Here is a 72,089-nt window from a genome sequence, read left to right on the forward strand (position 1 = left end):
TATTCGCTTTTGAGTTTTGAATACTCAAATACATTCTCCGGCATGTCCCCATATAGAGCAACACAATACTTCATGGTGCTATAACAAGAACCATAACAAAAACATAGCAAGGTGTCGATATCAACGATTGTGTGTATGTTAATTTGTCAACGATATGTTAAGTTATTTGCAATGCGTATTTAAGCAATTACCCGCCAAGAAAAAAAACGGGTAACAACCTGTGACTATCTAAAGACAAAGCAAAACTGACTCTAGCAAAGTTAAAAGAGTATAAAAATATTGAAAGATATAATAACAGCGGGGCTCAAAAAAAAATCTAAACACTCTTTTTAGGCCTCATTAATCATAAGTTTTCAGATTGTTGGTTCTTATAGGCCGGACACAGCAGTTAAAACTCGCTGATAAATTCAAAACGTTTCATTGGCATTATAATTGGTATATGGGTACATATTTTCCATGAATGCTTTCAAATTATCGTAGCTGGTCTTATGCTGAAAAATTGTTTTCGATATGCTCCCCCGAAGCAAGCTATTTGTCAGCAAATTTTCTACTAGATTGCTGAAACCTTTCGATTAGTTTTTTTTTATTGTGAGGTTGGTGGAATGTGTTCCAGTAAACGAGAACTTTTAAGAATAATTTTTTTTTGGTCATTGTGTATTTTACTTTAGTAATAATAAAGATAAAATTTATGTTGCAACTTTTTGATACGGATCACTTACAAGAAGTTTTATGATTATCTTATCATAATAAAGACAGAAAAACTAATTTAATATACTCCATAAATTATAATTTAGAACGATTCTTCGTATGATTTAACTATAATATTTAAAGCAAAAAAGATAGAATTATCTTCCTCTTGTATTAATTAAAACTATTCAAAGATAAAATATAATTATTATAATTTAAAAAATTTTCTATATTTTCTACGATAAAAATATTTAAAGTTTATACTAATTAGTACAAAAAAAAGAAGAAACAAAGAAAATATATTATGTAGTTTTCATTTTATTATTATGATTCTTCTATACTAAGAATTTAAAAAAAACTCTGGTTAAGTGCGAATAGTACACCTACTTTGAAGAGTCTTGCTTTACGATTTAATGTTCAATTTTAGTAACATAGTACATTAAATTCGTATAATGAAATCCTTAATTACTACCTGCTAAGGTTACATTAAGTGCGGGGGTGGGATATTTTCTACCTAGAAATAAATTTTAAAATATCCAGTATTCTGAAAAATACAAAAAACAGTTGTTGGAATCTATTATAATATTTTACAAACAGTAGAGTTTCCAAAATCAGAATTATATTAATTGAACATTTGCAAATAACTTTGTCAACTTTATGCTACTATTGTTTTTGCAAATCTATAAAGAACTCATATTTTTATAATAGACGAAGAGTTGGTGCCACCTTGACTAAGGTACTCGCCACAAATCTATCTTTTTTTGTATGATTGATTTAATTATAGTTAAGTATCAAAACGTCTTCTGCCTGGGGTGGCGCGGTTGTAAGAATACCCCCTCTATTTTTATAATTGCAAATGAAAAAAAAAAATATATGTGTCAAACACACCTGCTAGGTATGTTTAAGATTGTGACAAACGGCCGTATTTTATAATATAGTTTAACAAATCTGCCGTTTACGTATGTTTTAATTCATGCTATTTTAAGAGTGTTAAAAAATTGGCAGAAGATATTCTTTTTCTTCGAACTCGACATTTTACAAGTATTTAAATTATCAATTTGTCCAGTTTTTATATTCCGTAGCACATTTTTTAATAAAATTAAACGTTTATAAAGTGTGCAACGGAATGTAAAAGTTGGACAAATTGATAATTTAATAGTGATTTATATGTATTTTAGTATTTAAATAAATTTAAAAATAATAATATTTAAATAAACTTAATAATTTTGAGAAAAGGCCAAAATAATGAAAAAATTAAAAATGCGAATTTTGTCAGGGAAATCGGTATATGGATATAAAAAAATTTTCTAAGCAACTTTTTCTTATAGTTTTTTTTTTTCTTTTCAATATCTCTTATGATCTTTGACGCAACGCAAAGTTTTAAGAATTGACATTCTTTGTCAATTTGTAGAAAAAAAACGCGAGAAAATATTAATATAAAGAACGAAAATATGAAGATTTTTTAAATGTTACCGACACACTGTATATTGTGGAACAAACTAACCGTTAAATAATAATTGAAAATGGCATCAAATAATAAAATTTTGCTTGAAAGATTGATCAACTTAAATGTTAGTATTTACTCTCCGATTTAATATGTGCTACCATTTCCTCGGAGCAGTTCGGACTTCCATATAGGCCAATTTTTTTGTTTATTAAAATGCTTTACTCCTCTTTAGTCAGTAAAAATGAATACATTCCTTTTCTTCAAAATTAATAATGTATAGATGATTGATAAGGTTTTGACACTTGACTCAATTAGTGTTAGTGAAGACAAAATAAATATACATTTTGCATACGGACCAAGAAGAATAAAATATTACAATCATTTCTTTACTAACTTCATGCATCAAGTGATGAAGTAACTGAACGTGTAAATTAATGAATTTAATATATCTGTTGGTTGAAATGATGTTGTAGTTGCTATTTTTATTTTTTTTATTGTGTTTTCTACTATGCGTTATAGTGGAAAATTTCTATATTGTGTGTAATTATGAAAATTTTGTGAAAATTTAGATAATAGTTATTTACTTGTAAAATTTTTAAGTATAGTTGTTGATGTTACTTTGGAGAAATTGTTTTTAGTCACTTTTTATACCATGTATATAAAATATATCAAGGTATACTAAGTTTAATATTAATGCTATAAACAAAGTTTTGGTATAGGTGTTCATAAAATTGCCTAATTAGTCCATTTCCGGTTGTCCGTCTGTCTACCTGTCTGTCATCAAGATAAATCAAAAACGAAAAAAGTTATCAAGTTGTAATTTTTATAGCTATTCACTTTTACAGCGTGTTCAGGAAGTAAAAAGTCTTCCTCTCTTAACGTAAAGGTCTTGGGTCCGTAGGACACATCTTGTAAACCGTTACAGATAATACAAAAATTTATATGTAGGAAATGTTCCTTATAAAAAAATAAACAACTTTTGTTTGAAATATTTTTTCGAAAACACCACTATTTACCCGTGAGGGAGCAAATAACATACATTACGTAAAACAACAAACGATTCCGTAATCAACATTGTCTACTCATGGTGTTTCAACTATTAACTCAGTTAATTGTTTGTTTTCATTTGTTAAAATTAAAATTTAACAAAATTAAGACGATAACAAGACATTTTTCAGTTTAAACGAAAAATTCGCAAGGTTATATAATATTTTAAATTTTCTTAGCAAAATTTATATTAATGGTACCAATATAAATTTTCCTAAGGGGACCAAGTTCTTATAAAGGCGTTCAGTATGCAATATGAAGAACGAGGCTAGTTAACTAAGACCTTAAGGAACCAAAAGGCCAAAGGGACAACTAGCTTCATCTTTAAGACACGATTCGTTATATTCTCTAAATTATAGTTTGCCAACATGATATCAAAATAATAAGCTAAATCAATTTTTCCATCAAATTTTGAGAGAATGTTAAGGTATAAAATATTTGTTGGATTAAAAAACACCAAAAAAAAAGTTATTCCAAAACAAATTAATATGCACTAAAAAGTAAACAAATAACTGCAATATAATGTAGTTACAATTATTCTTATTTTTGGAGTCGGTGTCAGCCAAGGCAACAACTGTGGCAGAACAGTTTGCTACGTTAACTATACTGGCACCAGCTCAAATTTCTAATTTCATTTTATTTAATAATTGGGAAACAAATAATACTAGTTTTGACACATTGAAAAATCATTTCTTCATCAAGCAACTTGGATGCTAAAATCTGTATTTTAAGAAAAACAAGTGAAAACAAGCAATTCACTGAGTTAATTGTTGAAATACCATGTAAAGACAGTGTTGATAAAATATAAACAATTAGTAACTGTATATACAAACTATATAATTTTTCTTAGCTAGTTTGCACCATCACAAGTATACAGTGACGTTTACTACAAAATGTTTCAAACAAAAGTTGTTAATTTTTTATAAGGAATATTTTTTACATTTAAACTTTTGTTCTATCTCTAAAGGTGTATAAATAAGGGTCCTACAGACCCAAAACATTGACCTTTGTTGCTCATTTACGAAATAAGCCTCACTTTTTATGGTGTTCCTGAGTACGCTATATAAATTTCAGTTTCTCTTTTCGTGTGTGCGTTATCTTGTTGACAGACAGACGGACTGAGCGACAGACGAAAGGACAACCGAAAATGGATTTTATCCTTAAAAGCTATACCCAAATTTTATTTGTAGTATCAACATTTTTAAGCGTTAAAAACTTGGAACTTTGTATACCTATACTTATTTTGTATACTTATCCATACTAATATTATAAATGCGAAAGTAACTCTGTCTGTCTGTCTGTCTGCTACTCTTTCACGCCTAAACGGCTGAACGGATTTTGATGAAATTTGGTATGGTGATAGATGATAACCTAGAAATGGTCATAGGCTATAAATAATCACGCCATCGTTCTTAGGGGGTAGGCAGTAGGCAGATAACTAAATTGAGTTAGTGATTTTTAGTCGTTTTTGTTGGGACTTTTGCTCTTTCACGTCTAAACGGCTGAACAGATTTTGATGAAATTTAGTAAGGTAATAGATGGTTACCTAAAAAGGGATATAAGATCAAAATGATCACGTCATCGTTCTTAGGGGATAGGAAGTAGGCAGAAAACTGAATTGAGTTAGTGATTTTTTTATGGTTTTTGCTGGGAGGTTTGCTCTATCATGCCTAAACGGCTGAACGGATTTTGAGGAAATTTAGTTAGGTGATAGATAGTAACCTAGAAAAGGATATGGAATATGAGGGGGGGAGTGAAAGTGGGAATGTTGCCCAGCAAAGCGGATAGTTCACAGCTAGTACCTATATATATTTCACATACAGGGTTTCCAGCTAGGTTAGTTACATATGGAAAACTTTTTTATTATAAGGTTTATGAAAAAAATTAATTCTTTATAAAAAGCTCTGCTTTCAAAAATGTTAACATTCTGCTATTCACTTTTGCGTTCGAATATACAGGATGGCCTCAAATTATGAAAATTAGAAAGGAATGATAATAGTTAAAAAGTTTTAAAAAATCACTGCTGAGATATGTAGGAGTGTATTTAAAAAATTTTGTAAAATAATAATTACATGTATGGAACGTGAAGATGTATACGTTGAGGAAAAACGAACTGAAGATAACTGTTTTTACTTACGTCAACAATAATAATTGTAACGTAATGTATGAAAAATACATGTTCTGTATGAATTATTTTGTTATAAATGTTTCAAATTATCAAATAAACAGTGCGGTTTATTTCTTAACGACATTCCTATCGAACTTTCTTGTTTTAAGATACCCTATATATTATGTCAAAAGTGAAGAACTGAATGTTAATATTTTTGAAAACAGACCTTTTTATAAATTATAACTTTTTTTCGTAAACCTTATAATAAAAAAGTTTTCCATATGCAGCCAACTTAGCTAACACCCTGTATACATGATTTAATAAACTAAGTCTACCTTGATATATTTAATATATATTACATGGTATAAAAATGCTACTTGGATCACCTTGCTTCAATACCATTGTTAATTTGCAAATGGTTCTTTTTTTTTATACTGATATGTAGGAAATATGTACAAAAACATTTCCTTCAAATTTTTTATTAAATATCGTATTAAATTAAATGAATAATGTGATAAATACTAAATGAGCCCTTAGTTATGATTTTTTACATAGGGAATATGTAAAATCAAAATTATAACATAATTTCTTCGCTCCAAGCTATATAAATCAATAATAGTTTTGAAAATTATGGTAATATAGTTATATAAAACACAATTTTTTTATCGTAACATTTAATAAAAATTCCGATATAACAAAAAATTACGCTCATTAATTCTTTTCGTTTCATAACACGTTATTTCGATAATACACTGATAGTTTAATATAGGTTTTGTATGTTTCAACAACATGATTATATTATTAAAAAAAAAAAAAAAACAAAAATCAACTAAAATTATTTATCAAAATAATATATAAATTAAGATTTTCATCGTGTTCGAAAGGTCAGGTAAACAGAGACTGTGATATCTTAGAACGAGAAAACAATATAGTTCTCTAAATAGTAGTCTTGAAAAATCAACCACGATATCTGGAAATGCTACAACGGATACTATCATACATTGCTCATCTGTGTAATAGATCAGTAAGCTGCTCCTCGTCACAACACATAGAGAAAATGAACAAGGTTTCCGCTTGTACAATCACTTTTAGATTAGACTAAATTATATTAAAATTTTTTTTTAGCGTCCTATTTTTAACTATTTATTACCAGTTCTAATAAGAACTATGAATAGCGTGATCACTAGATAAAAATCGTGAATTATGTTTACCCAATGGAAAGCATTTAACTACGATGTTGGTTATCGTAACGTACCATGGTGAATCACTTTCGACTGAAAACGATATAGAATCTCAACGCTACTAACAATTGCAGTACCCCACAATTGAATACCATATGTCCATATAGGTTTCAAAATGCTTTTATACACTAATAACTTATTTTCGAGAGATAATTTTTATTTCGAGAGAGTTATCAGAAATATTTATTGAATTATATATTTAACTGTTTTCTTTTAGCCGATATATATATTTATATCGATAGATACATATAGTATCTATGTTTGCATATTACAGTATTGAATATTGCTATTCAAGTATTGTGGGTTTAGCAAACCAGTATTGGCCTGGCGGTCATACCACATTGACTCGTCTGCCAAAACGAATGCCAATGTTACTATCTTTTAATACAGTATCCAGTATGGTGTTCATACCGACACTGGCATATATTGATATTCACAAAAAATTTTTTATTGTGAATCTTCCAGCTAGAACTGAAGAAAATGATCTGGGGTAAATTTGGATCCCGCAATATTAGATAGGAAAGTAGCTTCCTGTGAAGCTTTTTCTAACCCCCCTCCCCTAAAATGTTTGTTTGGAACATTCTTATCAAAAGCTCTCACGACCAAAAAAATTTTTAAGGAGTAGTTTTCGAGCTACGGGCGATAAAAGCTGCGAATATAATATAGTATTATTATATGACTAGGAAAATGGCTTTCTGTGAAACTTTCAAATCGCTCCCAAAACGTTCTTCAGATTGTTTTGATCAAAATATAACTATAATGTATGAGTAGTTTTGAATGCCCGTAGCTAGAAAACTACTCGTTAAAAAATTAAGAGTTTTTTATCAGAATGATCTGATGAATATATTAGTGTGGGTTAGAAAAAGTTTCACAGGAAGCCATTTTCTTATCTCTTATTGCGGGGTCCAAATTTGCATGAAGTAGAGGAATATTATACATTCTACTAAAAGTAAAGACGTATACACTATACATTTCTATATAATCCGATCATCTAAGTCAGGGCTTCTTAAACTATGGGTCGCGACCCCGTTTTCTAAGGTCGCGAGAGGTAAAAATACAATTTAACAGAAAATGTTTTTTAACTTGTAAAATTATTGTTATAAAGATAAAATAACAATTATCGTAGATAAATATATCATAAAATCTTCTAGTTGGGAAAGATTGTTTGTACCTGCTTTTCTATTAAGAGTATTATAATAACTTGAATAACATTTACTATGAATTATGAAATTTTATTGGAATTAATAAAAACTATAAATTTATTTTTGTCAATCTCTAAAAGTCGAAATAATCCCGAGAAATAATTATCAACAAAATTTCTAGGTATTATTGCTGAAGAAACAGCTTTAACACATATTAAATCCCAATATCGTTCAGCGATAAAAAACTTTGAAGAGGTCTTACGTCCAGCAGTTTCAAACATTCCACCAAGATTTTATTTGTTATGCAATAAAAACAGGCACATCCATCTCATTAAATTTTTAACTTAAACTTTAATTTAATACTTACCACGCAACTACTTGAATATATTCGAGAGAATTAAGACGGTCAGAATCCACTTTTATTTTTGAAACTATAATAAACACAATTTTAGAATTATTTGTGCAATTTTAATTTTAGATTTTTGTATGTTTCAAAACGAATTATAAACTTATATATTTTCATATGTATATGTATATTGTTACCTAATAAATAAATCATCAAAAATATTAATTTATTTTCCTTTTATATTTGTATGGGGTCGTCAAGAAACTTGCAATCATAAATGGGGTCGTGAATTACAAAAGTTTAAGAAGCCCTGATCTAAGTCAAAATAAGTGGCCAACCTCGGAATCTAACGAAATTAGCTGGATTTTTTTACAAACCTTAATTTTTATAAAATAAATTTGCGTTCTTAGATACTCAAGATCACAGGTTTCGAGACTTTTGATCTTGAGTATCTAATTAGTTTTTTTGTCAATATCTCGTTTCTTTTGCCTTTAATCGAATTAACATTTGCCATAAAAGTTGTAGAGGATAAAATTTTCTACAAATTTTGTCGGAAATTTTTTTTGTATGTTGAGCCGTTTTGGAAATAGAAGGCGCAGAAGATGGAGCGCTCAGCTATACGCACCTTAGAGCAGGGTCAATATTTATAAATATAAGATTTTAGATAAATATAAGTTATGTAAGTTGTATTAAAGTGAAAAAATCATATAATAGAAAGGGTCAATGGTGAATCCCAGTCTATTATGCCGTTTTTTCCTTAATTATTCATTTAATACTACTTAAATAATTATTTAATTATTTTATACGTTTAATACATCTTCTGCGCCCTTTATTTCAAAAACGGTTCAACGTACAAAAAAATTTCAACCAAAAATTATAGAAACTTTTATCCTGTACAACTTTTATAATAAATGTTCATATGATTGAAGGCAAAAGAAACGAGATATTCATAAAAAATTGATCTTCTCGACCCTTGACTTGAATATCTAAGGATGCGCACGCGTGACCATTTGTGACTTTTGAGACAACATTTGTACAATCAAAATAAAGATTTGCACAAAAATTCAGCTTATTCCGTTACATTCCAAGGTTAAGCCCTAAAATGATTGGAGTAATATGAAATAGCTCGCTTTGGGAACTTCAAAGAAGAAAGTCGATTTGAAAAGTGTAATAAAATTACATCACTCAATTTCAGGAAATATCAACAAATTTCATATATTCAATTTTCTGTGTATTTTGATGATTTTTAGAATCATTGAACTCACGTAATGAATTGAATTTAAAAAACATATAATAAACGTGATGTGATATTTTTATGTTTTGAATAACAATCTAGTTTATGTTTTTATAGAAGGGTTGTTTGTATGATTTTTATTGGAATTCATGAATATTTTTATACAAAAATGATTATAGGGTTTCTATTTATTTACGAAATGCAACACCCGTTGAGGTACTAAGAATATAAATATCGAAAAAACTACACAGCCGAGGCAAATCAAAATACAGATCTCTAATTTTCAAACCAAGTGCTTAAATCATAAGGACATGGTTGTGAGTGCCTTCATACATTCAGTCAATTCAAAGTATGCATATACCTATATACATGTACTTTATTTGAAAACTATTTTTAGGAAACGTTAGGGCTTCGATAGAAGCGTCGTTTCGCCAATCTCTTGCTTATTTAACGTTGCCCACATAGCAAACCTCCGACCTGGCAATGTGCTTCAACTCCACAACGGTTTCATTGTGACCGCCTTAAAATTTTTTTTATAATGATTAAAAGAATTTAGTTGGCTAAGCTATTAGCAGGGTGCTAAAACAAATGTTTTCAAGCAAAAGTACCTTTTTGCGGCAACGGGCCATCGTAATTAATATATAATTAATAAAATTTTTAAAAAATATTCATAATAAATTAATTAATTTAATTTATTTTTTTCATTTAAAAAAACCAATTTGATGAAGACACCTTCTGAAAAAAACAGAAACACAGTTTAGTGTATTCCCCTGAAAGGAAGGAGATTATGTTATCCTTTTTCGGTATTCTGATAGGTTTTTTGAAACAATTTGCTGGTAACTTTATAAAAAATCACGTTTGCTAGCAACGAATAACATACACAATAAGATTAATTATGATTAGCGAATTCATGCTGCTGATGACTACTTGGTATTCGAAATACGTATATATATATAATACAAAAATTGATCTAGGTGATTGGGGAAAAAACGAAGTTTATTGAGTCACTTTTTAAAATTTTGACTCCATCCAAGAAAACTATCAGGCTAGAACCCACCATCACCCATCATATTTAATACAAAGCATACGCCTCTTAGTTTAGAACTGTATTTTGAAGATTTCCATAAGATTTTTGAACAAAATTCAACTTGACGTATGAAATAATGTGAAATTTTGACTTACACTGCAAAAATTTCAAATATTGTTGTTTATAAATGCAACATAGTTTTAAACAATCTTTTTTTGATTGGTTCTACCACTTATAAATATTATAACAAAATAATTATCACAACTACATGAACAGGTAAAAAAACTTAAGTTTTATACCTGCTAATAGGTTTTTTTCTTTTTAAATTTTTTTTCTTCAGGTCGGATTTGAACCTGCGACATAGTGATATTACTATTGATTTTAGTGTCCTAAGTGTAGGGCTCAACCAACTGCACTATCGATTCTTGTTTCATTTATACCAAAAATGGTATAACTTTCTGTAAGCTAGTAAGAACAATCTTCATATAGTTGGCTCAATCACATATAGCCTAGACATGATAGAAGTAATGATAGAAGTAACGCTTTTGTTTATTAAACTTCAGTGATTTTGTATCAATGAATTCATATTTTAAATTCAATCCCATTCTATTGTAAATACAAATGTTTAGCTGTACTTGTTCCAATCATTAGGCAATTGTTTGAAAGTATTTTTACGTTATTTGAATATGAAACGGAAAACTTCTGAATAAGGTTGTCATTATTTTAATTTTTGTTCAGTGTACGTGTTGCTTTGTTAATTATCAGGTGAAACGCCGAATTAATAAAGGTATAGTTCGTTAGAAAAAATATTCCAGAAGATAAAACGGAATGCAAGTGAAATTTCTTTGCGAGCAGCAACGAAAAACCAAAGCATGGGATGGACACTTAGCACAATTGATTAAGCGAAAAATGAAAGATATTTATTTAAATTGTTCTTATAAAATAAATTAATAAATTTTTATATCACATGGTGTGATATAACGTACACATCAGGACTCTGGATTTTCAATTATTTAAAAGATTAAATCGACATTAACCGCATGATTACTGAAGTTGAACTTGTATTTACCCCGACCACGGCGAGGGTTATGTGTTTAACCAGTATTTATCTCTATCCTGTTAACTTCTAAACAACCTTCTTAACATAATTTAACAAATGAATTATTGTTGAAATCGTCTTGGTCGTCCTCTGGTAACTAGCGCCTTCCAGAGGACATATAAAGTCAGTTTAATGATACCCTGTTAGGTATAAAATGAAAGATTATAATGAGTACTTTTCCAACATACACTTTTTAACAAAATTAGAGGTGCTAAATAATTTAAATAAGTACAGCTCAAAAACTAAAGCCCGGTCGACTACAAAATAACGCTTTATCAAGTATAAAAACAAGAAAATATTTTCATCTGAAATTGTAATGATAAGTAGTCTCTTTTCCGTCCTGTAGGAAAATTTTTAATCTATGGAGTCCCGCTACTGTAATGCCGATTTTACTAACTTAAGATGAATTTTTTTTTTCAAATTTTTAAGAGCAAGATTTTGTAGAGAGGGGTCAGTTTTTGAACTTTATTTTATTAAATACCTTAAATGGATGGATTCATGTTCACGCTTTGAAAGTAAATGCATGAAAATTTAGGAACCGGAGTATACAACTAAATTCTCCAAAATGTTCAACGCCACTGACCGGTATAGTTCAACACACTAATTGAACAAAGTGATTAAGCCTTTAGCTGCAGTCACTATCTTTAATAGTAATCACTTTCCCTAGCTATGATTAGCGTAAAGTGCGCTCTGTAAACATACATAATGAATCTTTCTTTAAAATTCCTTATGTGCTCTCACCAAAGTTTGGTGGGGGGCCGATCAGAGTACTTTGCTTATGATATACAGACAAATTATTCGAAGTTTTATCGATTATGGTTCCTTCCTTTTGTCTCCACTTTCTAACCAACGATCTTTAAGGTTAGATAGAGTCCAATTCCAAACTTTACGCATTGCTCTTGGACAAATGCGCTTCTGTCCCACTAACTCCTTACTGATTGAGGCAGCGGATGCTCCATTAACTGTCCGTCGTCTGTATTTAGCTAAAAAGTTCTTCCTCAACCAATATTCTTCCTTATCCCATCCCTTAATTCCGAAACTTATCCGATTAAACAACCACTGTACAAACTCCCCCTATTGGAGAAATAAAGAACTTCCTCTCCTTGTGGTGGCTTATCGTGTCTTTGGTATAGTTCCCATTTACCAATCCTTATTACCACCCTTTTTTTCCTTTGAGTTTGTATCCCGTTATTCAAAAATCCCGGTGTTTGTTGATTGTGGCCTTGACAAGAACGATGCCGTTTATGGTTCTATTTTTGTCAATTCCACATTTAATAATTACCTGGTCTCCATTCTTCCTAATTATACCTTCATCTTTACAGACGCCTCCAAGTTGGACGCAGACGCACGTGTGGGAGTTGCGTATCATTGTTCCTCTAGCGCACATTCTGCCTCTTTAAGCATATCAAAATTTTTTTCCATCTTTTCAGCAGAATGTGTAGCTATTTTGGAAGCACTCTCATACGTGGAGTCTGAGGGTATCAGAAAAGCAGCTATTGTATCTGACTCACTTAGCTCCCTTTCCCTTCTCAAACAAAATTCCATCTCTTCCAAAACTCCATTTCTTATAGTATTGATAAAAAACACCGTACTAAAACTAATTCAAAATCGTTTCTCCGTTGCCTTTGTGTGGTGTCCATCACACATTGGTATACGTGGAAACGAGTTTGTTGATATGTTGGCTAGGGACGCAGTTCAAAATGGTGCAGAAGATAACTCACCACCACCAGCACAAGATCTTTGGGCCGTCTGCAGAAAGTCTATGTTGAATGATTGGAACCAAATATGGAGAAATTCAACAAAAGGTCGTAAACTATATGCACTACAGCCTGCTCCAGCACTTCAAACATGGTTCCATGAATGGGATGTGGGCAGGAAAAATATTACAATGATTGGCCGCCTCAGAACGGGGCACAACAGTTTACCCGCTCATCTAAATAAAATAAACGTTGTCCCCGACACAAATTGTAGATGTGGCTACCCATACTGCGACATAAATCACGTCATCTTCGCCTGCCCACTCTTTAATCAACATAGACCAATGCTCCTAAGTTCCTTAGCCCGTATGGGTGTTTTTGGTCCTTACTTTATACCCCATCTCCTATCCTTAAATAATTATGATATCCTCTCTACAATTTGCAGCTTCCTTAATAAGACCCAACTCCCAATTTAAACATAAATAAAGTGTTTTTGTGTATCTTATGTAAAAACCCTACATACTTTCTCTATTGTAAACCTTTCCGTGGCCCCCAACCTATGTTATTATTGTCAACCACCTTTGTTAAAAGTCTCGATGGGCCCCGACGACGAACATCCTTCGAATCTCCTTTGTGTCCCCGTCTCTATAATTACTTATAATTTCTTGTTATTTCTCTATAACTATTCTTTCAATCAATAAGAATTTCCCTTTTTGTTTTCAAATTCCAAAGTCCTTATTAAGAATATACATTATTATTTGTTTGATTTTTTTTATTATTATTGATTTTTTTTTTCTCGAATAAAAATTTTTTTTTTAGGACTTAGTAGAATATTATATATTGTTTCATTTTTTTTTATGACTTAGTAGAATATTACATATTGTTTCAATCTTTCTTTTAAGCTTTGAATTGTATTTTAATTGTACTTTGTTAATGGCTGTATGGCAATTGCTGAAGCCAGTTTTTAAATAAAAAAAAAAAAAAAAAAAAAAAAAAAAAAATTCCTTATTTTTTTAGAAAGTAGATTTTATAAGAAAGTATATCGGTCATTGGACATTTGTTGAAATCATACACATGATTCATTTAACTATGTTGTGTGCGTTTTGACGGCGGGAAGTACGGAAGGGTTGGACTGTATTTACATTAGTAATTTTATACTGACATATATACCTGTCCAAATTTGTAACTATGTACTCAATGCTTTTTGAACCCGACTGATACAAACAACACGAAAAAAAAATTACAGAGAAAAATGTTTTAAGTTATTATAATAAAATATTCGCGTTAAAACATGAAAAACATTTATTTTTCAAAGGGAATATATGAGGATGAAACTTTTTCAATTTCCTAAAATTTTATCCGTTTTCGAATTATGAATTTTTCAACCTATCTACAGTTTTTAAAATTTATTAAGTTCCTCAGAAATATGGAGAATTTCTTTTATCACGAGACTAAAGGTGTAAACAATAAATATTATCTTCGGAAAGTTGTGGGTATGTTCGTGTATTTTTGGTTAATAAGTCGAATTCAGTAAACTAAAAAAACTTGTGATAGGAATATGTTGAAATTTGTTCAATTTAATTTGAGCATTTCCATTATTTCTATGTTCTAATATAGCTAGTGCATTAAAATATATATAACTAATGTTATCAAGTGGTCATAGTGTCCGACAACGTTTTTTCAGTCTGATAGCTTAAAAATGACGTTATCGTGCTCATATGAGAGCGCAGCATTCTCAAAAAAAGTCTTAAGAGAAGTTTGGTAGACTACCCAAACGGAATCCACTCACGAAGTTTCAAATATGTATTAATCATTTTATAAAGCACTCTTTCCGTCCCACGGTATATGTATTTATTTCACTATTTTATTAATGTGTCAAACTATTTTATTGATCGGGTTTTTCTCGAAACTTCGATAGTCAAAATTTCTCGAAAATGTTCGGATCGATTTCTCCTAAACCTCGGCCACTTCATTTACATAGTAAACACTAATTCTTCTCAACGATTTTTCTTTCAATTACAACTTATTTTATTATTAACAAAAAAAAGTAATTTTTGGTAGAAATTAAAATTTAGATTATAGTTTTCACCAAAAGTTCAAAAATGATTATTTTGTTAATTCTTTGGTTCAAATTCAAGATAAATTTATGTACTAAAGAATTGCCTTTGTTATACCATGTATATATGAAATATACATAGTATTATAAGTTTAGTCCCAAGTTTGTAACGCCTAAAAATATTGATGCTACAAAAAAAAAAATTGGTATAGGTGTTCATAAAATCGCCTAATTAATCCATTTCCGGTTGTCCGTCCGTCCGTCCATCTGTGGTCACGATTACTCAAAAACGAAAAGAGATATCAAGCTGAAATTTTTACAGCGTGCTTAGGACGTAAAAAGTGAGGTCAAGTTCGTAAATGAGCAAGATGGGTCAATTGGGTCATGGGTCCGTAGTACCCATCTTGTAAACCGTTAGAGATAGAATAAAAGTTTAAATGTAAAAAATGTTCCTTACAAAAAAATAAACAACTTTTGTTTGAAACATTTTTTTGTAAACATCACTGTTTACCCACGAGGGCGTTAATTAGGTACAAATTTTATAGTATGTATTAATATAGGAATATCAAAGTGAATATTATTTTAAGATATTCTCTTTAAGAAGCAGCTTACAGTTCGCGAACGAATCTCCCGGATACCTATGGATGCATGTGTTCGACAGCATTGTGCCATTTCTAACAAGCTCGTCGGCTTCACAATTTCCTGGAATGCCTCTGTGTTGCGGTACTCATACGAGGTTTAAATTCATTTGTTCTACCAGCTCATTTAAGGACGTGCGGCACTTCTGTGCTACCTTTGAGGTAAGATAGACTGCAGCTAAGATGTTCAGTCTTACACATTCACATACCTCATGAATAGCCATCACTTCCGCTCCATACACGCTACAGTGATCCGGCAGCCGAAATGATAGACGCAGATAAAGATTTTCAGAGAAGATAACATAACTCACCCTCTTCTCTAACTTAGATGGGTCGGTATAAAACGGTTCCCTTTGGCTTAACCAGGTTCTCAATCTAATTTTGTCTGGAGGGGATCTTTACCAATAACGTGTTCTTTACTAAGAACGTGTTCTTAATATCCAGTCCAGGGTGAGACTACATTTCGCCTGGGAGCTGCATCTGCTGCGCATTTCTCTCCAAAGATTTCAGTTGGCAGGAGGCGCAGAATTACCTCCGGTGCTTTGGATGGGGTTGTCCATAGACATCCCGAGATTAGTATAGATGCTATCCTGACAACTGCATGGAAATTTTTTTTTGTCAACCTGATAAAAGCGTGTTAATAATAAAATGTTGCATCTTTAATAATTTAACAGAAAGTTATTGGTCTTGGACGTAAAGAGGAAATACATAACGGTAATTAAATATTTGTTCTTATGATGTCTCTTCTCTATAAATTTCTATTTATATTATTCATAATACAAACAGATAGATATGAATATATAAATAAAAAAAATAAAGAAAACTTCATTATCCTTTTTAGAGAGTTAATCCGTTATTCCAATGCATATCCTTTAGTTCAGAACAAACATACAAATAACAAACATTACTTGTTATAACATTACTTTACTATACAACATTGAAAATGCATTTAACATGCAGATACGGTTTACTTGTGTGTATTTGTAGAGAGTGCTTGCTGGATGTGTATACAAAGAGAGCTACACTTGCTTCTGTAAAAATTGTTTTAAAAACTTTATCTTTGTATTTATTTCATAGATATATAGTTTTTAGTTTTATAATCCTTTTTAGTGAATATTATGTATAGTGGATTTCTTATAAATTGAATATGAAGTAGTTTGGAAACATTTAGACAGTAACATTGTGAAAGAGGCCCAGAAGAGAGAAAAGAGAATAAATAACGCCTGGTTCTGATAGTGTATCATGACTACTGCAGGAGCTGTTACAGTGAGGAGGAGGAAGAAACGATGTCTCATTTTCTCTTTCACTGCCCAGCTCTTACCACGAGGAGGTGGACTCACTTGAGCCAGCTTTTCTTTGACGATCTTTCCTGTTCCTAAACAACTTCAAATGGTTCAGGGAATAGTGGCCAGGGATGGGCCAACCCTCTTTCGGTATCACAAAGTACGCTTTGGTCTAAGTGCGCCCCATTCCAGGACAGCCACTCTAACCTTACCTAACCTATCCGTTCACCTCAGAAAATTAGAGATTGCTAAATCAGGGATTTAACATTATTGGATATTTACTTCGTAATTTTTTGAAAGCTTTGTCACCAAGACCTCAACCAAGAACGCTTGGAATAATAAATTTAAAGATTGATCAACGAAATTAAGCTACAATTATGCAATATTGTCAAAGAAAGTTCGTTAAAAGTTACATATGTGCCAGCAAAGCCTTGATTTGGAGTTGTATCTAATCCCTACATATTATAAATGTGAAAATGTGTTCGTATTTTGTTTCTATGTTACGCTTTCACGCAAAAACTACTTGATGGATTTGAATGAAACTTTGGCAATGATCTGTTTCAACCAAGGTTATCAGACATACTTTTACATTTTAAAAAAAGTTGAAAACTGACTATCTTATACATATATTTTCCCTGTGTAAAACAATCGAAGGAGGTTTCAATCATACTATTGGTGTAGAGGTTTCGATCACACTTTTTTAACAGAAAGTGTTATCATACCTCGAATTCCAATTCAAATGAGTTCAATTTCCAATCAAGCTGTTATATATTTGGTTACCATTAACAAAGCGCTAGGAAAAACATCGAAAATATCAGTAGTGCATTTGTAAAAGCCATGCTTTCCCCATGGCCAATGCAACACACGCGAACATTTTGGGTTATTCTCAAGAGGAATTAATTTATTAAACAAAATTATCATATTATTTCATTTACTTTCAATGATCTTTGTCAGTTATTTATAACGACCTAAACGCCAGTGAAACCGCTGGTTAAAGTTTGTAGACTACAAGTGCCTAAATTAAACTGCTTATATTGAACAACTCTAAGATCCGAATTAGGGTCAACCTTCACTCATCTGCTTACCGAATGAAAGTTATTTTTTATGAAATATAAAATGTTAACAAATATCCCTGCAATGGGTTGCCTAAGAAAATGTGGTCAAGAGTACTTTTGTTCCAAGAGAAATTTCAAAGATATAACGTAGTAGTGATTACGTTCGAAACGAAAATAGTGATTACGTTCACCTGTTAATTCATTGACTCGCATATCTCAATAAGGATAATATTATTGCAAATAAGTTTTGATATTTTTATTAAAAGTAGTCCGTGACCATATTTTTTTTTGGCAACTCTATAGAGAAACTTGTTAATATTTTATATATCTTAAGAAATAACTTTCATTCGGTAAACAGATGGATGATTCTCGACACTAATTCGGATCTTTACTACAAAGAAACAATCCTGATATGTTTTTGGTGTTGGTAGATACTGGACCATTCATTAATTACGTAAACATGATTTTGAAGATTTTTGACTACCCCCTTCTCCGCACGTATTCAATCTCGTTTTTCCGAATAATAAAACGTTGTTAGAAAAAAATCAGTTACACGAAAACTCACAGTTTGACGTAAAATAATGACTTTTATCATTAGAAGATAATTTAGGTTTTATATACTCTTTCATTGCTATCAATATAGATTATTTTCATATTATTAATATCAGAGTACTGCTCATTATGTCTAATATTAAATTTCAACTCATAAAATATTATGTGGGAATGGGTGTAAACCACCCCTCCAAAACGCTTACGTCATTAATGAATTGCTCCTTAGTTGTGAAAATATTTTAAGATGATAGATTAGCTGTGAAAACTTATATTTAAGATAAAAAGTTATAACTCGGACACACACAAAAAATTGAAAAAAAAGAAACAGTAAATTATTTATAAATTAATCGTAATAATGAACAGACAAGAAACTCTGCATCCAAAAGTCCATTTTCATATCTATGGCACGCCATTTTACTATTTAATAGACTAATTTTTTATCGAGAAAAAAATTAATTAATTATTTTTTTCAATCAGAAATTTTATATTTTATATTTTATATTTTGTAAAATAAATCCTAGTAAAAGAGAGATTGATATAAGATAAGATGAGAAAAGAGAGATGAGAATTAAAATTATGTTATCATCATAATAAAAATGTATTATTATTATGATGATACATAATAATAAATCAGTTAATTTTATTTGAATTAGATTAAAAAAAATGATTGAATTAAAATTATGTACATAATGGAAATAGAGAATTAAAATTATGTACATAATAAAAATGATTTAATTAAAATTATGTACATAATGGAAATATAGCGCACGCCGTTTTACTATTTAATATGAATTAAAATTATGTACATAATAAAAATGATTGAATTAAAATTATGTACATAATAAAAATGATTGAATTAAAATTATGTACATAATGAAAATGATTATTATTATGATGTTAACATAATAATAATGTATTATTATTACGATCATTTTTTTTCGGACATTAAATAGTAAAATGGCGTGCCATAATATCAGTCAAATTCTGTTTCAAGAGCGGCTTTTTTCAATTGTCTACGCATAAGTTTTACTGACTTAGAACTCTAGCATCATCCGAGTGACCGTAAAAGAAACGAATTTGCGCGCAGTTTGGAAACAATTAAAAAATTTCTAGCTCAGTTTTACTAGATGCCCAAACAAATTTATGAAAAAAAACCCTTCATAAATAACTAAGACCTCACTAATAATATAAATATCAACTAGAAGCAAATATACCAGATAAAAAAATTGTAAAAATAATTAATATAGTATTTCAAAATGTTCACAACCGATTTTTCACCGATATTTCGCATGTTAGCAATCAAATTAATTAAGCGCGCAATATCCGCACATATTCAGGCAACTATTGAAGAAAATTTCAAGCACAGAAACGTTTATAAAAAAGCACGCGTATATGCGCTATTGGAATTTAAAGAAAAACGGCTTTTTGTCGATAAAAGCGATGTTTTGTCCAAACTTTTCAATAGTTTTGAATTTTGCAAAAACTCTATTCTTGGGTATATTAGGGACTGATTTTTCAATGAAGATCGTTAAAAATTTTTTTTTTTCAAAGAGATACGGGCGTTTAAAAAAAATACGATTTTTAACAATCTTTTTTCAATAAATTTTTTGACATTTAACTGGGCTAACTTTTTTTGATTCAAAGCGTATTTTTTTAAATAACCTAAACAAACTGTTTTCTACCAACTTTGGCAGCCGTTTTGAATGCGTTTCCACACTTTAAAAGTGTAAAAAATAGTGGATTGAATTCTACGGAAAATTTCCGCTTTTTACATGTATTGATTTGCTGTATCTCAAAAATTTAAAATTGTACTCAAAATAGATAGACTAGTCTATAATGCAAGTACTATATTTTTTTAAATTAGTAATTTAGATAATTACCAAAATCTTACAATTTTATGGAATTATTGAAAGATATGAAACACAAGGTAACTATGCGATGCGACAATTTTTTTCTCTTGAATTTATGAATTTCGTGTTAAAAAACACTTAAAATAATGACTCAAATTCTCAGAAAAAAAAATCAACAACTATTATTTAAAACTATTTTCATGTATACAAAACTTTTTCTACGACGTATAATTACATAAACACAAACCTGATCATTCATTCAAAAAGTACAAAATAATATTGTAATCCTTATAGTTTTATAAAACTTTAAAAAAAACATTCAAAACATTAAAATAAATACATATTTATGTGCCATTTATAAACTATTTTCGTATTTTTATAAACCACACTATGATGTTTTAATAAATTTTGTTTGTGATGTTCTAAGCAAACTGTGCAAACTTAATTCATCCAACTATTGGTCTGGTTAAAAAAATACAGATATTATTAAAAGTAACATAAATGTAAAATAAGCATCAAAATGAAATGACAATTTTATCCTCTTTATTATTACTCCAAGCAAAATAGAATTTATCTTCTGTAAATGGGAAAAACATAACAAGAAGTACCCTCCTCATGCTTTTAATCTCTGTTCTTAGAATTTTATCGATGTGGTAGAACCCTTCTGAAAATGGCACAAACAAACCAAGAAGTACACTCCTCATTTTTCTAATCCCTGTTCTTACAATTTTATTGATGTGGTAGAACCCTTCTGAAAATGCCTAAAACATACCAAGAAGTACCCTCCTCACGTTTCTAATCTCTGCTCTTAGAATTTTATCGATGTAGTAGAACCCTTCTGAAAATGGAAAAAACATGCCAAGAAGTATCCTCCTCATTTTTCTAAGCTCTGTTCTTTGCTGTTTTCAACTAGCTGCTATCATTGAATTTCTTCATTGTCATCCGTTCTCATTTTATTTTTTCGATTAATAACATCTTTTATTATAATAATATCAATGTATACGCAGGAAACTGGACAAGGCAGTGTTTAATTATTCTACCACAATTATTATTTTGGTAACGTTTCAATCTTTTTATTAGATCTTCATCAGATAAATCAACAAAACACATGCTAAGTAGTATACAATATAATAACAACTACAATTATAATTGGATAAGGTTACGCTGGAAATCATATACGTACAAATATACGTCAATAACGTACATTTATTTTGATATACGATTCAATGAATTACCGCAGATAATCGTAATTACTATTATAAACCTACTTAAATATATGTAAAGAGTCAACAAAAACAGACTGGCAACACAGCTGCCCCATATTTCCTTACGCTTTTAGACAAGCCAGCCAATGAGAAAAATTTGCCCTTGATATTTTTACTAAAGAAAGTCTTGACTTCATTTCCTTAGGCAGCCATTGTAGGGATATTTGTTACCATTTTATATGTCATGAAAAAAAAATTTCATTCAGAAAGCAGATGGGTGAAGATTTTTTTTTTCATATCTTAGATAATTCCTTCAAGAATATATTTTAATTTTGTAATCTTGCAAAAAATAGTACTTAAAAAATTTTACGGGGAACCCCCAATTCTTTAATAAAAAAATCTTCAAATAAATTTGAAATTATTGGCTCTTGATTCATACAATTAAAGAATATTAGCGGAATCATTCAAAAATACATTAAAAAAAAGTCATATAATTATATAATATAAAAATAGCCGAACAAATGTTTATAAATCTTGTACTTTAATAATAATATTTAATCAATACTATAATTTTTCTTTTTTAATGGTCTATAAATTCTAGTTTAAGAAAAAATTTTGAAATTGTTGCTTTAATGCTGTTAAGTCCAAATACGTATTTTATTGAATTTCCCTAAAAATAAATATTTAGTAGGACATAAATATATTTGATTTCTTTATTTAAATAAATTGCATTCTTCAAAATCAATTGCAGAAAATCTTGCAAAAAGATAGACCTAATTTTGCATTTGTACTTCTAACTCCACTATCGCGTACAATTAACAATTTACCTTGTAGATTATTAGTTGTATAATATGGATATTTACAATTTATAAAATACAAAAATTTTTAATTTTGTAACAATATCCCTAAGAATTGGCAAAAATCAATTGCATAGAAACGAAAGTGAAATACGGCTTATAGTCTACAGTAAAGAGGTGGGTATGATTCCGTGACTAACACGCTCACGAAACTTCGTGAGTGGCTTCATTTAAGTGTAACCTACAACATTTTTACTTACAAAAACTTTGGAAATGGGGGCATTAATAAATAAAACATATAGTCGTTAATCTGACGTAGGTCTGAGAAAACTGCTCATGAAGTATGTAGGCCAGTATGTACATTTAATTTTACTTATATTTATTAAACAATTGTGTAAAAATTAGCCGATTGTTCATAAATTTTTATACCCCCGTTTTTCCGATATATTATGGTTGGAGGTCACACCAAACGGCCCAATATTTTTGTAGGCCACTATTATTCTCTCTTATTATATTCGTTTATCTTGCATTCAAGAAAAAAGCAACCGGTTGCTCATATTTTTTCAATAGGTCATTTAATTGACATGTTTCCCGTCATCCCCATATTGAAAACGCCCCAATTTTAAAGTTTTCGTCAATGTAAATATTGTAGGTTACACTGAAATGAAGCCATTCACGAAGTTCCGTAAGTGTGTTAATCACGAAACTATTTTACTCTCTGAATTACTCTCTGTACTGTAGACTATTAATTTAATACCTACGAAAAATTTTACTTTTGAATCACCATCAGTTTGTCCAACACTAGTTATAATAATAATAATAATAATAAAAAACTATCTTTCATTCAACCGGATAAATAAAGTTATTCTCCATATTAAGAAAAACCGGAAATAAATAAAATATGTTGTATATTATTTTATTATTGTTTCGAGTCCAACCATATAGTCCATGTGTGTGTGTATATTCGTAGACCAAATGCGTTGCGAAGTTACGAAAAGTTTTTCCGTTGTGTGATAGCTTGCATATGTGTAGAAGATAATATTAAAAGTTAAATCAAACATTATTGTTTTTATATCAAATTTATTACTATTCTTAATAAAAAAAAGAGAAAATAATTCGCTATCAAAAAACCATCATCATTTTACAGGGTGCAGGAACAAAACAAGAATGTAGAACCATGCGCGCCGGGAGGGCTGTTTTGAAGGAAAATAAATAATCAAAGAAAAATATTAAAAATTCATTATTTTCGTCTTCTCTTTTCCACCTCAGTAAATACGCTCAATTCTTCAATAAAATCACTTTTGTTCTTTTTGTCACATTCCACGATTTGCATGCATATAATAAAAAAGGCCACACATAACACTTTAGCACCCAAGTTCTTTTGGAATTTTTTTTGTTTTTGCCAGTAACGACTTGAATTTATTAAAATCTTTCTTTTCGAGGGTCAAACGCATCTTGATCTTATGTGCACATCTACCGTCTTCACCTATAATAGATCCGAGGTGTATACATTTGGTACACTAATTCCACCATAGTTTTATGAAATCTTAATTTGCATTATTTTTGTGTTTTCTTATTATCATGTACTTTCTCTTACTTGTTTATATCTAGAAATAGTTTGAAAAGCTTTCAAAAACTTGAATATTTTAGACATTTTCCCAAAAATAAATGAAATCGTGTTTTTTAAGGTAATTATTAAAATTTTCGGAAATTGGTATGCTTTGAACTTTGGTTACGAATATCTAAATAATCTCTTAAACGCTAACAGTAATCTTATAAACAAAAGAACCAATTTTGTAGATAAGTTAATTTTCTTCAAATTATGATATGCCCATTATATGAGTTTTATTAATTAACGAGTTATAAATTAAGAAGGCCTTCCTATTAATATTAATATCTCATATTTAGAGATAATTTTCTAGAGATGTATAGCAACTCTTTTTTCGGTATCGAAAGTAAAGGAAAATAGTTTGATTTGACCCACCCAAGTGTAGATGCAGATACACTTCCCAGAATTTAATTATGGTGGCGCCCGTGTGTAGAGGAAAACGAGTTATTTAGAGCCATACAATTCCCCCCCCCCACCACTTTTTTGGTGGCGGTAATGTGGTTTGATTGACCTAAGAATTTATGTTCAAATTTTCATATAATCAAGGTATATTGTCAATGTATTATTGATCGTGTGCATGGAAATTTTGACAAATTTTAACATGTACAAAATATTAATTAGATGCAAAGTAATGCACACTAAAATATTTTTACCTTAACAATTGGATTGTCAGCTCGTGATACAAAAAACAATTAATTTTTTACAGTCTGCCAATGATAGAAATCATATATATACTCAATGTCACAAAAAATGCTCGTTTTAAAACATTCTAAGTGTTACTATTATAACATAACATATGATGCGTACGCTTAGAATGTTTTAACTGTGGCACTTTTTCTGACAGTGAGTGTACATCTACAAGCAACAGAAAAATGTATAATGAAACATGCATAACGAATTAATATGCAGTGAGTGTACATCTACAAGCAACAGAAAAATGTATAATGAAACATGCATAACGAATTAATATGCATATTGTTGTAAAACAAAGAGAACATATTAAAGTCTGCCATTCATTTTTATAAAAAAGTATGATTGTTCCATACACAAAAAATTTATTGTGCAGACGATTTAATCGTGTACAAACTTTAAAATAACAAAATTTAATTTGGTAGTAAAAATTTTTTACTACCAAATATTGGTTATGTTAAAGTTTGTACACCAGAAAACCGTCTGCTAATAAATTTTATGTGTATTGAACAGTCTCACCTTTTACTGGAATAAATGGCAGACTGTGAAAAGTTGTTCTGTTTGTTTTACAAACAAATATTAATTTTTAACTCTGCATTAATTCATCATGCACATTAGTATCTACATTTTTCTGTTGCTTGTGGTTGTATATATGTCCTCTATCATTAGCAAACTGTTAAAGATTGATTATGTTAATCTGTAATTAGCTGACAGTCTAAATTCAAATTCAAAATTTGAGGAAGCGAATATCAAGCAAGAAATATATAAATATACTTCATTTACATACAAGTTGGTTCTATTAACAAGTAGTTTGTCCCTTTAACGTATTTAACGACCAAAAAACCTATTAGATGACAATTTGAAGTCAAAATAAGAATTTAAAAAAATTTTGGATTACATCAGCCTCTCGCTGGGCCTTATTTCCTACAATGATTAGGTTAAGTTTGGTGACTATTCCTTGGGGTCCTATAAACACGTTCAAAAAGTTTTGTTAAAATCGGTGCGGTTTCCCAACTTTTCCAATGCACCCCATGAAACCATGGTAATTCGTAAGTCTACACCAGCTAATTTTAAACTCTGACCTTGTGCTTTATCCATAGCCATCGCAAAGCAACATTTTACTGAAAATGGCAAACGCTTAAATGATAGTCCGATGGAATCAGAGCGATTCTCGGAATGAATGCACTTTCACCCTCATCAACGACATTATTGGTGCACCAATTTTTAGATGAAGAATATGAGATGGTATACCTGGTGGGTTGAGTGTGTGTAGAAACTCGACAGAATGGTGAACAGTATCTTCTACCTCTAGGACTGGATCTACAGACTTAAAAACTACAGAAAATACGTTGGGATAGGAATTCCGTAAAATCATCTTTGTCGACGTCTATGCCACGAAAGAGGTAAGTATGCGAAATTTGAAGTTAATTGGACCGATAGTTTCGGAAATTTCGTAATGAGTCAGCCAGTGGTATATCGCTTATATATACAACGTGTTCTATTATTAACTGCAGAAAACCTAACTTTTCAAAATAAGCTCATCAAGAGCAATAAAAAAACTATTTTCCAAATTTCGATCTGAGCCTTAATTTGGGAGCTACAGGTATGACAAAAATTGATAAATTTGATTATTCATTGGCTGTCATTCGATAACCAGTAGCCAATGATAATCAGAAGATATTAGTAAATTTTTTTTAAATAATATTCAACTGAGGTAGGGATTTTTAGAAAAATTAACATGATTTGATTATATTATTTTGCAAAAACATTAAATTATTGTACTTAAACAAACAAACTATGGTTTGAATATAACACTGTATATTGATCATAAATTAGATGTTTATTAAAACTTTAAGAAAATATTAATTGTTTGTTATTTCTAAGCAATACAAACTTTGGAATCAATTGAAACTTCTTACGTTAATAAAATTTCTTGTTAGTCAAACCTCGCTATTATGTATTAAGTAATTTTCTTCTCGCTCCAAGAATATTTTATTTACCTTTTAATATTCTTAGCTCAAGAAAAAATTTTACAAGCAATTCAAGAATTTGTTAAAGAAATAATTTCATGTGTGTACGGTCTATAGACACAGTAATGCAAAATCCAGCATCTTATACGATTCAGCTTTTATTCTCACTTACTTCTGCTATAATATTATGTTCTTTTGTTTTTCTACGAAACATATATTTCAGTATTGGGCGGAGTATATTCACATATTTCATTTATTTCTAACACATTTCTAAATGTGACATGGACCTTTTTTCTCGAAAATCGTTTATCTTTTTAATTTCTATCTCATCCATTTTATCGAAGCAACTATTTGTTTTATAAAAATTGTGTAAAATATTGTCTAAACTAACTTCAATGATACAACTCCAACGTACGTTTACAAAAAGTCTGTCATACAGACATAAATATTTTTTTCTTCTTGTTGCAGGTAGACGAAGAATTTTCCGATTGATATTTCTTATAATTCATAATAATATTTTTTATACAAGTATTGCTAAAACACATTTATTTATAAAATTTATTGTTAATAATTGTTTTTATACTTATTTAGTCATAAAAACCAAATCTTTAAAAATCCATGAATATATAATTTTTATTTATCTGATTTAAATACGCTGCGCTGTACTTGAATATTTCATATTTCAGTCAATTTTGAAGCTACAAAGTCCAAAAAGAGATGAAATTATGCAAAATTTCTTCAGCTGAAACCTTTTTTTTTCATTTGATGCATAGTTTTTTATTTTAATAGGGTATTCCACTATTTTTGAAAAGGTACTTCAAAATATTGATTTTGGTAATAAAAAGCCACCAAAAATTTATTTCGGAAAAATACACACGCTTTCTGGCCAAAAACTTCAATTACATTTTAAACCTTTTTTAAACTGTCAAAAACCTAAATGGCCGAGCCGTCTAAGGCGTTTCTTGACTGTTTGTCCATTTAGACTTAGGCTGCGGGTTCAAAGCCAGGCAGCAGCAGTGGAACAATTTATAATTAATGGGAGTGCAGATTTGATCACATTGTCGTCGCTTGGATAAGAACGAAGTAACCGACTCCACCCACGCCAAATTGTAATTGTAAATATGTTTGTAATTAAAATAAATAAAGATTAACAAATAATGAAGTGGGTATCCTCTGCTATAGGCGTATATGTCAGAAAAACGGAGGTTAAACCCCATTATTATTATTTATGATTATTAAACTGTCAAAAACGCGGGCAACCAATTTGATGATGTAATATGGGTATCTCTATACGAAATAACACAAATAAGTTTGGAAAATATATTCATAGACATCTGATTATAATAAATATAAATACTTATCATTATTATTATTATTATTATTATAATGAGGATTTACCTCCGTTTTCTGACATATACGCCCATAACAGAGGCCACCCACACCATTATTTGTTAATATTTATTTATTTTACATTTATATTACATTATTTTTACATTTCATGATGTGTCGGCTACTTCGTTCTTATCCAAGCGACGACAATGTGATCAATGCTACCGTCCCCGTTAATTGTAATTGTTCATACTGCCGCTGCCTGGATTCGAACCCGCATCATAATTCTAAGTAGACGAACGGTCGAAGTCTAACGCTCAGCCACCTAGGCTCATAAATATAAATACTTATTATCTATGTATATATTATACTCAGCTGTCTACACTGAACTAACTGATAGTCTATGACTCATACCGTTATGACATCACAGCAGGGCTTACCTGCGTTTTAGGTCACGTGATATACAGTTTAAAAATTACGATTTTTTATTTTAATATTTTAAAAGAAAAATTTACTTTTATGACTCGAAATCAGAATATTCAACCGACCAAGCTTAGGAACTATTCAAATCTTACTACACATATCAATCACCCTGTTAGATCGTTAAAAAATTGTTTTATATTCTGAATTTTCTGTGAAAACCAATTCAGTTTTGTTTTATGCCTTGTAGTTTCAATTCAAAAACAGGGAACATTTAAGGATTATATAACAGTAGGTTGAAACTGCTACATCTGGACACTGAAAAGGGGTTTGCTATAAATGTACCTATCCATACTAGCATTAAAGTCACAAAATTTTCACAAAAAATTTTACCTATAATTCAAAAAGCTGTATCTCATGGAATAAATTTTCTTGGTTTCAAATTGTGTATCATCTGAAATAATCATAGCACCGAATGTTTTCATATAACTTGAAAACTTAAACTGCCTTCCTTAAAGCTCTTATATATTGTTTTTTTTAATTTTTGTTTAAGGCATTTATCAATAAAATTGATTTTAGTTTGGGAGCATACAACTAAATAAAAACACTTTGTAACACATTTTTGGTGTTAATTCTTAGTAAATACTCTTTCAAGTATTTTCCCAAATTAGGTTTGTAAAAATATTTGTATAAAACTGCAACTACCTTTTTTAAGTGAAATTAAAAGTAAAAAAAAGGATCATAAATTCTTACGCAAAAATAATTTTGATAAAAGATGTGATTTGATGAATGAACAAAAAATAAAAAATTTCTCGTATCAAGTATAAATAAATTGGTGAACATAAAAATTAATTTAATTTCTGAAAAGAATTTTTAATAAATATAATAACGAGAAACTTCTCGTTTAAATTTATATTTAGAAAAACATGCAATAGACAAGAATAATCATTTAAAGATATATGTTTTGCCCGATGGCACGCGTTATAAAATCAACATTGTAATATTAAATTTTAACTCCATAAGGTCGTCCAAGACTTGTTGTGTGAAATAAATATATCAAATATTCTTACAGCAACAGATAGAAAAGAGAAGATTTTTAATTTTTGTTCATCTCTATTGTGGCAGCTTCATCAGTGCTCTTGGTGTACTGTTTATCTCAAGTTTTATGCTTGCTCACCTTGCATTGGTCTGCAATGCTGCTATTTTGCGTATAAGAGTCTTTGGAAAGAAGGTCACACTTCACCTTCAATTTTACTTTGTCCCCAACGAAATGTGTCTTTCTTATAATTAAAAAATTAAATTATGATTTAGAGGCCAAAAATCGATTTATTTTCAAACAGCAAATTTAAACATTACTTTCGAAGATATGAAAGAATAAACGGCAGATGTGAAAGAACCACCGCACATGGGATAAAATTCGTAAATAATAAAATTTTTATTTGCAAAAGACTTCTACAACAAAAGTATATACAAAGTGTCCAGAAAGAAAGTGTTTTTGACTGTTGACCTTTTTATCTTACCTTACCATTTTCTGTATATAAATGATTGCGGTGCTTTACGAATTGTGAAGGAACTTTTTGGTTGGAATTTCAATGTAGATTTTCTCTACTGTCTGTAGTTATTTGAGACACCCTTATATGTAACAACAATTTAAAGTGAAGTCATCGTTAATTTTCAACCAGTTTTCCGTCTCGTCTAATTTATACAAATCATAATAATCGTATTCCGCATCATAAAATAAATTTAAAAAATAACAAAATTTCATACAGTTCACGAATTAAAATATTTTCATAACATCCACTAGTCTATGAAATTATAATTGGCACGGTTGTATGGCGTAAAAAATAAAGAAAACAAAAATATAACAAAGTTATGGCTCCGTATAAATCAAATCAGCGGATCTATCTGATTTTGAACAAAAAACACAAACTTAGCCTAGTAAAAATGTCAATAACGAAAATATTTATAATAATGTCAATGAGATAAAAAAAAAAGACAATAAAAGAGATTCCCTTTTTTCTCGAAATACCTAGACCACTATTCAACCGCATTGTTAAGAATATCTCAACCGAATCTTTTGTCTAATGTAAAAATAACAACCGAGATAATATTATTTCAAGCCTGAAATAAAGTTGTTGAGCATTGAGCCCAGTGGCGTGCACAAAGTTTTTAGACAGGGTAGGCAGAAATTTTTAAAAGCTACTATATAATAAAAAATATTGCTTGTTGGTTTTGGTTCTTCGTTATGGTGAGTAAATAATGATGTAGGTATTTGTAATCACAAATATTCAAAGATTGGCTGATCTTTAAAGATTATAATTAAAAATAGCAGTAAAAAGATGGTGGTGAGAGTATACTGATTTTTCCCAAAGGCATGATACTTAATGAAATCTTCTGAGTGTTTTTCAGATTGATCGTGTTTTTTGCGGTCATAGAAAAATTATGAACATTGTTGTAACCGGTATCGTTCCAGATGGTTTTATTGTTGGCAAATAGTAGTCAAGGGAAACAAAACAACCGATTTAGAGTTTGCAATCTGCTGAGACTTTATCTTTAGTTTGTATGAAATGAAAATCTGGTGTACAACGACCTTTCACGATCACTTGTTTTTTATCATCGACAGATAGTTTTGAAAACGCATAATTTTTTTTCTATACAAACATAATCTGAACTAGTGAATATCATTCATTTTTTTCTCTATTATCAACGTTAAACAAACAAACTAAAACAATCAATATTCGACTCGACTCAGTATAAAAGCAATGATACTAAATCGGTATAAATTATAGAGATCAACTCACAACTGATCAATCAAATACTTAATACTTATGCGTTTTTATGTGTGGCTAAAACCAGCTTTGCAGTAATTTTTCCAAAGTGAAATGTCTTTATTTCCTGGATTATTTAAGCTTTCCCAAATTAGTCCTTATAACCTTTTTGTTTTTGGTGCTATGAAGTACCAGCTATATATAAGTACCAGCTCTAGCAATAACCGTTCGATTATTTGACACGACTCTTGGTTTTTGGAAAGATTAAGTCACATTTTTCTAAAATGATTGTTTTAAAAATTTTGATGTAGAGACGATAGATGTTGGGTTTTCAATATGACGAGAGTTTGAAATAAATCTTTGAAGTGATTCTGATTATCAAACCTAGAATAACGTAGAGTCAATGCACCAAGCTAAAGTTAAATTCCATTATTATTACATAAATCATTTTATATAAATTATTATATGAAATATGTTATAAGAGTTAAAGTAAATCCGATTGTAAATTTTTCCATTTTTTAGAATATAAAACTAACGGTGATTGTTTTCACATTTTAAGCCACTATTTAATAACTCGTCAGCCCTCGTGTCAACCGTTCGGTTATCTTTAGTCACGTGGTGAGAGACTTGCTCACACATTCTGAACATGCGTCAAACATTTCGAGCGTTAAATATTCTTTAAGTTTGTAAATCATAGCTTCTATATGATTTTACATAAACTATTTTTTTATTACACTACTAACTAATTAAAAATAGTTTGATTACGTGATTAATGAATGATGTTTGAGAGTGAAAATATAAGAGCAGAGAAATAATGTAAATAACTAAATTCATTTAAAATAATTTCACTATATTTCTATCACAAGTTTTTGTTCCTTACCGCACGTTATAATTTGTTTGCTGGTTGGGAGGTAAAACCAAAAAATGTGCAACAATCTAAAACGACCCAAAAATCCGACAATGTGTTACCTAGGAAACTAAAACTTTTTTAATCGATTCAGCTTGCCATGAATTTTGAGAATATTTGGAAAATAATTTACAATCTGTCAATTTATATTTTTTGTCCAAAGTTTATGTTTTTCATTAAAAAAAAAAAAAAGGTTGCAAGTTATCGGAAGAAGTTAAACATAATAGAGATAATTTAAAGTAAGAACAAGAAAATTTTATGTTATGTCATGATAAATATCTTTCCCAAGCCAAATAAAGGTAATGTACGCACATATTGGGTTGACTACTAAATCAGGAGTATATGTTTTTTTTAAAACTAATATTACAATTAATTCATAAAGTATAGAGTCAAAGTAGCTATATTATTTAATTCTTTAAACGATAAAACAACTTCTTAAATTTGACTTCTTAAATTAATACTTTACATTTTTAGTATTACCAATGCAAACAGTTTCGTGAGCGAAAAAAAAAACGAAAACATTTACAAGAAACTAATTACACTAAACCTGTAAGGTAGCAGTACCACAAAACTAATATTTATAATAGTTACAATATATTACTTACATACAGTTATTTGTGTTTTCAAATAATTTTTATCTTGTTGTGTATTTTTCATTTTCTTGGAATCGTTTTTTTTTACAACAAATCGACTACAAGTCACACTGAATTTTAAAGAAATAGACAGAAGAAAAAAGCAAATTGATCTCACAAAATTGAACATGTGCATGAGAAAATATTCAAACCAGTAGGCGCTAAAAAAAGTAGGCGCTACATTTATAATATACGAAGATATAAAAGGAACATAGTTCCAACTGGGTGCATACGACACCTCTCGTTTTTTTTTTTTTTTTTTTTTTTTTTTTTTTTTTTTAATTAAATGAGTACGTTTTATATTAAACAAACGAAAGTACAAAAACTTAATTGAAGTAAATATTTTTTTGCTTACACCATTACTTTCGTGATGAAAAATTCCTTGGGAGGATTTGAAAAAAATAATAAATATTCATAATTCAAAAATAGATAAAATTGTATGAAGGTAGAAAAAGCTTCAACCACATATACCATTTGAAAAATAAAAGTTATTTATTTTTTAAATGGAGCGTGAGAAAAAAGCCACACTCATAGCGCGAGTGTTGGCAGGTTAAGCAAATGGTTAAGTACTATTTTCTGTACTAATTTTACCATTAAAAACGTTAAATTTTTCACTGGTATAGAAAATCAACAGAAAAAAGAAGATTATCTATAACTTCGGATGAATACAGAAAAACAACGGCGGCAATGATTCCGCCAAAGATGTAAAATCATAATATTATATAAATTCAACAAAAATCGAAAATTTGCATTTGTTACAAAATTTTATCAGTCAAAGTGGAAACAGTCAGTGCTGTAATAGATACTTTTAAATTGTAAGTACATATACTTAGAGTAAAATGTATCTGGATATCGATGCATACATTTTTTTTAATGCATCTAGATTTCAGCATGGATTAAGAGCCAGACCAAACAAAATTCGTTAAATTTACTAAAGGTGATTTGACAATTGGTTATATTAGTTGTGTACACACACATACTGCGGTCAGTCAAGCGAACGATAGAACATTGATCAGATTTATTTTATCGAAACGGTTATGTTTTACGTAGCACTTAAACAAATTTACTAAAGCTGAAAATTGTTATGCAGATTGTATATTGCATATAAATAACAGTTATGACACTCAGTCCGGGATCGATCCAATTTGCCCAAAATTGGGTCATGTTCAGAAATTGAAAATCAGATTCGGTCTTGTAACGCTACCTTATGCCCGACGGCGAAACTGCCAAATTTATGCGGTCCGGACAAATTTACCTGTAATGGCCCGGAGAGATATTTATATGTGGTCCGAATTATGATATTACCATCTGGTCGGGATTGGTACATTACCATCTGACTCGATTCTAGTCAACTAATATGCGCCACTGTTTGGGAACACCCTTATCAGGACAGGAATGGCCTTTAACTGGATCAGGTTTGGAGAGGAAAAACGGATTCAGTCAGAATAGATTTTTAATGCTACGTTATGTCCGCGGAATTGGTAAATTTATCCGACCCTAACCAGTTTAGCTGTAACAGCTCGGATTGAATTAATTCTAACTGGTACGGATTGGTACAGTACCGTCTCTTCCGAGTCTGGTAATTTTATGCGCGGCCCTGTTTCATCTCTTGGGCTGGAAATTATCATAGCGCAACTTTTCAAAGATCTTTGTGTTAGCTTGTAACAATATATGCATGCTATTGAAAGTAAAATATGTCAATTTTTATTGCCAAAAAAGTCCTCCAAAAATGAATATTTTTTTTGGAGCAGTTGTTTGTGTTTTTTTATTAGTTTGTTAAATAATGTAATCAATGTAACAACTGCAATCAATAGTTTACACTTAGATTTAGACTTTTGAACCTTGCACAAATTGTTTCTGAATACTTACTCTAGCAAAAAAAAAAAACAAAAAAACAAAAAAAAATCGTAATGAATCTCCTTAACGGTTGCATTCAAAATTCATTGATGAAGTTAGATGATTTTTCTTAAGCAAACCAAAAATCTTAGCTACACATTATAAATTAGTCGAACAGCCAATAGATTAATATTTTCTATACGCTTATCTAAAAACGCAATCAAATTGATACCAATTCTACTAATAATTTCAAATTAAAACATTTATTTACATAGGCAAGTACAATATCACATATGTATTGTAAGATGTCGTCGTTTAATATGGAACTCATTTCCATTTCATTTCCGTGCATAACATTGGCCATTTACGTATAGTTATGCGAATATATTATAACAACTATATGTATTTTCTAAAAGCATGGTTCGAGATGTTCAGAGGCTGAATGCAAGGTGAATGAACGTGCATTAAGAATGATTTAAAAGTTTCACCAATCTAAAAATATTACCATTTTTGATGTCTACAACATGTTCGCGTAATATTCAATTTTTTATAATCAAACTTTATTTGAAAATATGTAAGATATGTAAGAAGCAAAAAGTATTTTACCCATTTCCCTTAAATTTTAGTAAATCAAATGAAAATAATTAAACGATATTATTTGCGTTTTTTGAAAATTGTTGAATTTGGATTTTGATATAATTATGATATTTATATTATATAATAATTCAAAAGTTTGTTACATCATAATTAACGATGTTGATTAATCTAATAATATAACTGAAAATGAAAAATAATTGCATTGCAAATGTTAAATATTTATATGTTTAATACTAATAATTACTATCGGACGTTACTATTTAACACTAATTACTACTAACTTTAAATTATCTGTATTCCTTGGGTTCGAAAGGGGTTCAGTTTTTTATCCTAGACTCCTTCGGGTAATTAAAAATTCGATTCTACTGAACTGATATGAGATAGAGTAACATATTAAATTTAAAAGTTCCTTGTAAAGAAACAAACGACTTTTGTTTGAAACATTTTTTTGTAAAATCGAACGAGTATACGAGAATTTTTTATCACATTTAAATCTGTCACCTCCGAAATTGCGCCAAGAAAGTACTTAAGCATAACATGACTTGCAAAAACTCATTTATTTATTTTTTTTTGGTCTTATTTAAATATATTGCTCCCAATATTTCACCGAGAAAGTACTTAAGCTTAAAATCATCCAAAAAGTGTAATCTATGGTCAAGTATTTATCGTCAAAACTGTGCTCTAGAAGGTATATTTGAATCATTTTTTCGAAATATAGATTTGCGAGAATATAAAAATATAATATTCCTGTCAATTTTTGGATCCAACATTGAAATTTTCTCTATATTCTAGAAACCACCCCTAAAAATCCGTTTTGACCAAACAGATTTCAAAATTCTAAGGCATTTTTCATCTATATATATAAAATGCTTTGTCCTGAATGATTGACTGACGGATCATTACACAGCCTAAACCGCTGATCGTAGAGACTTGAAATTTGGAGGATATATTCTTTGTATGGCGTAGGCATCCGATAAAGAATGCTTAGGAATAAGGATTTTCCGAAATTATTCGCCTAAGGGGTTAAAGAGGGGATTTGAATTTTTGCATATGGAAGACCCATGTTAATAATATTATAGACAAATATAGATAAACGATTGCATGTTTGTCGTGTTACTATAGTTTTTTTTTAATTCACTCTGGTTTATATTACAGAGAATTTTAAATATTGTTCTCACAAGCGGTATGTGGGGAATTCTTATTTATAAAGTGAAAGTCTGAAACTATATTTTATATTTTAAAAAGCAATCCAATAACTTCGAATATAAAAGAATATTTAGAGGAACTGAATGAACTTATAAAAGAAGTCAATACACTTAACCAAATGTACATTATCAAGTCTATGTTACTTATGATTAGAAACCTAAATATTAAAATGAAACAAGCAACAACTAACTCGCAAGCTACCTATGAATTCTTAACGCAATTTAATGATGGCCAGAAATAATTCCCTAAACAATCTAAAAATTGCCCATTGGAATGCAAATGGCCTTTTAAATAAATGGTCAGAACTCAAAAATTTTATACATAAAAACGACTTGATGTTAATTAATGAAGTTCGTGCAGCACAAAAATATCAATTCAAATTAAGCGGTCAATTAAAAACTGGACTTACCTGACCTGGTCCCCGCGCCGGTGTAGGTATCTTGATATTAGTTAAAAACAACATTAAAAATAGTTCAGTAAACTAAAATTTTAACTTCACATCCTTAGAAGCAATTGGAGTAAAAGTAGAAAATAGCTTAGCAATAATATATATATATATATGCCAGGCCGGTTATCAATGGTAGAGTTAATGTAATTAATATCGTGGATCTTGATGAGCTCATGAACTGTGCCCCTAAAATCATAGCAATAGGCGACTTTAATGAAAAAAACCAAACTTGGGGCTGCCTAGCCTCTAATAGAAGTGGACGCGCAATTCATGAATACATTAATAATAAACATCTAACCGTAATAGCACCGAAATGATGTAGATTTTGCATTAGTCAAAAACTACAATTCCATTACAAACATAGAAACACTTAATGAACTAGATTCCGATCACCTTCCAGTCTTTCTTGAACTGGGTGCTGCCAATCACATAAGCCACAGTCAACGCTACGTTACTGACTATAAAAACTCTAACTGGCAACTTTACGGATCTATTACAAGAGATAATCTCAAAATTAATAGTAAACTTAAAACAAAAACAGATGTTGAAGACTCAATCGGGCAATTAGAAAAAATCATCATTTCAGCACAAAATATATCTATTCCGAAAATACCTGTAAAGCCATACAAAACTATATTACTTAGAAACATCAAGGTCTAATACGGATTAGAAACGCGATCAGACGTAAATATCAAAGAACAAAACTGGAATACTATAAACTAATAAAAAATACACTAACCAATATTTTTAATAAATTAAAAAATTTAACTGTAAGAGATAACTCGATTTGGAAAACAGCAAAATCATTAACTAAAAAAGGACACTATGACACCGACACTTAATGGACCAAACGGGCCAGTCTTTACTGATAAAAAAGCCAATGTACTTGCTGAAAACTTTGTACATCATCTGACTGAAAATTTTGGAGATGACGATACAGAAAACTTAGTAAATCATACATACACAGAAATTAAAAGTGAACACATAGATATTAATGATGATGAACTAACAAGCCCTAATGAAGTTCTCAAAGTTATAAACAAGACAAAACCAAGAAAACCACCTGGACCTGACAGGATACAAAACATATAATTAAAAATCTACCAAGAAAAGGTATTGTCCAGATCATGTATGTATTCAATACCTGCATGAAAATGTCATACTTCCCAATTGCTTGGAAAAAAGCAAATGTGTTGGCATTTCCCAAGCCCAAAAAGGACAAATCGTCCCCTCAAAATTATAGACCAATTAGCCTTCTCCTAACGCTAAGTAAAATCTTTGAAATTATCATTTACAACAGAATGAAAAAATATGAATCTCAAAATAAAAATATGCGGGAAGAGCAATTTGGCTTTCGAGAGAAAAGAAGTACAGTCCATCAGCTTGCGCGATGGCATATAGGATTAAGTCACAAATTAAAAGCAGTAGGCTTACCAACATATATCGTTGAGTTTTTGCAAAGCTACTTAAAAAACCGTAGATTCAGTGTCATAGTTAACTCGAGAAGACAGTAGGAGCCCCTCAAGGATCAACTCTGGGTCCTCAGTTATTCTCATATTACATAAACGATCTTCAAATCGACAATGACACAAAAACGATGACATGAAACTTTAAATAACTTTATCAAATACTATATAAAGTGGAAAATAAAAATAAATGCGGCAAAAACTAAATGCATAGTTTTTAGTCACAAAAAAAAAATAAATAAGATTAAGAGAACAAGACCTTTCCATTAAAATAGATAATGAACTGATTAAACCTAAAAATAATGTTAAGTACCTAGGAGTTATTCTAGATAAAAAACTAAAATATAACGAACACGTAACAAAAGCCTGTAACCAAGCCTTTAGTATAAGAAATCTATTATTTCCACTTATAAATAAAAAAAGCAAATTATCTGTCAAAAATAAATTAATATTATACAAAGCTTTAATAAAACCCATTCTATTGTACGCAACACCAATCTGGAACAATGCATCAAAAACACTTATTACAAAAATACAAACAGTACAAAACAAAACACTCAGACTAATAGCGGACGCCAAACCTGGTGAAGCTAATGACCAAGTAGTAGCAAATTAGATATTTAAGACATTAAAGAAGACATTTATTTACAAACTCAAAAATTTTATGAAATTAGTGTTAAGCAACATAAAGTTTTGAAAGATTTAGGTATTCTAAACAGGGACAATGCATTCAAAATCAAATACAAATTACCGCACTCACTTTTCACTGGGATAACCATTGTACATAAAATAGTTATAAGTCTAATTTTAAGCATTAATGTAAATAATAATTTTAAAAGATATTTTAAAAGTAAATAATTTATGAGATTTTTTTTTTAATTTTTACCCCAAACAATTCATCAACTAAACAAATGAAAATATAAATATCAATTGTTTGAGCCATTTCAAAATGCGCGGTATTATTTTATGTCTAATAGTGTTTTTCGTTGTTATTACATTGGTATTGCATACCACTAACCAATGTACAAGCACATCTGACTCGGCTTGTATTAAATACCGATGCATTTTAATTTATATAACCGAGCGGTCAACAAGTGGCCACTGGTTGACCGCTCGGTTCCTTCATAATGTAATTTTTTTAAATCGGATTCAAACTCTAATTTCTGGAGGAGAATCATATTCTCTCCAAACTAATTTCGAATAAATTAAGAGTGTTTTTTTCATATAATTCCATATTTTTCGTCTTTGCGTAATTCACATTTCAAATTTAACGGTTTTCGGTAATGATATTATTGAGTGCTACCACGTGTAATATTTCAACATTAAATTCAAGTTTTAAAATAACAGTGTAACAATATTAAGGCAATGTGCCTTTTGGATGTTATTGGCAAATTTTGAGTGCATGGGTTTTTTTTTGTATGGTCGAAGTTGTCAGCGTGGTGCTGTGTTTAACGTTGCACGAGGCATGAGGTTTGATTGACCCTAAACTTCTCCCCTTTACAACTTCTTTCCCGAACAAACATCATCGTACTAAACCTTTTGGCCATCAAAAACACGTAAGTACTAATTTCATTTTTCATACAGTCCATTAAGTTAGTCAGTCTCATTTTTACTCGGGCTATGCCCCTACATTTTTGGTGACTTCGAACCGAATTTTCGACCATGTTGGTCATTTCAAGAGAAATAATCGAATCCACAAGTGGATCACTTCATAAATAATTTCGATTAACATCGAAATTCATTCATCACATCATTCAAAATTTGTCAAAAATCTGCCATCTTAATTGGCATTTAATCATAAAATTTCAAATTTCTATTATTCTAAGCAGACAAAAGATGTCACTCTGTTGACAATTTACAATTACAAAATTGGTTTGGCTGTTTGGTATTTTACAAGCGCTAAAAATATTCAATTTCAAGATATTTACTTTTTTTTGCAACTGTCAAAGTTTTAAACAGCATTTATGTAAGTACAAATAGGAATTGTTTATTAATTTCACTAGTCAATTCAAAAATTTATTTAATTAAATCGCATATGATTTAGTGTTTTTCAACATTTAAGTGATTTCATTAGTTTCAACTTCATTTATTCAAAAGCTAAATGCATTGATTTGGTACACTGTTTGTCAATTTCAATCAAGTTCATTTTTATAATTAATTTTTTTTTCGCTGAATATTTAAATTTTGATTTGTTGGGTGTTCATTAAATTTCTCTTATCTCTCATTCACTCGTTCCCTTATTTTTTTCTAAGTGTTGTTTTACGACATGTTAAAACCAATTTGAATTGTTACCTCACCAGTACTGAATGTCCGGGTAATTGCTTGCTGATTTATTTAATTTAGTATTTATTCAAAATTTTCAACTCATTAATGAGTGTCCGGGTAATCGCTTTCTGATTTATCTAATTTAGTGTATTTATTCTAAATTTTCAAGTTCAGTGGTTCTGTAGTTCGATTGAGATTATTAACTCATTTGTCGTTGATAATATTTCAATTATTTAAATTCATCGTTCTTTCAAGTCAATCAACTGTTTATTTGATTTCAAATCTTTATTCGTTGTCGCAATTATGGTAGAAGTTAGCGACAGTTTACTAGAATATGGCGAAAGCATGGAAGCGGTGAAGGAAAACCTTATCCTTCTTCGTGAACGTACTTTTGCTCAAGTAAAGTCTATTCATGACATAGTCAAAAATCTTTCGCAAGATGATTTCTTGCAATGCGAATAACATTTCAAAAGGATACCATCGTTTATTGAAAATCCTAAAAAAATTCAAAACGATATTTCAAAATTGAACTCTACAACAGAAAAACGGAAGCGAATCGAAACGGTTCCAGCTCAAATTGCGTATGAACAGTTGACATTTTCGATCGAATTACATTATCATAAACTGAAGGAATTAATGCCAGGCAAAGTTTCTGATTCAACATCGGTTGGCTCAGGCAAACCTGCTCAACATGACAACAGTTTAGCGCGGATTAATTTATCTCAATTTCACGGCGGTATAGATTCGTGGTTGTAATTTATTTCGTTAGCTTACGTTAGCTTACGAAGCGCTTCGTTTCCGCTACAACAATAAAAGGCGCATTGCCAGTTTTTATTTACAAAAAATTCTAGAATTTATGACAACACATTTGCCGAACTAAAATAATTTAAATTGATTTCTCACAACTCATGAAACCGCTGTTAAGTCTCTTCGTTCCATGGATCTTCCAGCTTTGGTTGATTTCATTTTTTTTTTCAATTTAACGTTAAACAACCTTGATGCTAATATGCGCCGAGAATTTGAATTACGTCATTCAGACAAAAAAATTCCTTCATATACTGACTTAATTACTTTTGTCACAAATCAGCTTCGTTCATTAGAATTGCACCTACCCACTATTCGCACCAGTAACCCAACGTTTTCAAAACCAAGCAAGCCCAAATCATTTTTAGTAAATACCTCTCATAATTTAAACAAATACCCTTCGTCAAAATACAGCACTCAAACTTCAAAATGCATACGCTGCAGAGGGGAACATAATCTCGCAAATTGTCCATCGTATTTAAAAATGGAATTGTCCAATAAATATCGGTATGTACAATCACTCAATCGGTGTTTCAACTGTTTGGGTTCTCATTTCAGAAGCCAATGCGCTTCAAAAAATGTATGTCGCAAGTGTGATTCTAATCAACATCACACTAGCCTACATCCAGGGGTTCAACCACCGGTCATGTCGGCAGCTAAAGCCTCTGTTTCGGACGTGAACACGTCTCCCTCCATTTCGGCTCCTCAATCTCCTCGCAGTACCGGTAATGACATCCCGGCGCTGTCATGTACTTCACATGCCCAAAACCCTCAAGCGGTCTTACTGGGTAATTATTATTCTGTTCGGGCACTTTTGGACCCTGGCTCCCAAGTGTCAATTATTTCACTAGCATGTTGTCGTGCTCTTGGTTTACCTATTAAACCCACTTCAATACAAATTTCTGGTATTGGCGCCACGGAAACCTCCTGTCACGGTACGGTTTCGTGTGTTTTAAAGTCCAAGTATTCCGAAATAAAAGTTACTACAACGGCATATGTCATGTCTACGATTTCATTAAATTTACCTTCAGTCGAATTATCTCAAGAAGTCAACAGTCGCTTCGCTTCACTCAAATTGGCTGATAACCAATTTTATAAATCATACTAATAGGAGCGGATTTATTCCCCTCTATATTATCCTGTACGGATTCTCAAACTATTCAAGGATTTCCTTCAGCTATGAACAGTATTTTTGGGTGGTTAATTATCAGTCCTGTTGAGGGCAACCCTCCTACTCATCCCATTTCACTTCTGAGTACTGTACAAATCAGTGATCAATTGCAAAATTTTTCCATCCCATCTAATCCTTTAGATATTTTGGCTGAACTCCATTTTCAAGACACGCACTCACGTGACTCAACGGATCGATACATTGTCGTTCTTCCGTTTCGTCCGGGCAGCCTTCCTGCCCTTTTCAATAAGGAGCGTTCACTCGCTTAGTTTATTAATTGGGAGAAAAGGTTGTCCAAATTTTTGAGTAGGGGAGATTTTGAGTTGCGAAAATGGACTAGCAACGATCCGTCCGTTTTGGCCAATCTTCCGGTGGACCACATCGAAACACCGTTCGTGTTTGAATTGGAGACTGTTTTCAAAATACTTGGGCTGCTATGGGACCCAAACACAGATAGTTTCTTGTTTAAATTTAAACCTTTTGAGAACGTTTTGACAAAACGCACTTTGCTTTCGCATGTAGCATGAGTATATGACCCTTTAGGTTTTTTAGCACCCATTACCTTTAGTTTGAAATGCCTTTTACAAAAGTTATGATTGGATCACCCAGGGTGGGACGACCCTGTACCTCCACATATTTGTCAAATTTGGGACCTCCATCAACAAAACATGCATCTTGTAGCTCAAGTTCGCATTCCCCGTTTCATCGCTCCTTTGCAAAGTAGGTCGGCATGGTTGGTCGGCTTCTCAGATGCGAGTCAGCTTGGATACGCAGCTGTGCTTTACCTTTGTTGTGACTCTGGACATTCAATAATATCACATTTATTCCCTGCTAAAACTAAGGTGGCTCCATTCAAAACCTTGAGCATACCACGCTTGGAACTCTGTGGAGCACTTCTGCTTAACAAACTCGTCTCGTCTGTCCGTCAAGTTATGCCGAATCTGTTTAAAATTCCCCCACGCTTATTCACCGATGCTCGCATCGTTTTACATTGGCTCAACACTCCTCCGCATTTACTAAAAGTTAACGTTGCCAATTGTGTTGTAGCCATTCAACAAATTACCCAACAAATGTGTTGGTCATATATTCACACTTCTGTCAACCCTGCTGATATCGTGTCTCGTGGGCTGACCCCTGATCAGCACGTTTTGCAAGTCAACTCAGCATGACTTGTGGTTTCATGGGCCACCTTTCATTTCGGAGCCCCTCAGTCAGCGAGCCCCTCTTTTTACTTCCACGGTTCCAAATATTTCTTGGCTCTCGCAGTCAATTTAAATCCTCCGGATCAACTTTTAGAATCATTTTTCCGCTTTCCGTCATGGACACGTTTGATCCACGTTGTCGCATGGATGCTCCGTTTCATCAGACAATGTAAGGCACGCCTACAGCGTTTAGAACCCATTTCTGGCCCGTTGCCCGTCATTGAAATTGACTCCGCAAAAAGCGGTATTATCTCCCTCACTCAGAAATATTATTATTTGTCAGAAATTCGTACACTCGCAGCTCATCAAGGTCTCAAAGGCAGTCTCAGCTCACTTAATCCTTCCCTGGATTCGTCCCCTTTACTCAGAGTGGGTGGCCTCGACCACTCTCAACTCTCTTCAGGTGCCAAGCACCCCTTTTTGTTGCCCAAAGTGGCATATATCTAAATAAATATGTATGCAAGCTTATCTGTGTTCTCTTCATTCTAGGCCTAGAGATTCCTGGGCTTCGGGGTCTCGTTCGAAAAATAATTCGTAATTGCTAAACCTGCTTCAGATTTCGTGCTATACCTTTCGCGCCTCAAATGGCCGCTTTGCCAGGGCTAGAATCACACCGTCTTGACCCTTTTCACACACCGGAGTGGATTTTGCCGGTCCATTCGTTGTTCGATCCGGTAATCCCCGCAAACTTCGCTTAACAAAAGGTTACCTTTGCATTTTTGTGCTTCTCTACAAAGTGTGTTCATCTGGAGTTTGCCTTGGAACTTACCACTCAACGCTTCTTAGCAGCTTTAAATCTGACCAAGGTCGGAATTTTCTTGGCGCTTCAGGTCTGATGACGCTTAAATGAACTTTCTCTTTTTCTACGAGAATTCGCGAAAATATCTCCGATTATTTGTCTCTTAAAAACGTGCAATGGCACTTCAATTGTGCATACGCTCCATGGTTCGGAGGTTTATAGGAAGCCGGTGTCAAATCCGCCCCAATCATTGCTTAAACGCATGTTCCATGAGTCTTCCTACTCCGTTGAAGGCTAGCCACGATATTCGCCCGAATTGAAGCGGTGTTAAATAGTCGCCCATTATGCGACCTGCCTGCTGACCCCTCTGAGGCATCCTCGTATTTAACACCTGTACACTTTCTCACCGACACACCCTTGACCTCTTTACCCGAACGTTACCCGCCGTCTGATCAGGCCGTTCGTGACCGATGGTTGAACCAGCGACATGTAGTCCAGAGTTTTTGGAGACGTTGGTCTCGTGAGTATTTAAATACTTTAGTCCAAAGAAACAAATGGAAGCAACCTGCCGCCACCCCCGAAGTTGGGGATGTCGTACTCATCAAAGGAGATCTTACTCCCCCACTTTCTTGGCCTATAGGTCGTATAATCAGACTCCATATGTCTGCCGACGGTGTACCCCGTGTTGTCGATTTAAGGCTTGCTAATCAGCAAGTGATTACTCGGTCAGTCGCAAAGGTGCTGCCCCTGCGTGAATCGCTCGAATGATTTATCACGACATTCGCTCCCCCTTTCTCTTGTTTCTCTCTCACCCATGGGTTTTAGAATTATTTTGTTTATTTTTTGTTCTCAGTTTCATTTTCAATTTTACAATACAATTTCAGTTTCAGTTAGTAGGCTCAAATTCTATCGAATTTGGGTGGGCGATTTATGTTTGAGCCATTTCCAAATGCGCGGTATTATTTTATGTCTAATAGTGTTTTTCGTTGTTATTATATTGGTATTGCATACCACTAACCAATGTACAAGCACATCTGACTCGGCTTGTATTAAATACCGATGCATTTTAATTTGTATAACCGAGCGGTCAACACTTGGCCACTGGTTGACCGCTCGGTTCCTTCATAATGTAATTTATTGATTTTTTTTTTTTAATTTTTTTTTTTTTACAAGGGGTATTGAAAACGGAATGTCAAGGTGAAAAATAAATATACAAGTCCTTATCGTTCCAGGAATCAAACATAATCTTATATCAGCGTCAAAAATGCCAGACAATGGTCATAAAATAACAGTCAAAAAAGAAAAAACGGTCATAAGTAGTGAAAATTGAAATTTTAAATGTGAAAAGAAAAATGGTTTATTCGTTCTAAAATTAGACGAAATAAGAAAGAAAACAGAAAGCTGCCAGGTAATAGTTGAAAATTTGTGGCATAAACGATTAGGACATGCAAGTAAAGAAGCTATTGCAAAATTGGGATTAAATTGTCAGATACAATTTGTTCATCTTGTGTAGAAGGAAAAGCCACTAGATATCATTTTAAAAGAAATGAACAAAAAGCAAAAATAATTGAAGGACTTGTACACAGCGATATATGTGGACCAATGAATCCAGCGACGTATGACGGAGGTAAATATTTTCAAGTCATCTTGGATGATTACAGTCACTTTTTAGTTGTGAAAATATTAAAATTCAAAAATGAAGCTGAAAAAAATCTAAAAGAATATATTAATGAAATGAAAAGACAATTTGACACACGAGTGAAAAGGTTTAGATTTGATAATGGGGGATAATTTTTATCAGACAATTTCAAGAATTTTTGTAGACAAAAGGGTATAAGATTAGAATACACGATGGGGTACAGTCCAAAAAAAATTATAAATCAGAACGTATGAAAAGGACCTTACTGAATATGATTCGAACAAAAATAGCAGACTCAGGTATTCCAAAAACTTTTTTGGAATGAAAAAAAAATTTGTGGGGGGAAGCACTAAAGTGTTTAGTGTACGAGTTGAACAGAACAGCAACAACTGAAGAAGAAGAAGTTTAGAATCAAATCAAACTCCATCAATAATTTGGCATGGACGAAATGATATAAGTAAGCTGAGAATATTTGGATGTAAAAGTTGGTTCACAATAATGCCAAAAGGAAGCAAACTTGAACCCAAGGCCAAGAAGGCAGTTATAGTTGGTTATTGCGGTGGAGGGTATCGATTATGGTTACCAGATGAAAGATTATCAAGTCAAGAGATGTACGGTTTGATGAAAGTATAATGGAGTATAAATTTAAAAACAAAGAAGAAAAGAGATATTTAAAAGCCGACGTAAACATGGATCAAGAAGAAACTGAAATAAATCCTAAGAAGATTGAAATAAACCAAGAAATCGAAGAACAGCAGAAGATTGAAATAGACGAAGAAAATGAAGGAAATCAAAATCATGAAGTACAGAATGCGAAGAAAATAAAAATTATGAACCTAGTAATGAAGAAGATGCGAATCGTTCAAATGAGGTGATTCCCTTTGGTGGCTCGGTAGAATTGCCTGAAGATAGTGAACCTTATAATGAAGAAGATGCGAATCGTTCAAATGAGGTGATTCCCTATGGTGGCTCGATAGAATTGCCTGATGACAGTGAACCTAGTAATGAAGAAGATGCGAATCGTTCAAATGAGGTGATTCCCCATGGTGGCTCGGTAGAATTGCCTGATGATAGTGAACCTAGTAATGAAGAAGATTCGAATCGTTCAAATGAGGTGATTCCCCAATTAAATTATAAACAAAACTGGTTATATTGTCAGATACAATTGGTACAGTAAATGTAAAATGTAACATACTATGTATAATTAATTTTATAAATATATTTTTCTTTTGCACAGTATATTTTATATTTGTACGAAATATTTGAAATAATGATTACAAATGGTACAACTGTAAACTAAACATCTAACCGGCAGAAAAAGTCAAGGGGCAATGAAAATAGAAATTTTGAGTTATTTTTAAAGATTTCTAACGGAAAAACAATATAATAAATTTTAATACAAAATCAAATATCTTAGAAAGCATATTTAATACAGAAGTACTAATAGAGTTATGTTTTATAGACCAATATCTACTAAATTTTTTCTTTCCTCTCATGAACACTATGCTCCCATTCATATTTTAAGCGTTAAAATTGGCATCCAATTTCTGTTCATAAAAATACCTAATTAATACACTAATCAAGAAAGCAAAATCAATCGTTTCAATTTTTTATCATGAAAAATGTATACAAATATGAAAAATACTTTGTTCTAAATGACTGACGGATTTATCGCACAGCCCCTAAACCGCTGATCGTAGAGAACTGCAACTTGGAGGGTATGTTCTTTGTATGACGTATGCATTCGATAAGGGGTGAAATAGGAGACGAAAGTTTGTATCCGTTGAGTACACTACTTAAGCGATTTAAAAATTCGTTTACATATAGAATGAATGCTACATTGTAAGTACATAGGCTGTATTTTATTTTTTTAAATTATTTTTCCGTACCAAAGATTTAAAAACCATTAAAGAGCCGACCCTATAAATTGGTTTGAATTAGTTAGAATGATTTAAACAACCTGTTAAATTATGTATAAAAGCAAGCATAGTATTTAATCGCGATTTCAAGAAAATAGTTCAGAATTTAAAAAAAAAAATAACACAAAAATTGAAACATTGAAACTCTCAAATGTGGTATGTTTCTATATGTTTAATAACGATACGTTATCACTATAGAAGGTAGTAGTTTGTCTTAGAAATTTAATTAAGTGTGAACTGTTGTTAAAATTTTTCTAACAAATATAAATTTGTCGGTGTCTATTTTCAAAAATGGGAGCAGATCTGATTAACATTAATGGAAAATTAATAAATCTTACTATTGTACCAACAATGGGGGATGGTGCATGCCTTTTCCGTATACTTTACTATTTGTTTTACGGCACACAAGAACGGTCAATGGATGTTCGTAAAGAAATTGTGCGTCATGTGACGAATCATTGGGATGAATTTGTTGTAATGTCTGATGACCGTCATGGCAACAATCATGGGATAAAATAAGAATATACATTAGGCATATTACAACACTCTACGTATGGTGATTTCTGCGAGTTAGTTGCAGACGGGCAAATATACCCATTTGTGTTTGAAATATATCGAAATGGAAACCTGTATGCCAAATTTGGTATAGAAGCTAAATCCATCAAAAGGTTACGATTTTCCCAAGATCTTTCCAATGATAATAACACTGATGAGCTTCCAATTGGCCAAAAAACGACGCATTGAAATGCATATATGTTCGACTTATACTATTATTGAATCTGAATGTGAGCCAGATTTGATTTATTCTTTGCCCACGTATAATTGCATAGAATCTACTATATTCACTGCCCAAGAGCCAGTCCTAAAAAAAAAGTCCTAAAAAAATTACTGTGATACAAAGAAACTCACAAAAAAATAATGCGAAGAAGCGCAGAGCTAGAGTAACCAATGTGATCAGAAAATTGGAACTTAAGGAAGCAAGAAAAAAATATAATCAAAATGAACCTTCTAATCATCGTAAACATGCTCCTAAATATCAGAAAAACACCCTGAAGTACATCATCAAGCTGCAAGTATATATCAGCGGGAACACCCGGAAGAATCGGAGCAATAACCTTGAAGTGTACAGAGTATTACAGTTACGATATGAACGAAATCATGAAGGACAGCGAAATGAAAGAAGTCTGCAACGTTGGAATTCTAAATCTCTTTCTGGGCTAAGTTATGATAGAAACATAGCGTACGATAGTGATAACACCGTTGATTTTGGATCGATGAACATCGAATGCAAGTGGTGTAAAGCTCTCAAGTGCAAAGATGAATATGTGGGAATGTGCTGTGATTCAGGAAAAGTTCAGCTAGAACCTTTGCAAAAGCTTCCAGAACTTCTTTACTGGTATACGGCATTATAATAATTGTTTTCAAATGACTTCATTTGGAGCAAAAAAGATTATACAGGGTGGTTTTATGCCCACATTCAGGGGCAGGGCTGGGTGTATCATTTGGGTGGAAGTTTCCAACCAAACCCAGAACGAACCACAGTTCTTACAGATATATTTTGTTGGTGAGGACAATAGAAAAATTCAATTAAGGTGCAATAACTTTCTTTACCTAAAACCTGACTTGGTATGGCAATTACAAGAAATGCTACATACTCATAATGTATATGTAAGAGAGTTGAAGCTAGCCCAGGGTAAAGTTTTTGCTACGCCAAATACATTTAAAGTTATTATAAATGCTGAAAGAAAGCCTGCAATTGGCCAGAGTGAATGGTACAATCAACCCCCGTCGAACGAAGTTGCTTTAGTTATTATTGGACAGCAATTTTCTAAGCAACATAATGTAATTGAGAGCCAGGATAACACATTGCATCGAATAAGTGAAATTCATCGCTCAAACGATGCTTTACAGTACCCACTTTTGTTTTGCTACGGCGAGGATGGATAGTCCATTTCTATTCCCTTGAGCGATCCTAAGCCCAAGCAATCGCTTAAAGAAAATGGTATCTACTGCAAGTTTTAAATAATCATCTACTATATTTTCGTTCCTTGTTTAATCAGTTTTTAGTGGACATGTTTGCGAAAATCGAGACGGAAAGGTTGAGTTATATTAGGAACAATCAGGCGCAACTTAGAGTGGACAGTTATATTCACTTGCATGATGCGATAGGGAAACAGAACGCTGATGCTGATCAGCTGGGTCAAAAAGTGGTGCTTCCTTCTTCTTTTACTGGGGGGCCACGCTATATGCATGAGCGGATACAATACGCCATGACGTATGTGCGCCACTACGGTCGTCCCGATCTCTTTATAACTTTTACCTGCAATCCTCGATGGGATGAAATAACGTAGATGCTCTTGCCCGAGAAAAAAAGTTATGATAGACACGACATAAAAGCTATGATTTTTCACTTCACAGTTAAAAAAATAATAGCACGTCTAACCAAAGGAAAAATATTTGGAGAGGTACGTTGTTTCATGTTTTCTACCGAATGGCCGAATCGGGGTCTGCCTCACCTATACATATTGCTATGGATGGTTAATCGCATTTCACCTGACATAGTTGATGATCTTATTTATGCTGAGATACCAAATCCAAATGAAGATTGTATTTTATACGACATAATTAAAAACAATATGATGCACGGTCCATATGGGAACCTTAATAATAATTCTCTCTGCATGAAAAATAATAAGTGTAGCATCAACTATCCCAGACAATTTCTGAGAGATACACAGCAGGTGAGGATGGTAATCCACAGTACAGAAGATCTCCAGCTGACGGTGGCCTTAAACTTAAATTAAGAGAAATTGAAGTAGACAATAGGTGCGTGTTACCCTATAATAAGGTTCTATCACAGACATTTAAGGCACATATTAATAAAGAATTTTGCAACTCTGTTAAATCGATAAAGTATTTTTGTAAGTATATTAATAAGGGCAGTGACCAGGCGGCTTTCCTGTTAGAAAACGATAAGGGCGAAGTTAAATTATATGAGCGTGGTCGTTATTTGATTAGTTCGGCGGCTGTTTGTAGAATTTTAGGGTTTTTCATTCAGGAAAGGTTTCCCGCAGTTATACATTTACTGCCAACCTTGAATTGAATGTCCAACGAATCTATTTTAATTCCGACAACAAAGTTAATAGCCCATCAAAAACGACATTATTAGCTTTTTTTGATTTATGCACGAGTTGAACAGAACACCAACAACTGAAGAAGAAGTTTAGAATCAAATCAAACTCCATCAATAATTTGGCATGGACGAAATGATATCAGTAAGCGGAGAATATTTGGATGTAGAAGTTGTTTCACAATAATGCCAAAAGGAAGCAAACTTGAACCCAAGACCAAGAGGGCAGTTATGGTTGGTTATTGCGGTGGAGGGTATCGATTATGGTTACCAGATGAAATTAAGATTATCAAGTCAAGAGATGTACGGTTTGATGAAAGTATAATGGAGTATAAATTTAAAAACAAAGAATCAAAGAGATATTTAAATCCTAAGAAGATTGAAATAAACCAAGAAATCGAAGAAAAGCAGAAGATTGAAATAAACGAAGAAAATGAAGGAAATCAAAATCATGAAGAAAGTAAAGAATGCGAAGAAAATCAAAATTATGAACCTAGTAATGAAGAAGATGCGAATCGTTCAAATGAGGTGATTCCCTATGGTGGCTGGGTAGAATTGCCTGATGATAGTGAACCTAGTAATGAAGAAGATGCGAATCGTTCAAATGAGGTGATTCCCCATGGTGGCTCGGTAGAATTGTCTGATGATAGTGAACCTAGTAATGAAGAAGATGCGAATCGTTCAAATGAGGTGATTCCCCATGGTGGCTCGGTAGAATTGTCTGATGATAGTGAACCTAGTAATAAAGAAGATGAGAATCGTTCAAATGAGGTGATTTCCCATGGTGGCTCGGTAGAATTGTCTGATAGTGAACCTAGTAATGAAGAAGATGCGAATCGTTCAAATGAGGTGATTCCCCATGGTGGCTCGGTAGAATTGTCTGATGATAGTGAACCTAGTAATGAAGAAGATGCGAATCGTTCAAATGAGGTGATTCCCCAATTAAATTATAAACAAAGCTGGTTATATTGTCAGATACAATTGGTTCAGTAAATGTAAAATGTAACATACTGTGTATAATTAATTTTATAAATATATTTTTCTATTGCACAGTATATTTTATATTTGTACGAAATATTTTAAACAATGATTACAAATGGTACAACTGTAAACTAAAAGTCTAACCGGCAATTCTATCACGGACATTTGAGGCACATAATATAGAATTTTGCAACTCTGTTAAATCGATAAAGTATATTTGTAAGTATATTAATAAGGGCAGTGACCAGGCGGCTTTCCTGTTAGAAAACGATAAGGGCGAAGTTAAATTATATGAGGGTGGTCGTTATTTGAGTATTTCGGTGGCTGTTTGGAGAATTTTAGGGTTTTCCATTCAGGAAAGGATTCCCGAAGTTATACATTTAGCTGCCCACCTTGAATTGAATGTCCAACGAATCTATTTTAATTCCGACAACAAATTAATAGCCCAGAAAAAACGACATTATTAACTTTTTTGATTTATGTCAAACAGATTATTTTGTAAAAACCCTTATATATGCGGAAGTGCCTTCATATTTTGTATGGCAAAAAAATAAATTTGTCAGATATAAAAGAGGAAAACCTGTAGACGGCTGGCAAGGAATAATGAAAAAACACGCTTTAGGCAGAGTGTAGACGGTTCACCCGAATAACACAGAGTGTTACTATCTTCGGTTACTTCTGCACGAGGTTAGGGTTCCATCATGCTTCAATGACTTGAAAACTGTAAACGGTATCCTCCAACCAACTTTTCAGTTAGCTTGCATGAAACTTGGTTTGCTAGAGAACGACCAAAATTGGGATTCAGCCCTTGAGGAAGCAGCCTCTTGCAAGTCTCCATTTAAAATGCGCGAACTTTTTTCTATAATGCTGGTATTCTATCAGATTGCAGATGCACTAAGTCTTTGGGTAAAATACAGGGGTAGGCTATCACAAGACTACAAACGACATGTGGGAAGGCTTTCTGGCATTACAAATGAAATCTACAATAAATGCCTTTTCACAATAGGAGAAGCTGTATTAGCATTGGGAGGACATACAGCACGGGTTGCCTCAGCCTCAAAGATCTGAAGCCTTAATCAATAACCGGGATTACCTGAAGGAAACAACTAACGATGTCAATTCCTTAGCAGAACTGGTGTCAAATAGTGAAGTCTCTCTAACCAATAAACAAAGATAAGTATATTATGAAATATTTTCCAGTATCAGCGCAGGTTTAGGTGGTATCTTTTTTTGGATGCTCCTGGTGGAACAGGCAAAACTTTTATATTAAATTTACTTTTTGCCAAACTGAGAAGCAACCGCGATATCGCCTTAGCGGTTGCATCGTCCGGAATTGCTGGCACTTTGGAGGAAAAACCACACTGGAAGGAGGAAAAACAGCATACTTCGCCCTGAAACTTCCTTTTGATTTGATACACACCGAAACTCCACTCTGCAATATACTAAAACAAAGTAATATGGCAGAAGTACTCTGCAAAACGGTATTAATTGTTTGGGATGAGAGTACTATGGCTCATAAAGGGGGTTTCGAAGCCCTAAATAGATCATTGCAAGATATAAGGAATAATAATTGTCAAACAGATGGAGATACTGTATTGTTGGCAAGGGATTTCCGTCAGACTTTACCAATAGTGAACAGAGGAACGCGTACGGACGAAGTAAAAGCGTGCGTTCAAGCGGGCTCATTTGTGGCCTTCGATGATAAAGCTGAGCTTTACCAAAAATATGAGAGTCCATGTTAGAGGAGATGTTACTGCAGGACAGTTCTCAGACCTTTTGCTTAAAATAGGAAATAGTGATTTCGTAGAACAAGATAATAATATAATTCTCCCAACAGAGCTAGCTAGGTACAATAGTTACCTCTGTAGAAAAGATTATAGAGCAAATTTACCCGGACATTTATAATATTCTTGATAAACCTGTAGAATTATTATGCGAACGTGCCATCTTAACACCAAAAAACGAACAGGCCTCAGTCATTAATGAAATACTATTGAGATCATTTGAAAGGGTCGAATATCAATATAAATCCGTCGAATCAGTGATAAACACCGATGATGCCATTCATTATCCGTTCGAGCTCCTAAACACACTGAAGCCCTCCGGTCTCCCAACTCATATATAAAAATTGAGAGTTGGCGCGCCAATTATGATGCTGCGCAATATTAATCCACCAAAATTATGCAATGGTACCAGATTGCAAGTGAATGTATTTATGTATTTATTCCTAGGATTCCCCTACACCATGAAGTTACCTCTTCGAATTCAAGAGTGCAGTTTCCTACCAAAGTCTGCTACGTCATATCCATTAACAAAGGTCAAGGTCAAACTCTTTAAGTAGCGGGAGTAGACTTAAGGGAAAGTTGCTTCTCTTACGGCCAGTTGTGTGTGGCATGGTCCAGATTGCTAGCATTTCGATTTCATTGTAAAAAAATCCCCAGTGGCACTTTCACCTGATCAAAGGCCCAGTAAAGTAAAATACCAATTAAAAATACTATTAGAACCATTATCGACTTCTACGCGGACGAAGTTGCGGGCAAAAGCTAGTGTACCAATAAAATTATTTATACATTAAATTTCTGCCAAATATTTCAAACAAAGTTTCAAGAAAAACAATTACTTTTTTAGGAATTCAAAGCGGTTGTTTATCAACAGTAAAAAAACGAGTTGACCTTCGACTGATCTTAAAGGTGCAGATCCAATCCAAGCTGCACCCTTGATATGATTTTATGCTTTTTATGCTTTATACTTGCTTGAAACATATTTCTGTATCTGAGTTACTTTAAATAGAAAATCGTTTTAAAGCCTGGCTGAGGACTTCTCTAATTTACCATAATATATATAACATCATACAGGGCCACAATTACAATTGATTTTAATAAATTTCAGTACATCATATAAAAGTGGTCTAATAGAAATCGTACAAATGCCATTAAAAATGCATCTCAGCCCTTAACGTCATGTATGGGTGAAAAACTATATCGACTTTATACACTTCTGCCACCATTTTAAAACGATGTAGGAGAGAGACGTGAACAAAATTACTCACAGAACCTAAGTGGAGGAGTTTTTCTATAAACCGCTTGTGACGATTACTAAAAATATCATAAATTATTCTCAATTAAAATTCACCACTAGGCTCATTTAATGCGATTTAGGTATTTAAGTCGCCCAAAACAGCAGCTTATTTTAAGGTTAAACAGAGAATGCATGACGATTTATGAAATAATGATAAGGATCGACAATTTTTAAGATCTAGTCATTTTAAGTTGCCTTCGTATGGAAAATGTTTGTTGCTACAATCATAAAGAATATAATATATGATTTTTTTTTATAATGTTTTTAATCATAAATTCCCGAAAATATAGACTTATGGGCTGAATTTAATTTTATATCAGGATAGTGGTTTATTTGGGTGAAAACTTTCCCGATACCTCCCCCTTCTCTTTTACTGCTAATCCCGTTTTTGCAACAACAAAAAAAACACCGTATTGATGTTATTTTATTCTAGTTAAATAAAATCTAGGGGTTTTTACGTTTCAAAGAAAAAAAATTTCTGTCCGCCGTACGACGTACTTCGCAACGCAAGAAAAATTTCTTTAGATTTCCTCCGAAACCACATGTGATAGTATTAAAGGGATGAAATTCGTAATTTCTAACCAATTTTTTCTTATAATAAGTCGCAAAGTTTCAACCTTTTTTCTTTTACAGTTTTGTAAAAAATAGGTTGAAAATTTGCAAACCTCTTCTAATAGAAGGTTTTTTTATCCTTATATTATATCAACAGTGCCGGAAAAGGTACATTTCAAGCCATGTTTTTGGAGTGTTTTACAGGTTTTGACAGGTACATGCTTTGGAATGTACAAAATTTTATCATGCACCCATTTGTGTCGAAAACCGAAATCAGATCAAGAAAATATACCGAAATATAATTAAAAGTCCGAAATTCTAGTAGGCAAACACGCACAACAAGTTGATATGGCTGGTTTTAGTCTGAAATTTTAATGAAAAACAGGGACACCTAGAAGTTTTTTTTTAAATATTACATTGCGTGTTTAACTACTATGGTCATATACGCAGTGTCAGTAGGTAATATATTGTCAAATTATATTTATTGTTATTATTGATATAGTTTTCTTAAGATCTATAGCTGTAAATTTTCCATTTGCTGTTGAGAAGTGGGTAAGTTTGCCAGTGTTCAAGAGAGTTTGCGATGTCAGAGGAGTGGAGATGTTTGTTTGGTGGTATATATATATATATATATATATTACGTAAGCCATTTAAATTTCGTTGAAGGGTCGAAATATTATTTTGACTTGGATTATTTTTGGTGTTCATTGTTTTTCTTTTTGGTTTATTTAAGTTAGAGACTGTTTCTGCTTCTAATTTATGCATTAAATTAGTTAATTGCGTTTTTGCAATTCTGTCTGAGGACATGGAGTGGATTGTTTGTATCATTTCTGATAGATGATCTGGCTGGGTTGAATATTTGGTTAGTAAATGTGAAATCTTTGCATTTCCTTTTGAGTCCGAAATAAATTTTTGTAGTTGATCAAAGCTTAGTGGGTAACTATCTGGATCACTCTCAATGTATATTCTTAGATAGTCTAGTCTATCTATTTTGAGCACAATGTTAAATTTTAGTAACCGAGATACAGCAAACCAATACATGTAAAAAGTCGTAAATTTTCCGTAGAATTCTAGGCACTATTTTTTTACACTTTTAAATTACCGGAAGACATTCAAAATGGCTGCCAAAGTTGCTCGAAAACAGTTTTTGTAGGTTTTTTAAAAAAATAAGCTTTGTATAAAAAAAAGTTTCGAACAAAAAATGCGTAACTTTTAATTTCGAATCGATCTAGCCCAGTTAGATGTCAAAAAATTATAAAATAAAAAAATTATTGAAAAAAAACTGTTAAAAATTGCATTTTTTTTAAACGCCCATATCTCTTTGAAAAAAATATATTTTTAAACGACCCTTAGTGAAAAGTTTGTTCTTAATATGCCCAAGAAGATCGTTTTAGTAAATTTGAAAAATATTGAAAAGTTTGGGCAAAAATCGCTTTTATCGACCAAAAGCCATGTTTCTTTAAATTCCAATAGCTCATATACGCGTGCTTTTTTATAAACGTTTCTGTGCTTATAATTTTCTTTGATAGTTGCCTGAATATGTGCGAATATTGCGCGCTTGATTAATTGATCGATAATTATTTTTTCAATTTTTTATGTAATATAATTGCTGCTAATTGATATTGTATACTATTAGTGATGTCTTAGTTATGGATGGAGGTTTTTTTCTTCACAAATTTGCTTGGGCATCTCGTAAAACTGTGCTAGAAGTTTTAAAATTGTTTCCAAACTGCAAGCAAAATCATTTTTTTTTACGGTCATCCGAATGATGCTAGAGTACTAAGTCAGTAGAACGTATGCATTGACAATTGAAAAAAACCCACTCTTAAAACAGAATTTGACTGATAATAATACCCCCAAAAGAAATATTTTTTGTAATGTAATGTAATAATTATTCAGACTTTTTACATGTATTGGTTTGCTGTATCTTGACTATAGCTCGAAAAATTTAAATTGACCAGTCTAAGAGGCTCAATTAATTCGTTAAGGCTCTTCTTAGTATTTCCCACTTTTGTTTTTTTGGTTTTAAGGGTGTTATGTTACAAAACATTATTATTGTAAAAATTTTAAATTTTATCTGCGCAACCGCACAAAACATACCCGAGCTGTTGTGAATGCGAAGGCGACTGAAATCTTTCTCTTTAATTATCGTACTCCGCCGATTGAACATCTAATCGATCATACATTCATCTAAAAATAAATATATTTTAAAATTAAACATGTCGACGAAATAGTAAAATATATAATTGATTCGTGATTAATTGGTCATGTGAATTGTATTCTAAATTCAAAGAAACGAATGTAATTTAACTATTTGTAAAATGAAAGGATCAATAAAGAAAATAATTTTAGAGCAAAATGTTAATTTAATTGAAATTTTGGAACACGTGTGTTGAGCCGTTTTACAGTGGATCAACAGTGGAATAATTGGAATTATTATTCATTAGGCGGTTATCCTGAAAGATAAATATCCCCTACAATGGAGATCAAGGTAATTTCAATAATATTCTACCAGTTTTCTAGATTAATCAAGAACTTTCTTACCTCGCTATAATTTGTTGAAGTTTGAAATAAAATTAATGACAGCTACGAACTTTTCGTACGCCATATTCAACACTTGTTTACTGAGTGAATTTGGATAAAATCATTGTACCAACTTGAAGTGGTAAAATTATGTTTGATGAAATTCAAAATTCTATTTTTACAAGGGTTAAGTTTGTATTAATGTTATGTTGCTGATAAATGGGCCAAGGATAAACAGACCAATTTCCACAAATAAACATCAATCATTATTGAGATTTATCCTTAAAATCTAATACTGGAGCGTGGAAACCTCATGCTAAATGGTGGATATAAATTGTTTCACTTAGCCGTGAAACAAACCCATTATCGATTAATATAATTATTGATCCACACCGAAAGGGGGATTTCACAACGCTTAGTTCATATTAAACTCACAACGACATCTCGCCACACACAACATAAATGGTAGCAAAGCTTTAAACTATTTAAAAATAGGTATCTACAGGTTAGAACCCAAATTCAAATTATAACCATAAATTTCATAACAAGATTAATTCAAAAAGCGAAGCATTTGGATTAATCTTAAGAATAGAATTAACAAGGAATTTCACACAAAATAAAACACAAAAAAAATTTCAAACAAATTAATTTATTATTTATAGCGAGTCTGAAAACATTCCAAAGAATTTTTTTCTTTATAAGATCTTTCAACAAAAAAAAAGAGAAACATATTCTGCTTTGTTATTTATTATTTACAGACTGAACCAACTTCGTCATCTGCAAGTGGAACCAAGCATTCCGTAGTAGGAGATCAAACATAAATTGAAGTCATCATAATAAATTGGTGGACAGAAATTTTCACGATGCAGCAAACACTTTCGCATCCACAACACACTCGGTGGTCGTCAATCATACACAGGTAGAACAAACATATACCATTAAACCGAGGGCACTCTGCACCCAACCTTAAATCCTACTTCCACATTCAGAACCTAACAGACAATTATCGACACGTGACCCAAACCTGACGGACAAAATGGCTATCCATAACAGTTTTTTGCTTGATACACATGAACGCATAATCAGTAAATCCGGTCGTGCTGATGTTTCATCTTGATATCCACAAGCTTTGTGAGGGAATTCCAAGAACCGACGATGATGACTCTGAAAAATTGAAACAAATTATAAAAAAGTTTCAACGAACAATAATTGGATGTACAACAAGTATTTCAATGGAAGTTTTTAAAGGAATATACCCCAATCCGAACCGTATTACAAATCACCACCTACAAGGCCTAAAATTTCACAAAATTTTACAAATTTCGACGATTATTACGGCCAAATGATGACACAATAAAACATTTCAACATTCGGAAGAAATACTTAAACGAGTGAAAGAAAATGGTTCGACAGCAGACCCAATATGTACAAAATACAAATTTTCATATACAAAAAAAATTATTATCAACATCTGAAAACAAATCCATATTATATATATGAAAAAGAAACGTTAAAATTAATTCACTCAATACAAATTCGATAATATTGTTGGTGCACCTCCACGAAAATTCTAAGGGCACAGCTAAACTGGAACGTTGGAAATTGAACTTATCACAACATAAGTTCATGGTTGAATACATTCCGGATGCAAATAACAACATCGACGATGCTATTCACATCCTTGCAAAATGGAAAATTGAACCAGCCACAAACTGAATCACTATATAAACTACCATTCCAAGAAAATTTACCAGACGATACCCTACTATTCTTACGGACACTTATGAAAATTCCCAAACGTTCACGTGGTACAAGCACTGGATGAAGTACGTAAATACATCACTGCTCGTTTAAAACACGACAACCTGATGAAAATTTTACAAATTCAAGCCGGGCTTCTCCGTAAACTAGTGAGAAAAACATAAGGAAAGAAGATTGGAGGAATATGTATCGCGACGTGGTATATTACGTAAAATCTTGCAAATCTGTCAGAAACGCAAATCATCGCCAGCACTACGACGTCCAAAAGTGGAAACGCACTATATGGCCTGAAAAGTACCAAAAGAGTCCATCATCAACCGATTCTTGGATGAATCCTTAAAAAAGACGTAGAGACTACTTAATAAAACCGGGCGTAAACATGTGTATGAAGTAAACGACTGGGTACAATTAGAGAAGCATCAAATAGCCATGGACAATATTTAAGACCATTCAAAAAAAAAAAAAAAAAAAAAAAAGGGCATACGTACACCTCCCGAACAGTGACCTCCTATCCTTCAGATCCCCCCCCCCCTCGAAGGGCCAGTTGTCTGGACCCCATAACAATCCCACACAGATTGTTTCCTCGGTGGTGTAGTGGTCAGCAACTCCTCGTACATGCAAGAGTGTAACACCCCAATCTTCTGGAAGAAGGGTGGAAATATGTTATGTTACAAAACATTATTATTGTAAAAATTTTAAATTTTATCTGCGCAACCGCACAAAACATACCCGAGCTGTTGTGAATGCGAAGGCGACTGAAATCTTTCTCTTTAATTATCGTACTCCGTCGATTCAACATCTAATCGATCATACATTCATCTGAAAATAATTGGTTTTAAAATTAAACATGTCGACGAAACAGTAAATTTATATTTGATTCGCGATTAATTGGTCATGTAAATTGTATTAAAATTCAAAGAAACGAATGTAATTTAACAAATTGTAAAAGTAAAGATCAATAAAGAGATAATTTTAGAGCAAAATGTTAATTTAATTGAAATTTTGGAACACATGTGTTGAGCCGTTTACAGTGGATCAACAGTGGAATAATTGGAATTATTATTCATTAGGCGGTTATCCTGAAAGATAAATATCCCCTACAATGGAGATCAAGGTAATTTCAATAATATTCTACCAGTTTTCTAAATTAATCATGAACTTTTCTTACCTCGCTATAATTGTTGAAGTTTGAAATAAAATTAATGACAGCTACGAACTTTCGTACGCCATATTCAACACTTTGTTTACTGAGTGAATTTGGATAAAGTCATAGTACCAATTTGAAGAAGTAAAATTTATATGTTTGATGAAGTTCAAAATTCTATTTTATAAGGGTTAAGTTTGGATTTATGTTGTGTTGCTGATAAATGGGCCAAGGATAAACTGACCGAATTTTCCACAAATAAACATCAATCATTATTGAGATTTATCCTTAAAATCTATTACTGGAGCGTGGAAACCTCATGCTAAATGGTGTATATAAATGGTTTCACTTAGCCGTGAAACAAACCTATTATCGATTAATATAATATTGATCCACACCAAAAGGGGGATTTCACAATGCTCGTGATAATTCATATTAAACTCTACAACGACATCTTGTAGCACACAACAAGGGAAGTAGTTTTGATGGTGGTTTTTGGTGCTGGTTCTATGGTTATTGACTGCGATGGTATAATTTTATCGTGAGTGACTTGTAGAGTTTTTTTTTGAACTGGTGAAGGATCGGAGTCGGCTTCTTGAGAACTAGCTGATAAATGTCTTTTTTGTTTAGAGTTTGCAATTGAAGTTGTTAAATCCATTTCTACTGATATTAATGAAGCGTCGTTTGTATTGGTTTGTTTTGAAGGAAGAGTTTCTTCTGATTCATTAATCTGCTTGCTTTGAATATTGGGTTTGAGGGAGGTGTTGGAATCTGAGCTGTGGTATCAGTCAGAATTTTGAAGTTATCAGAGTCGTGCCCAAATTTTTTGCAGATGGGGCAACGATTTTCATCTAAGGAAATGAAAACACGGTATTTTTCATTTTCGTATATCATTTCTATTGAGTCCGGGATCGCTGAATGTTGTTGGTGGACAAACAACTGCCGTCGAAAACTCAGAATATGGTTGAAGTTTTCCTGATGAATGCCGGCAGAAAGATGTTGTATTCCAGATTCAGGTTTAATTCCAAGGTTTTGAAGTCCTTCGATTAGAACATTATCAGGCAGAGTTGGGAAAGCAATAACGAGTCGGTGTGTTGGAGTGAGGTAGTTTCTTATAGGTATATCTTCTTTGTTGGTTGAAGCACATTTCCAAGAGCGATAACATATTCTTTTAAAGGAATTCCTTGGATTGGAGATAGAATGATGGCTTGGTCTTTTTTGGTGCTTGCGTTTTTAATTTTAATTTATCAGCAAATGTTGCATTTTGTATTTTGGATCATTTTGTTGGAACTTAGAATTTTTGCACTAATTAATTTTGAGTTTGTTTGTTGGAAAGGGGCCCATGTATTGCATGCAATGTGCAACAATATTACACTTAAACACTCGGCGCACAAAAATAGTCAAGTTTTTTTTTAACACACTATTTTTCACAGCATTTCAAGTTTATTTTTTACACACACATCAAATCATAAAATCTGGTAGATAGTTATAATTTTAATTTATTGTTTATTCACAAATACTGCCGTTACTAAGCATCAGCAGAGATTAATTATTCTTACTTCAGAAATAAATTTTGTTTAATGTCTATTTTGAATAATTAAAAATTATTAGTTAAATTACATCAACGTCGTGTATAATAATTTTCACAGTTAAATAGTTATTGATAAGCACATCGAAACTCACTTTCACTATTTAAGTCATCAAAAAATACTTAAATAATATATTTTTCACTACACAGTAAAATGTCAAAATTACTTGTTGTATGGTCACCATGGGAATCACACCTAGAAGTTTGTGTGGAATAATTTGAAGTATTTGCTAACTTAACAGAATATCATGACTTTTCGAGATTTGTAAGTCTTTGAACTCCTATTTACGCTGTCTTGATTTTTTGAATACGTAAGATTTTTTAAGAACATGAATTGAAGAAATTAATTTGGTAGTGTTCAGGAAATCATGTTGATTGTGTCAGTTGTTCAACCCACCCTTTCTGCACTTTTATGTGCATATTTCCATAAATATCAAATCAATAAAAAGCATCTTATAAAATCAAACATTAATTGAGGGGTAAATATGGCCTAATTGATGGAACCCTATCGGTCTTGAATATTTTTATACTGTTTGGAAGTTGTTTTTTTCCTAACCACGGTTCTTATTACTCTTCACTGGTACGAAAACCAAAAGTACATAAAAGTAGTATACATATGTGTTGGTAAGGTTTTTTACTTTTTGATTCCACTCACATAAAAACATAAAAACATATACTACATATATACGAAATAAACAAAAACAAAACATACATGCCACCAACCAACATCAACAAACAAACACTCGTAGAATCTTTAAAAATATAAAGCAGCTTAAATAATAGGAACAAACTATGCGAACAACAGTTTTATGTAATGTTGTTCATTTCGTACTTTTTTCATTGATCCGATTGAATATTGTCTGTTCTAGTAGAATAAACTGGTGACTACCTGACAGCTAACTCCAATTTTCAATCACAATTTCCTCGAAAATATAGACTAATGCTCATCATGGTTTTTTTACAATTGTTACTGTAATACACACTTGTAGTGAACGAATAGTATCTCAGTGTCACAAAAAATGCACTTTTTGTTACACTGAGATATGTATCTTAAGTAATTTGAATACACTTGCTGAGTACGTAAACACAATAAAAAATGATTAACTGTAGCTAGTATTTACTGTAATTCTAGTAGCTAGTACTGTAACCGGGAACTTTTTTCTGCAAATATTAATCGATTCAGCTTGCCATGAATTTTAAGAAATATTTCAAAAATAATTTACAATTTGTCAATTTATATTTTTTTTCCAAATTTTAGGGTATGTCATAATAACTTTTAAAGAAGTTTAAAGAAGTAAAACATAATAGAGATAATTTAAAGTAAGTACACGGAAATTTTACGATATGTCATAATAAATATCTTGATCAACGCATATGAGGGTAATGTACGCACATATTGGGTTGACTACTAAATCAGAAGTATGTCTTTTTTAAACTTATATTACAATTAATTCATTAAGTATATAAAGTAGCTAAAATACTTAATTCTTTAAACAGTAAAACTAGTATTTTACTTCTTAAATTAATACTTTAAAGTTTCAGAACTAGGTACCAATGCACAGATATTCAAACAGTATCGCGAGAGAACAAATAAAATAACCATTTTCAAGAAACTAATTACACTAAAGCTGCAAGTTAGTGTATCTCAAACTAATATTTAGAATTAATTACTCATACAGTTATTTGTATTTTCAAATAATTTTTATCTTGTTGTATATTTTCAATTATTTTGGAATTGTGTTTTTTTTATAGCAAATCGACTACAAGTCACACTGAATACTTTCAAGTTACACTAAAAATAAACGATAAAAGCACAAAATCATCTTAAAAACTACTTTAAATTATGTGCATAGTTAATTATTCAAACTAGCAAAAAAATCAAAGCAAATTTGAAAAAAAAAGTAAGCGCTACATTTATAATATACGAAGATACGATAGGAATAGCATTCCAGCCGACTGTTCTAGGATATCTCTCGTTTTTTATAACTTCAGGTGAAGAATTCTCATTGCACGGGCGGAAAAGTTGAGTTAAAATTGCTAATTAAACAAAAAGAAAGACAAAGGTTAGTGACGTCGTTGTCCGATACCACCATAGAGATACATATAAAATACATACACAACTTTGTTTTGGTAAAAGGAGATGGGCAACAATCTTTGGATGCTTATAACTTCTTAATCAATTTTAATTTAACTTTCAAATTTTGTCATGGTATCAAGTATCTATACTTACATTTTTATGCGTAATATGGAAAATTCAGGCAACTACCGTACTGTTTGTATATTTCATCGGTGTATACTGTATGTAAGTCTATTTAAATTTATTAACCATTTAAATAAAACTTTTTGATTGGAATTTTACTAGGATGCGAATATTTGGTCCAAAAACCACGTATGGGAACTTTTTATGCCCATAAACAGAGTAACAAAAATTTTGAAGCAATAGAATAAAAAAAGTTGATTGCGATTCCAAATTCGATACTTTTTGAGATACAGCTGTTTGAAATTTTAGCAAAATTTTGTGTTAACAAATGTTCCTTTAAAAGGTAAAGTGAGGCCAAAATTGTTTCACCAGCCGTTTGGCTATATGGTCCGCTCAAAGTACTGTTTTTACGTGAATTATTAAAAAGGCAAAAAAAAAAAAAAAACTAAAAAAAAGGAAGGTTTCGACATCTAATTTAAACTCTACTAAGACGCAGTCTCAAAAATGCTAGGGTTGCGTTAATTAACGCTATGTATACATAAAAAAACGATTTTTGGCCAATATGTCGGGGACCATACTGTTTATGAAAAATAGTTTCAAACAAAAATTGTGGGAAATTTTTTTCCCATCAAAATGCAGAATCCAAAATTTTGATATCTTCAGCCATTTTTCCAATAATCGGGAAAAACGGCCAAATATATATTTATATGCAAATTGAAAATATCTTCAAACTAATTGATTTTATAAAAAAAAATTTTAAACAAAAGTTCAAGAAAATTTTTTTCCTAAAAAAAAAGGGGAATAATTTCGATAACTTTAGCCGTTTTCAAAACGATCAATTTCATATATATTTTTCGTTAACTGTTCAATCATTAAAGTATATACAACATCGTAACCATTGTTTTAAATATTTCGTACAACGATGAAATATAGTTTCAGATTTGCGAATTTATAAAGAAGCATTCATATCATTCCGCTTGTGAGAAGAATAATTATTTGTAAATATTGTGTATCAAAAAACCTTAGTTACATTATAACATACGTTGATCCATTTTTGTCAATAAAATTGTTAACATTGAATTCCCGTATACAAAATTCATATCCCCTTTTTAACCCCTTAGTAGATGGGGTGGAGAATAAAATTTCAGACTTCTAGACCAAGAAATATATAAAAAGTAATTGCTACACATATCATACATAAGAAAACAGCATGCGTCGCAAGTTTGAATTATCGTTGAATGTAGCATTTCAATAATCTTACATTCTACTTACACTGAGTCTAACTAGTCGATTCAGAAAATCCTAGAAGCAAACTTCATGACCGATTTAAATTTACATATCTATTTCAAACAAATAAAAATTTGTCCAGTTTAATAGGTCGATGACATATATAGGTTTGTACTTGGTTCGTACATGTTGTAGTGTTCCAAAATTTAAAAAATAACAACTGTAGAAAAATAAGGAGAACAACAAATGGTTTCAAAAAGATCAAATTGTTATGATGATAGGTGTGAGTGTTTTGTTTTCGATACTTGTGCTGTGATTTTTAACGAATCCTTGTGGACAAAAAATATTTTACTTTTATGGAACGAAATTAGTTCTTAAAATCATCTCTATCACTTTTAGGAATAAAGCATGTTTAAAAATAATATAAAACTAAATAGACTACTGATTTCATAAAATTAAAAAAAAAAAAAACAATGAATCGCTTCAAATAGTTAGTCTATTGTTCCTAATTTTTATACTAAACACCCATCTGATAATTTTTGGGGGGAACGTTTATTATGTTTAAAAATTCATTTCAAAGCATGTAGATATTCAAAAAAAATCATAGTGAAATCGGTAGAAGAGTACTTTTGGAAGTCAATTTACATGCCCCTTGGGGCAAAGATTGTCTCCGGAGGTACTCGACCAATTTCAGTTGAGAGTTTTACTATCGGAACCAAATGTGTCAGCGACTTGAATATCGATATCCAGGCAGTGAAAAAAATGGTTGAAATGTACCGGCGATTTATTAATGATAGTCAATCAACTGTTATGAATGAATACCGACTCTGGATGGCCATATGGAAAACTGAATGTGAAAACAATTCCGCCATACCAGAGTCCGTAGCTCATGTCATCGAACCATGCGACCAAGATTTGTACCCAAACATAAAAAATTCTTACAAATACTGACTAACTATCGCAGAGAGATTGTTTTCTATACTTCACGGGGTAAAATCTTGCTTGCGTGCCTCAATGGGACAGGAAAGTTTATTCGGTCTAGCTCTGCTAAACATCTGGATATAGATGACATTATCAACACTTTCACGATATAAAAAGCGAAAGCTTGCATTTTTTATTTAAGTAAGCACCTAAATAAAATTATTTAATGTAAAATGTATATTAGTATTTAATTTAATTTGAAAAAATTTCATCAAAATCTGTTCAGCAGTTTAGAGTCTAAATGTAACGACATTGTGATGTGCAAACATTTACTTTCGTAATTTTTTTGTTCTAACAAACTAACATCTTACAGATTTATTAATTTATTAGTATCCGCCTTATGCTTTGCCCACGAGGACTAATACACTGTAAAGAATCTTGGTCTGGGCGTCATATGTTTTGTAAACATTTCGTTCATATTCCGACTCGCATTTGGCCGCTTTTTGGTGATGAGCACGATGTGCCGTGCTCATCATCTGTTTTGAGGGCTGGATCCACGCCTGCGACTAGTGCTTGTTTGGCTTTTTAAAATTATTTAAAACTAGCCTACTTATTACCGCGCTGGAAATCAAAATCGTCCAGCGAAGCGTGTGAGTATGTCTTTGTAAATTATTGCCAATGTGTTAGTCTGTAGTTTTCAAAGTCGTCCAGCGAAGCGGTTGGGTAGCTCTTAGTACGTGATGTTTATTATATATATAAAAGAAGAAACTGACTTACTGATCGATCAACGCACAGCAGGAAACTGCAGATTCTGGATTAAAAGCAAGAAAGCATGCAATTTTGTACACATTTTCCTTAAATGACGTAAATGAGCACTTACAGAGGACGTTTAGGAATTCTCTTCCTAAGGGGTTTAAAGAAGAGTTGAAAGTATGTATGAAACATGGTCAACTTTGATGTTAGAAATGTAAAAAAATGATATATAAGCTCATGATTCGAAGTAAATAATGATAATTTCCAAAAAATTCAATGAAGGGAGTAAATAGGAGATGAAAGATTATATGAAACTTAGTCTTTTTTGAAGTAAGAAATGTAAAAATTAATATACATTTGTTTATGGTTCAAAACAAAAGTTTACTGTATCACTTTTTATTCCATTCTTGAAGGGAGGGCATCGTGCATTCTGATAGAAGGCCGAATTTTTTTAAGGAGATGGGAGTAAAGTTGATATGTTGAAGGATAGCACATGGGTCTTCAAAGTTAACATTGTCGATATTGTGAATAGTATATAAAGGATAGAAGTGAGGTAAAATAGGGTTCTCTAAATGAATCAATAATTAACTAAATGAATTATTTATGGAATCCATTGAAATAAATCGTTATCAGGAGCGAAGCTGTGGACAAAAGCTAGTTTAGCATATACCCTGCCTCGATATATGGGCTATTAAACACTTCAATAATTTCTATTTCAAACCAGTATTTACTGAGACTAGCGTATTCAACCAAACAAGCACGCGAATTCTTCAGCTTTATAATATTAGTCAAGATTTTGTTATACGTTGAGTTTAATAAAATGCAAATAAAACTTAATAAGCAAATTAAAAAGTGTCTTAAATGACATTTAAATATTACCAACCAGAGTAAAAGTACCTACGTATGGAAAAGTTTTCTTTGGCCGGTAAATCCTAAAATTTGTGTGAAATGCACGATGTAAAATAACATGAAGCAGAAGTAACTGTACGAATAATAATAAAAATGCTCTTCTTTCATAACAAATAACTTTTTGTTTTTAAAAATCTAAATTTTTATATCAAAAATCTATAATATGAATACTAAAAAGTATATGTTTTTATAGAATTAAATTGTATTGTCCTATAAATAAAGAGAATTTTTATCTATTATTTGTCGGCCATTATTTTTGTTTATTATATCCTATATATATGAAATATATATCAAGGTAATTATACCAATTTTAGTCCCAAGTTTTATACCCCTGTATATAAAGTGTGCATTTAAGATGAAGACATTCTTATATTTTCGTTATTTATAGGAATATCGATTTAAAATTTTGAAATACAAGGTGATGGGTCACATTGTTTTAGATACTTAACCGAAATCAGCACTTTAAACTCAGCCTACTACAAATTGATAAATAGAGCCGATTCTTAATATTTTGCCTTGCCTCAGACATGTTTGAAGGTATCGAAAAAAATTATTAGAAAAAGTTATTTAGTGATTTTTTTAATACCCATATACTTTGTTATTTTCTTATACCCATATACCGATGTATTCAAATATTTCTTTAAGCTTTTTCAATAAGCAAAATAATAAAAAAATTAAAAATACGAAGTTTGTCATGAAAGCAGTTTATAGGTAAAAAAAATATTCCAAGAGACTTTTGAAAATACTTTTTTTGGATATCTGTAAGCATCTCTGATGCTCGGCAAAATATTTAGATCCGTCCCTATTTGTCAATTTGAAGTAGACTGAGTTTTAAGTTAGATTTCGATTAAGAATCTTAAAAAATGTGAGCCGTCACCTTATATTTCAAATAAATATTCTTTAAAAAACTAAAATATGCGGGTGTCCTCATCTTAAACGCGACACGCAGCTGTATGAAATATATATCAAGGTACGTATACTAATTTTATTTCTAAATTTGTAACGTTTAGAAATATTGATGGTACTAACAAACATTGTCCCAGGAAAAACTCCGCATCAGTAGATTTTTATGGGAGCCCCATAAATTGGGACAGAAGTACCCTACTTCCCGGCATCACATTGTTTTTATTGAACTTTTAAAAAAATATTGGATTTGTATATTTTGGACGATTAGTATATTTTGGACGAAGTATTTTTTGATACTTGACATGTTTTACCTAACCTTACTGTTCAAGATACAGCCACAAAAAGGTACGAAATACGTATATAGATACTTTTGTCTTAGATACTCGTGCGGAAGCTGTATGTACGACCGTGATTCGAATACAAAATTCTGCCTATGAAGTAACGGAACAGATGAATGTTCTGTTAGATGATCAATTTTTTAAAGCCCAAGACTTCTAAAGTATTGAAACAAATCCTCAATTATTAACTTCCCAGTATAGAAAGTTATTGGAATATTGATCTGATTTTCGAAATCGAAATTTTCAACATATCTTTACGTTTCATGGTCAATTTGGAGGAGAAGTATCAGTGTATGTGTGTGTGTACGAACGTTCGAGGACATTTTTTTTCCTGATCGTAATAGCGTGAACAAAAAATGAAATCCACTTCTTGGAGGTGTCGATCAAAGCGTATTAACAGTAATATGACCCGAAAAAAATGTCATAACAGTCGGTCGAATTTTTTATTTTTGTATAATTTTTTATTATACACACGACCCACTCCATGGCTTGTTTTTACTATTATTCCACCCAGAACTATAAATGATTTTTTGGAAAGTTCTTGGATCATTCGGTTATTGATTCACGCAGTGTTTTGTACTTTTTTAGTGCTTTTAATTCCTAAAATCGAAATTAAGGACAAATAAGAATAGGATAGGCGATTTGTACGCATTTCATTGATACCTAGTGATTGCGATCTATTATTATGAGTTTAGTACTATTCACAATGTTACATAAATTTTAAGAAAATACACTTTTTCCATTGTTTAAAATTTTTTTTGTTTTTGTTATTTTAAAGTGTTATTAAAAATTATTTTGAATTGTATTTAAAATTATTTTGGTACTCTTTACGCAACAATACGAGCATTGTTTTTGATCGAAACAAAAAGTAAAAATATGTGTGTTCTTTGTTTTATTGTGCTTTTATATTTAAAAAAAATTATAATAAAGATACAAAAATGATAATTGTAATTACGGATCTCTCATTCAGATATGAATATTATTAAGTATATCGGCCAAGAGAGGCTTGTTCCATACTCAATGATTTTTTTTGAGCAAAAGCGTTTTCTACTCCAATCATCTTAGGGTTTCAGCTCGGAATCGGAATAAGCTGAATTTTTGTACAAACCTATATTTTGATAATACAAATGTTGTCACATAAGTCACATATTGTCACGCGTGCGCGGCCTAAGATATTTAAGGTCAAAGGTCACCAAAATCAGTTTTTTGTGATTATCTCGTTCGTTTTTCCTTTAATCGTATTAACATAGATTATAAAAGTTCTAGAACATAAAATTTTCTAAAAATTTTATCTGAAGTATTTTTTTGTATTTTTAATCGTTTTTGGAATAGAGGGCGCAGAAAATGTTGCGCTCAGCTTAACGTACCTCAGTGCTGGGTCACTGTTTATAAATAAAATGTATTAAATAATTATTTAAGTAGTATTTATTGAATAATTAAGGAAAAAACCGTATAATAGACTGGGACTACGACTGACCCTATTTATTATATAGTTTTTTCACTTAATTATCGATTAAATACTACTTAAATAATTATTCAATACCTTATATTTATAAATATTGACCCTACACTAAAGTACGTATTGTTGAGATGATGTTTATCTGAAAGTTTTTGTTATACGCCAAACTGTTTTTGAAATAGAAGTCGCAGAAGATGGAGCACTGACCTATACGTACGCAGGGTTAATATTTATAAATATATGGTATTAAATTATTATTTTAGAAGTATTTAATTGATAATTTAATGAAAAAACCGTATAATAGACAGGGTCAATCGTGAATCCCAGTCTATTTTGCGGTTTTTTCCCATAATTATTCATTCAATAAATAAATAATTAGTTAATACCTTCTATTTATAAATGTTGACCCAGCACTGAAGTACGTTAGACTGAGCGCAACATCTTTTGCGTTCTTTATTACTAAAGCGGTTCAACATATAAAAAATGTTT

The 72,089-nt window shown here is 31.6% G+C and overlaps 2 long non-coding RNA genes across 2 annotated transcripts; one reads left to right on the top strand and one right to left on the bottom strand.

Annotated features, from left to right (window-relative positions):
- The first annotated feature begins 15,816 nt into the window (after positions 1–15,816).
- On the top strand, positions 15,817–35,316 carry LOC123300816. The gene is made up of 3 exons (XR_006535406.1): positions 15,817–15,869; positions 25,750–25,754; positions 35,301–35,316. It is a non-coding gene; the product is annotated as an uncharacterized LOC123300816 (long non-coding RNA).
- A 24,169-nt stretch (positions 35,317–59,485) lies between these two features.
- Positions 59,486–61,323, bottom strand: LOC123300813. Its single transcript, XR_006535403.1, has 3 exons — positions 60,885–61,323; positions 60,644–60,796; positions 59,486–59,558 (listed from the first exon to the last, which is right to left on the bottom strand). It is a non-coding gene; the product is annotated as an uncharacterized LOC123300813 (long non-coding RNA).
- Between the last annotated feature and the right edge of the window lie 10,766 nt (positions 61,324–72,089).

This window comes from Chrysoperla carnea, chromosome 5 (genome assembly GCF_905475395.1).
Source record: "Chrysoperla carnea chromosome 5, inChrCarn1.1, whole genome shotgun sequence".
Classification (NCBI taxonomy): domain Eukaryota; kingdom Metazoa; phylum Arthropoda; class Insecta; order Neuroptera; family Chrysopidae; genus Chrysoperla; species Chrysoperla carnea.